Source organism: Notolabrus celidotus, chromosome 16 (genome assembly GCF_009762535.1).
Source record: "Notolabrus celidotus isolate fNotCel1 chromosome 16, fNotCel1.pri, whole genome shotgun sequence".
Classification (NCBI taxonomy): Eukaryota; Metazoa; Chordata; class Actinopteri; order Labriformes; family Labridae; genus Notolabrus; species Notolabrus celidotus.
In genome coordinates, this window is record NC_048287.1 from 8,649,458 (window position 1) to 8,721,546 (window position 72,089).

General features: G+C 41.5%; 2 protein-coding genes and 2 long non-coding RNA genes across 5 annotated transcripts; 2 read left to right on the forward strand and 2 right to left on the reverse strand.

The window, feature by feature from the left end:
- Positions 1-8,675: 8,675 nt before the first annotated feature.
- Positions 8,676-38,037, reverse strand: LOC117827632 (NACHT, LRR and PYD domains-containing protein 12-like). The gene is made up of 14 exons (XM_034704252.1): positions 37,970-38,037; positions 37,650-37,781; positions 37,419-37,508; positions 37,156-37,275; positions 36,788-36,860; positions 35,896-36,103; positions 33,843-35,649; positions 33,582-33,755; positions 33,112-33,285; positions 32,848-33,021; positions 16,556-16,729; positions 16,285-16,458; positions 9,720-9,766; positions 8,676-9,595 (listed from the first exon to the last, which is right to left on the reverse strand). Exons 1-14 carry the CDS (start codon positions 38,035-38,037, stop codon positions 9,063-9,065), a joined length of 3,948 nt encoding a protein of 1,315 aa, XP_034560143.1. The 3' UTR covers positions 8,676-9,062.
- LOC117827633 lies at positions 28,046-28,304 on the reverse strand. The gene is made up of 2 exons (XR_004634250.1): positions 28,244-28,304; positions 28,046-28,110 (listed from the first exon to the last, which is right to left on the reverse strand). It is a non-coding gene; the product is annotated as an uncharacterized LOC117827633 (long non-coding RNA).
- A 4,355-nt stretch (positions 38,038-42,392) lies between the features above and the next one.
- LOC117828171 lies at positions 42,393-45,681 on the forward strand. The gene is made up of 2 exons (XR_004634346.1): positions 42,393-43,371; positions 45,104-45,681. It is a non-coding gene; the product is annotated as an uncharacterized LOC117828171 (long non-coding RNA).
- A 4,959-nt stretch (positions 45,682-50,640) lies between these two features.
- tmem200b (transmembrane protein 200B) lies at positions 50,641-59,235 on the forward strand. Of its 2 annotated transcripts, none has more exons than XM_034704282.1 (2): positions 50,641-51,357; positions 57,445-59,235. In XM_034704282.1, the coding sequence occupies exon 2, from the start codon at positions 57,489-57,491 to the stop codon at positions 58,719-58,721; it is 1,233 nt and encodes a 410-aa protein (XP_034560173.1). In that variant the 5' UTR covers positions 50,641-51,357; positions 57,445-57,488; the 3' UTR covers positions 58,722-59,235. The 2 variants fall into 2 exon arrangements, with proteins under 2 accessions (XP_034560173.1, XP_034560174.1); XM_034704283.1 differs by lacking the exon at positions 50,641-51,357 and adding an exon at positions 51,615-51,814.
- Positions 59,236-72,089: the final 12,854 nt, after the last annotated feature.

Genomic DNA, 72,089 nt, shown 5'->3' on the forward strand with positions numbered 1-72,089 from the left:
AGAAGGATGTGTTTGCTCTGAGGTAATTTTAACCAAGAGCCCCCCTGGGTGACAGGTGGGAGAGAAGTGTCACCTGAAGGAGGCAGATCAGGTGAGAGGCTCGGGCAGGTCAGGCGGGGTTAGGTAGGGTTAGATAAGCAGAGGCCAGGGGAGGAAACCTTTGCTCCGGGATCTGCATTTTCAACATACCAAAAGAAAGTGATCCTGATTTAACCAATGACTGATGGCCTCTCTCTGTACATACTTTTAATGCTAATGTCCTTTTTACAGCTCTTTGACAGCATGTGAAACAGATAGTAACATGTCTGTACCATAGACTTTATGAATGAAAGCGTGAAGTCTAAATGAGTCAGAAGTATATTCAATGCAACAGTGACTTAAATCTGTATTTTTTCTGTTGCTTAAATCCACAGGTAGTAACTCACAATTGTGGGGGAGATCTGACCCCAAAACATACCACAGTGTGAAGTCCTCCCTATCAGAGAGGGGTGGGGTCAGAAGGCAGCTCATGGCGCAGTCATCCATCAGTCAGTAGAGTGCCAGATTCTGTTTTAATTGTTAAGGGAATGTGTACCTCTTTGGGCCTTACATATGTATGGAGGCTGAATCATCCAACAGATAGAGACTTTACATTTTACTCAGGAGCCCATAAAGTTGTTTCACGAATAGACTTTTTTCTAATTTCTAGCTCCATACTACCTGCCACATTGTCCTGTTCCATTGATAGTATTCTGTTAACAGACCATGCAATGGTCAGACTTGTTATGATCCCTTATCAGGAGACGTCGAGGTCACCCAGGTGGCGATTTAATTCATCATTACTACGGGATGCAGGGTTTAAGGAGGAGCTTAGGGGACATATAAGACTGTATTGGAGACCAATGTCCCAACAGGAACCTCAGCTAGAGGGGCGTGGCAGGCCATGAAGGCGTTTCTACGAGGATTTGTCATTCAATATGCCTCTCATAAAAAGAAGGCCAATGCTACGAAGCTTATTGAGGCCGAAGCCAGGTACATTAAACAGAAAGAATCCACATCCTTTATATCAGCTGTGAGGGCTGGTGATGGGAGCTTGACAACCACATCTAGGGAGATAAACATATTCAAATAATTCTATTTAAATCTGTATACCTCTGAAAGCACTGCCACGGACGAAGAGATAATATAATTTCTAGATAATCTAAACCTTCCTAAAATGAGTATCAAGCAGCAAGATGATTTGGATGCACCTATTTGTTCACAGGAGATTATTGACGCTATCAAGGCCCTTCCAGCAGGCAAATCTCCTGGACAAGATGGCTTTATGGCCGAATTCTTTAAATTTTATGCTGAAGATCTCTTTCCATTATTTGAAAAGATGCTTGCAGAGGCATTTGAGGATGTTAGACTACCTCCTTCTTTAAATCAAGCAATTATCACACTAATACTTAAAAAAGATAAAAATCCAACTATCTGCAAAAGTTATCGTCCAATAAGTCTGATCTCTGTAGATTGTCGTCTGCTGTCTAAGGTGAGGCGCCTTATAAATATTATGTTATGTGGGCAGCGCAGGACTCTAACAATCCATCAGCAGCTATCTTACTCGATGCGGAGAAAGCGTTTGATAGGATAGAATGGAGATATATGTTTCATACTCTCAGAGTTTTGGATTTGGAGAAACATTTACGAGATGGTTAGAAATTCTTTACAAAGACCCAGAGGCTGCAGTACAAATGATTGGTCTAATTTCGTCCTATTTTACACTTGGTAGAGGTACCAAGCAGGGGTCAGCGCTGTCACCAGGGCTCTTCTGCCTTGCTCTTGAACTTCTTGCGGCAGCTATCCGCAAGAACCCAAACATTCAGGGAATTACAATTAAGGAGTCTATGCATAAGCTTATGCTTTACGCAGATGACATATTGGCTACGTTTACATGAGACTTTTAATTCCTCTTTAATTCCGAATTAAGATTAAATCCTCTTTAAAAAGATTAAAAATGACCATGTAAACACCTAATTCCGAATGAAAATGATAATTCCGAATTAAACTTAAATCCGAAGTAAGTGGCTGGTTTATTCTGATTTTAAATCCGAATTAAACAATTCCTCCATCATGTATACGTTCATTCCGCTTTAAATTAATTCCGGTCGTTCTGTGCATGCTCGTTCCCATGTCCTGTCGCGATGACGCACATATTCCGCGCTGGTGGGCACATATTCCAGGCTGAGGTAGAGCAGCTGTTGCACTAACTGCTTTGATTCGCCAAAGTACAGTCATCCGCCTCCCTTCTCCGGTTCTCTATCTCTCTTCTCCTCCTCAGCTGACAAAAGTGAAGCAGTACGTTTGTGTCAAGCTGCTTTTTAAACACTATAGTCAAAATCAAAGCGAAATTCGAACTTATTGTGTGGTCTTCCATGTTGTAACCGAAAATGAAAGAAGCAGGAACTGGAGTCTGTTTTCTTCCGGTAAACGTAATTACGTCACGCCCACCCCTGTCCAATCAGAACCCTTCCCAACCCCCAGACGTTAAGAGGAATTGAATAATAACAATTAAACGTCTTTTCCATGTAAACCTCAATTCGGAATTACTATTTCCATGTAAACACGAGGGAGAAAACTTTAATTCCGAATTATTTAATTCGGAATTATTAATTCAGAATTAAAAAACATCATGTAACCGTGGCCATTGTGGATTGCCTCGAACCCAGTTAGATCTGTCCCAGCACTTTTAGATAATATTGAATCATTCTCTAAGTTATGCGGATATAAGGTAAATTGGTCGAGGTCAGAACCGCTTCCACTGACCTCATACTGCCCTAAAAAAATATTTCATGCAGGGTCATTTCAGTGGCCTTCTGAAGGTATAAAATATCTGGGTATTGTTTTCCCTAGACAAATAAATAAAATAGTTGAAAAGAACGTAGCCCCCCTTCTTAAGAACATTTCCTTACATACAGAAAGGTGGTCACACTTATTATTATCATTATGGGGAAAAGTCAATCTCCTAAAGATGAACTGTATTCCAAGGTTAAATTATCTGCTTCAGTGTCTCCCTATTGCTATACCAGGGATGGAGCTAGACTCTCAGCACAGAAAGGCTTTTAAATTTTCGGCCCCGTTTACCTGGAATGATGTGCACAAGGACTTGAACCTGACACATCTTGTAACTCTGGGGGAATTCAAGTCACTCATTAAAAGACAGAGAAACAAGCTCCATTGGATCCTGTGATTGCACTGTGTAACCATGTAACCATATGAAACTGTGATCGTATTCTATTTGTGTTGTTTTGTGTGCTTGTGTGTTGTAACCTATTTTGTGCTGCCGTCTTGGCCAGGTCACTCTTGAAAAAGAGGTTTTAAATCTCAATGAGTCTCTTACCTGGTTAAATAAAGAAAGAAAGAAAGAAAGAAAGAAAGGGGCGGAACATCCTCAAGGGGCCCTTGTGATAGTCAAATTCACAACTGGAAAACAGCTGATATATTTTCTCCCCTACTTATCAATAAAAAAACACAAATTCTCACTTTCTGATCCAAGACAGCCCATAAAAGGCAACAAGTTGCTTGTCGAGTTCAAATGTTTCAGCTGCACCGAGGACAGCACACAGCACTCTACTGCACTGATTAATGAATGGTTCAGAAGATGGACAGCGACAGGCAGGTGCATTGTCCAGTACTGTCTTTCTCAGTGTAGCGACTTCAAAGAGCCAAAAGCCACTGAGAGGCTGACGCTTGGCCTAGTTATTGTCAGACGCGTTAAAAAGCAAAAATCACTATGCACAAAAAAGTAAGTTTAACCTTTCATAACAAAAAAAGGATGATAAACTCATAATAAAGTGCACAAACAGAAAACAGCAGAAATAAGTGATAAATAGCATAAACTGAGCGTAAATTAAGCGAAAATAGCGATCATAAGCGGTCAACAAAAAGTACGGAGACCCAGCTCACCCCCTCTCTCAACCTGCAAAACACAAGAACACAGGTGGCCTAAATGAACTCAATATCCCCGCCCCTAACACATGACCTGTAAATAACCTAATTAACTGATCCCACAATACACCATATTGTAAACAAACAACAAAAATAACACCACAAAAGTATATAAACAATATCCTACCTTAAACCTCAAAATAAGATAATATAAACACTTGAATCCCTTTATGGCTCCAACACTCGGGAATAACATTAAAGGGGACATATCACGCTTTTTTCATCAATATATATTGGTCTAAGAGGTCCCCAAGACATGTCTTTAAAGTTTATGCTCAAAAAACCACTTTGAAATCAGATTTTGGCATGCCTGAAAAGTCCTCTTCTGCATTCCTCATCAGAACACTCTGTTTTCCCTCTGACCACGCCCCCTCAGGAAGTGGATGTGCCTCGGCTCTCCAGCACGTTGATCTAATGTTTACATGTTGGCTGAATATACACGGCTGCTCAGAGATCGCGTTACTTCAACCCTCTGAATCTGATCCCGACGGAGAGGCGCCTGTAGCAGGACCTTTCTGAACGATTGGTCACAGATTTAGTGTTTCTTGTTGTTTTATTTATCAATATGTAGACGTGTGTCTTGGTACACAGCTACGAACATGTAGCTATGTGGCTATGCTAACTAGCGCTAGCACTTATCCATGATAAATAAAAATCATCCACTAGATCTTCAAATCTGCAGACGTGGGGAGTCAAACCGACCTCTACCAGAAAGGCAGCAGGACCTTTTATGAAGGATTGGTCACAGATTCTGTGTTTCTTGTTGTTTTATTTGTCAGTATGTCGACGTGTGTCTTGGTACACAGCTACAGCTACAGCTATGAACATATAGCTATGTGGCTATGCTAATTAGCGCTAGCACTTATCCATGACAAATAAAAATCATCCACTAGATCTTCAAATCTGCAGACGTGGGGAGTAAAACTGACCTTTGTGTTTATTAAGACAGCCTACAACTAGCATGCCTCCCTCCTAAGCTCCTTGTTAGCACACATTTGTGCAGGTAATGAAAAACAGGGGAGGGATTCAGTATTATTTTATACAGTCTATGGGCTGAACAAGCTCCAAGCTCTGACTCCGTGACAGACCGGATATTGTTGTTACGTAACAAAAACACGGAAGTCTGAAACGGCTCGTTTCACACACATTTACAGAAAGGTGTAGAAATCAAAACAGGGGCAGAATGGATTTTTTTCATTCTCGGGGGGTTTGTAGACATGCCAGGGACACATATTTCAGGTAAAGAACCATTAAAAAGTCAATTTTGCATGATATGTCACCTTTAACATAAAATAGACACATCGGTCTACAACACAGTAAAGTGTTTTTAAACATAAAATAGAAACAGCAGTTTAAACACAATTTCAAAGGCAGTCTACAATACCTCAGGAGATGACACATAGGTGCCGAGATCCGTTAAACACGTTAAACATCAATGTTAGGATCCATGGCTGACACAATGAATACAATGTCTCAAAAAGAGTGAAACTCCTCCACAACTTCCTCTGGCTTGGAGATGTCTTCTGAATAGAAACATGCAATCTCCAGCATTTTCTTTTCAGCATCAGGGTGGTCAGGTGTCAGCCGGGAGCGCAAACGGGTCATAATAAAGAAAAAAAGCGCTCGTGGACCTGTCACTCAGCCGCAGCCCCCAGCTGAGCGTCTCCACTGTGCGCAACACCTGTAGTCAGCTGATTCACATCGAAACATGCTTGAAACATAAAACACCTCCCTGAAAGCAGAACGAAATATAAGACCACATGATGTTTGTTCCACGTGCTATAAACTCCAAACAAAAATGTGTTGAGTTCTTAACAATTAATCAATACTCGGTTAATTTTTTAACATTCCTAATAGGCACCTGAAAACGCATTACAACCACAGTGTATCATAGGACTCAATAATAATCATGGCCGAATGATATAGCTAATGGAACGTAGGCTACCTACAGTGGTAAAATGTAGAAAAAACTCGCCCAGTTCAATAGCCTTCAAGGCGATTATTACAGGAGGATTACAAAGGGAGGTTGCTTTAAATTGAAAATAGATGTGTGTGTGAATGTTTTTTAATTACAACATCGACTGTGGACAGGGACAGACATCAGCTGTTCCGATCCTGTCAAAAGAGTAGCTCAGTAGGGGGCCCCTGCTGAACGTGGGCCCTGGGGCGGCCACACTCTGCCCCCACGGTCGCTCCGCATATGGGCTCTAACCTTTCACAACATCAGTATCCTGATCAGCAATGTTTTTACAGGTAACGATGATATAGTACAGCTTTACTGATGAAATGTAACCATCTCCTCATTTATGTTCAAAAGTGAAGAACAATTATTAACAGAAAATGACATTTCACAAAATAAAACATCATCCAAATACTGATAATAATCAATCAATCTTTATTTATATAATACCAAATCACAACAAATGTTATCCCAAGATGCTTTACAAACACAGTAGGTTTAGACAGTACTCTATGTTATATTATTTATAAAGACCCAACACCAAGACAGGATTAGATCCAGTCCCATTTTAAAGACAGGACTCAGTCTGATCTCATCTTAATCCACCATGAGCAGAGCACTTTGCAGCATTTAGCAAGTTAACAGGCAGAAACCTTGAGCAGAACCAGACTCATGTCAGACAGACATCTGCCTAGACCGTCTTAAGCTTAGAAAGAGAGGGATATGCAGAATTAGAGAGATGAGTGGTGAGATGGATGGAAGTAGATGTAGCAACCATAGTCTGACAATAACAACATGAACAATAAGTAATAGTTACATGTTTAAAACAAAAATAAACTTAAAAAAATAGGCATTCAATCAAACACAAAGCATGATGAGAAAGGAGATATAGGGCTTTAGTACAATATGTGTTCTCAGTTTTAAAAACAAGAATCCGTTTCTGATGAAAAGATGAGAAAAAAAACACATTTGGACAAATAAACTGTGAAGGTATATAAGATAAAGTTTGTACAGTCAATGAGCTTTATTTTGATTAAAGCAGACTATTATTTTTGAAAGAAATTGTTAGAACTTCCTCTAAAACGTCTTGTTAATTTTTTTTGAAATAACTTTTTAACTGAAAATACTTGAAAACTAAATTTAATTGTTTATAACACACCGTGTATATAATTATTGCATTAGATACGAAGTCAAGACTCCTTAATGTACAAGAAAATGTTTGGTTAATAGCAGAAGGTTTGTCGAGCTTTTATTTTGCTAACTGTAATCGATGTTCTTCCGTTAGCTTCACTTCCTCTTTGTCTCGAGGATCGTCTGTAGAAAGGCTTATTTACTCTCCTCTCACTGTGCTTCAGTTTTCTGTAATTTTAAAAGTGAATTTGAGTTATTTTTTTAAAAGTTAGTGTATTTTCACTGACACATTTTAGAGTTTCAGTTAATTTATTTCATTCATAAATCTACAAATTCATCAGAGAAGTGTGTGAGTGTCACAGAGCTGCTGTTAGCCTCCTACACTAGAGTGTGCTGTTGGCTCTGTTAGCTAACACGCTGTGATAATACCATAGACTTTATAAAATCTGGACGTAGTGTCCGTGTGGTCATCCATCTGTTTCTGAAGCGCTGTTTTGAGCAAGCGGCAACCTCCGGTCTAAAAATATGAGTCCAATGCAGAAGTGCTAAAAACTGCAGTTCATCAAGGATCTGCTTGAGGCTGGCTCCGAAAGTACCGGAAACCACAGACACACCCATTCAAAAAAGCTGATCTTCACAGCAGAAATAAACATGTTTACAGCCTGGTACAAAAGACGAGTGTAGTCTGGATAGCTTGGCACACACTGTACGGCTTGTGAATTTTTGTGACGTCACGGATACTACGTCAATATTTTATACAGTCTATGGTTTAGAGGCCAATCGTTGGCGGGAGGTATATTGCTGCTGTTGAGCGATTGTGACGTAAAGAAGTCTGAAACTTTCTGCACACGTATTTATCCAATTCAGATTTTGTAATTTGACGTTTTGATTTATAAACTTGAGTAATATCCGGGACATATGTGTGTTATTCCCTGCAGGGACCACCACATGTGCAGGATTCTGATGGATGTCACACATGCAGCTGCAGTTGTCTGAATGAAAAATCATCTCTTGATTTCTTTAATTTTCCTTTTGCCCTTCTTTTAACTGCTTTTTTTTAAACAGGGATTTCTATAAATGCCAACAAAGTCTCACCTTTATCACCTGGTGTTGGAGGTGTGGAGGTGGATCAGACCTGAGTGCACACACTGGCTGCATGCTGCCAGGTCCTTTAAAAATGAATTCACAATCACATTATGCTAACTCTGAAAGTAGCTCATCATCTCTGGGTGATCCTGACCCCCCATGTGGAGGTCTGGGCCCCACTTCTGTTGTTAGCAATAATCTTTAGTCTTTAACTTTAAATTCAAACTAGTTGTTACTTAATTTGTTCTCTAACTCTCTGGGCACAGTTCAGTAACAAATAATAGAATCTAATGTGTCTGTTTAGGGTATTATATATTTAATATTAGTTATAATCTCTTCTTAATGTGTGACCTTGTGTGCTGTTTCCTTGTTGCAGCACTGTCTCCATTTTAAAACCACTCCACTTTCTCTTCTGTTTGGAGTCTGCTGAATTGCATGTGTGTGTACAAAGTAACCCACACTGCAGTCTTATGAAGAAATGACATTCATCAGTTTAAACACAGGTGTTCTGTTTTATTTTCACTTACAGAAGATTGCATAATATCAGATTATACAAAAAAAAAGACTAAGGGTGTGCCAGGAAAGGTCAAGGAGCCACCAGGCTTATACAAAGGACCATTTCTCATAAGAAACAAAACTACAATGAAAACACACAAGAACAGCAATAAACACACACATATCTGTTAATCATTAATTAAGTTGTGATATATTGAAGCAGTACAATCTTATAAAAAGAAAATGACAGAACAAAAAATATAAACAAAGTAATAGTTTAAACATCATGAATTAAATGTGATGACAGTTTATTATTAAACATTTCTAAAGATGACGAGCTCTTAACAGTTTTAGTATTCCTCATTTGTGTACCAGCTGTTTGTGTTTGTAGTGTTTGTTGCGAGAGGGGAGGAGACTCTTCCTGCTACACAGAACACAGACACACTGAGGAACCAGAAGACAACAGAAACCCAGGATACAGAGGTTCAGTGAAGGAGGTGTTGAAGGTGTGAAGGTGGATCAGTGAGTCGGAGGAGACTCTGTAGAAGGACAGAGTGCCAGCAGGAAAGTCCACATACACTGCTACTCTATGAGAGACAGGGGACGAGGAGAGAGGGAGGTCTGTTCTTCTCTTATTGTGATAGACAGCGTAACCTCCATCAGAGCAGAACAGTCTCCAGGACTGTTCATTAGATCCAAACATACAGTCAGTACTGTTTCCTTCCCTTCTGATTCCTCTGTAACTCACTGATATATAAACCCATCCTCTCCACTCGACCTCCCAGTAACAGCGACCAGTCAGACCATCTCTACACAGCAGCTGAGGCCAGGAGTCAAATCTGTCTGGATGATCAGGATATGACTGATCCTCTTTTACATATGTCACCTCCCTGTTGTTTTCAGATAGACTGAGCTTTCTGTGTGCTGTGTTTGAGTCCAGAGTGAGTTCACAGACATCTGATGGAGAGACAAAGACACAACACAGCAGCAGATTATCATCAGACACACCTGAACGCTTTATTCTTTTTTAGCTGACAGTCTGCTGTTTGGTCATCATGAGTCAAATTGATTCCACACTTACACTTATTCACTCCAGATTTTAACCTCTGCTCTCCACCATGGTCCACCCTAGAGGAAGAAACACAGTCAGAGTGATGTTCAGTCCAACATGAGTCCTACCTGCTGTTCAACATAAAGCAGTGTTCCTCACTTTGTCCCTGTGACAGAGAAACAGGCTGAAACTCCTCTGAGCTAGTTGTCTCCATCACTCTGTCTCTTTTTCTGACTTTTGAGATACTCGGAGAAAAAGAAAAACTCAAAGATTCAAAAAGCAAAGGCTGTCTGTTGGTCTGTCCTCCGACATGGAGACTTTATTTTCATCCTTTAAAAAGAGATACTCATTTCTTCTTTTAGGGCTTGTGTACACTCTTAAGTATAAAAAGCTCATTCTAAATAGACTTTCAATCTAAACATTGTCTGCAGATAGAGATGTGAAGTAATGGACTCTCTTCTTCTAAATATGAAAATGAGATGACATGAAACCTCTCGTATTAACTCATGTGACTGTGTGAGGCTCTTCTTGGATCATTCAGAGTCAGCCAGAAGAGAGGGAGTAGAAGCATCACACCTGACACAGCAGGTGGATTTACTACAGTTTGTGATGAACAGAAAGAGGACCAAAGTCAGAGCATCTCCTCAAACAGTCCCTCAGGTTGTATGGAGCACTGCACAGACTCTGTAACAAGTTTTAGTTTGAGCTGTTTAAATGGCTGAAGGACTTTGGATCCATAAAGTCCAGATTCTGCTTCTCATGTCCTCTTTGAAATCAGATGATTCCTGCTGAACCTTTGTTCTGTCACTTTAAAGTAGTCGGCTCTTTTTATGTGTCAGGAGTAAAAATGAATCATCCTAAAGATCCTGTCTTATGGTTTCAGAGTGATGAAGACAGCTGGAGAACAATTGGAGCATCAATGTTAAAATCATTTCCACGTGTCCTCCATTATGTCTCAGAGTCCCTGCTGAAACAAACAGCAGATAGCAGCATGTATATGAAGCTGATAATGACTGACAGGTCTGCTGCTTGTCTCACTGAATGTAGCTGTGTCAATAAACCAGTAGAGCTGGGCTGATGAAGCTCAATGAATACTATTTGATCTCATTGTTTAACCCAATTATGCATTCAGTACTTTTAATCCATGTTTCTAACATCTGTAACTTCCTTAGTTCCGCTCATGCTGAGATTCACTTCTATCCATTTCTTATTTCAGAGTGCAGACTGTAGACAGAAGAGTGTGTGTGACTGTGTGTGTGTGTGTGTGTGTGTGTGTGTGTGTGTGTGTGTGTGTGTCTGGCATCTCATTGACTATGTCATTGTCCGCTCCCGAGACCGCTGCAATTTGCAAAGCACAAAAGCAATGATAAGTGCTGATGAATGTTGGACTGACCACCGCCTCATTCGCTCCACCATGTTTATCTGTCTGATGTGGAAAAGGAGGAAGCAGAAAAGACAGAGCCGCCCAAGGCTTAACATCAAGCGACTGGGAAGAAAACACCTACCAACAACAGCTGCAGGCAGCTCTCAGCGCAGATTTGCCAGACCAGTATCCACAGGATATTGAAAAGCCTTGGGACTCCCTCTCTGCTACCATCATGAACTCCTGCAAATCCATCCTTGGTCACAAAACGCGGAAACATCAAGACTGGTATCATGAGAACGACACCGAATTCTAGCGGCTTATCAACACCAAGTGGAAAACTTTCATCACCTGGCAAACTTACATCAACTGCAGGGATAAAAGAGAAGCCCATGCCAAAGCGAAAGCAGCTGTCCAATCACAGGTTAGGGTACTGAAGAACCAGTGGTGGACACAAAAGGCTCTGGAAATCCAACAACTTGCTGACTCTGGAGACACCAGAGGCTTTTTCGAAGCCACGAGAGCGGTATATGGCACTAGCCACCGTTGTCTAACCCCTCTTTGCTCAAAGGATGGACTCTCTCTGATGAAAGATAATGAAGCAATAACACACAGGTGGAAGGAACACTATGAAGAGCTTCTGAACAGGGACACTACTCCTGAGTTGAGGCCCTGGACCAACTCCCTCAACTGCCCATCGTTGAGAGTATGGGAGAACCACCCAGTGCGGAAGAGGTGCAGGACGCTATCAGGACAATGAAAAACAACAAGGCTGCTGGTCCTGACGGCATCCCAGCCGAAGTCCTGAAAGAAGGTGGACCTGCTCTCCTTGAACACATCCACACCCTGCTCCTCAAATATGGGAAAAAGAGGAAATCCCCACATAGCTGAAGGATGCTTTAGTCATATCCCTCTTTAAGAAGGGTGACAAGGCAGACTGTGGGAATTTCTCTCCTTTCCACCATAGGGAAGGCGTTAACTCGGATGTTGGCCAACGGACTCACCCCCCTGTCAGAAAGCACCCTTCCTGAGTCTCAGAGTGGTTTCTGCCCAAACAGAGGCACTACGGATATGATCATTGCTTGTCTGTTGCAAGAAAAGTGCCGGGAACAGAATCAACCTCTATACATGGCCTTCATAGACCTCACTACTCAAAGCCTTTGACTCAGTCAACCGTCAGTCCCTCTGGTTGGTCCAGGCAAAAATTGGCTGCCCAGAAAAATACATCCGAGTGCTGCGGCTGCTGCACGACAACATGTATGCCACTGTACTCACTGGTTTTGGAGATGAGACGGAACCCTTTCGGGTCGACACAGGAGATAAGCAGGGATGCGTTATTGCTCCATCGCTGTCCTTCATCTTTATTGCAGCCATCCTCCATCTCACAGGGAACCAGCTGCCACAGGGAGTCAAAATTATGTACAGGACTGACGGACTTCTGAACATCAACAGATTCAGGGCTAAAGGTCGAACCACCACCATATCCATCACAGTGCTGCAGTATGCAGATGATGATGCTATTGTAGCCCTCTCAGAAGAGGACCTACGGTGCACCTTGACCGCTTTTGTAAAAGCATACAAACAGCTTGGTCTGGCCATCAAATTAAAAAAGACTCAAATCCTCCATCAGCCACTACCAAATAGCAGCACCCCCCCAAACATCTCCATTGAAAACACCAGGTTGGAAAATGTGGACCACTTCCCACACCTTGGTAGCCTCTTGTCATCTAGAGCCACCATTGATGAAGAGGTACACCACCGTCTTAGCCGTGCCAGCGGGGCATTCTGAAGACTGAAAAAAAGGGTCTTTGAGGACCGCGACCTCCAGCCGAGGACCAAAATCCGCGGATGATGGTGTGTGTGTGTGTGTGTGTGTGTGTGTGTGTGTGTGTGTGTGTGTGTGTGTTTCAGAAGAACCAAGCTGCATGTACTTTGACTTAAAAATGTTCATTGCTGAACGTCTGGTGGTAAATGCCACTTTGAGGCTAAGTAGGAGAAATCTTCAGAGGATGAGGCAGACAAGACTGAAACCATCCAACGTGCTTTGTGAAGGTTTGGGAATCAAGCTAACAGCCTCATCCTTTAAAAACCAGCCTTATCATTGCTCATTGCACGACGGTGAATATATGAAGGAGGCGTTTCTCTGCAGCTCTGAAGGTTTGTTTGATGATTCATTAAACAAAGAAACAATCAAATCAAGAATAGAAGATATTCCCATGTCAGCCATGAATAAAATCACTGATCTGTTAGATATTTGACTTTTTTTATTGTGTCATAATTGAACTAGGTGTTAACTTTTATCTTGAAATGGCACACTAATGTGAATAATCAGCAAATTTCAAATCCATCCATCCATCCATCTTAGGCAGCAGACTTAACAGGGAAGCTCAGACACTCCTCTCCCCTGCCACTTCCACCAGCTCTTCCGGGAGGATACCGAGGTGCTCCCAGGCCAGCTGAGAAATATAAACTCGCCAGCTTGTCCTGGGCCTTCCCCGTGGCCTCCTCCCAGACAGACATGCCCGAAACACCTCCCCAGACAGACGTCCGGGAGGCATCCTGACCAGATGCCCGAACCACCTCATCTGGCTCCTATCGAGCCGGAGGAGCAGCGGCTCTTCTTTGAGCCTCTCCCGGATGTCAGAGCTCCTAACCCTATCTCTAAGGCCGAGCCCAGCCACCCTGCGGAGAAAGCTTATTTTGGCCGTTTGTATTCGTGATCTTGTTCTTTCGGTCACTGCCCACAGCTCGTGACCATAGGTGAAGGCTGGAATGTAGATTGACCAGTAAATTGAGAGCTTTGTCTTATGGCTCAGCTCTCTCTTCACCACGACAGACTGGTGCAGCGTCCACATCACTGCAGACACCGCCCAGATCCGTCTGTCAATCTTGCGCTTCCTCTTCCCCTCACTCGTGAACAAGACCCCAAGGTACTTAAACTCCTCCAAGCCATCCTTTTCCGACTTAGCACCATGGCCTTAGACTTGGAGGTGCTGATCCTCATCCCCACTGCTTCACACTCAGCTGCAAACTGTACCAGTGCGAGCTGGAGGTCACTGTTCGATGAAGCCAATAGGACAACATCATCTGCAAAGAGCAGAGATTGAATCCTAAGGCCACCGAACCGGACACCCTCCGCCACTTAGCTGCGCCTAGAAATTCTGTCCATAAAAGTTATGAACAGAGCCTGTGACAAAGGGCAGCTCTGGTGGAGTCCAACCTCAACTGGGAATGAATTCGACTTACTGCTGGCAATGCAAACCAAACTCTGGCTCCGACAATACAGAGACTGAATGGCCCGTAGCAACAGGCCATCCACCCCATATTCCCGGAGCACCCCCCCCAAAGGATACCTCGGGGGACACGGTCGTAAGCCTTCTCCAAGTCCACAAAGCACATGTGGACTGGTTGGGAAAACTCCCATGCCCCCTCCAGTACCCTCTCGAGGATGTAGAGCTGGTCCAATGTTCCACGGCCAGGACCAAAACCGTATTGTTTCTCCTGCATCCGAGGTTCAACCAACGGCCGGACTCTCCTCCCCAGCACCTTAGAGAAGACTTTTCCAGGGAGGCTGAGGAGTGTGATCCCCCTATAGTTGGAACACACCCCCTGGTCCCCCTTCTTGAAAAGGGTAACCACCACGCCCGTCTGCCACTCCAGAGGCACAGTCCCCGATGTCCATGCAGAGGCGTGTCAACCAGGACTGCCCTACAACATCCAGAGCCTTGAGGAACTCGGGGCGGATCTCATCCAACCCCCGGGGCCCTGCCGCTTCGGAGCTGTTTGACTGCCTCCGCTACCTCAGCCCCACCAGGTGGTGATCAGTTGATAGCTCTGCTCCTCTCTTCACCCGAGTGTCCAGAACATACGGTCGCAGATCAGCCGATACGACTACAAAGTCGATCAGTGATCTGCGACCTAGGGTGTCCTGGTGCCACGTGCACTTATGAACACCCTTATGTACAGAAGTCCAGCAAATGAACACCACTACAGTTCAGATCAGGAAGGCCGTTCCTCCCAATCACGCCTCTCCAGGTCACGCTGTCATTGCCCACGTGAGCATTAAAGTCCCCCAGCAGGACAATGGAGTCCCCAGTCGGGGCGCCTTCCAGCACCCGTCCCAAAGACTCCAAAAAGGGTGGGTACTCTGAACTGCCGTTTGGTGCATAAGCACAAACAACAGTCAGGACCTGTTCCCCGACCTGAAGGTGCAGGGAAACAACCCTTTCATCCACCAGGGAAAATTCCAACACACAGGCAGAGAGCTGGGGAGCTATGAGCAAGCCCACACCCGCCCTCCGCCTCTCACCCGGCCCAACTCCGGCAAAGAAGGCCCGGCCACCAGGCGCTCGCCTGCGGGCCCCAACCCCAGGCCTGGCTCCTGGGTGAGGCTCTGGTGGCGCTCCGGACAAGGTACACTTGGTCCTGTTCTTATTCGTCATCAGGTGTCTTGGGGCCGCACTTTGTCTGTCCCCTCACCTAGGACCTGTTTGCCTTGGGAGTCCCTACCAGTGGCAATTGCCCGACAACATAGCTCCTAGGATCATTAAGGCATTCAAACCCCTCCACCACGTTAAGGTTGCGACCCATGCAGGACACGCTTACGGAAAAATCAGAGTCACCAAATGCCACTTCATATCCAAAATGTTTCCAAAATATCAGCAACCACTTCCTCCTTTGAGAGGAGAGGCAGTGGGAGGAGCTTCTGCAGTTCAGGACAACGTGAAAGCTTTCAGAAGAAAACTAAAAGTTGTAGTATTGAGGAACATTTAGATTGCAAACCAAGTGTACAATTTGGACAGCAATACATTTTAGATACAATGAAGAAAATGATTAAATAATATTTGATCATATTACGTTTATTAGACAACACTGTCTCCTAGGGATTAGGTCAGAGACGTATGGTGTCAACACTGATGAGAGTCCTTGTGTCTTACTTCACAACCCTTACTCACGATGCTGCCAGAACAGCTTCTTTACTCTGTGTCATAATTCTATCAGAAACCAGATGTGTATTCATATCACTTTAAGAAGACAGGACAGCTGTAGTCAACCTGATCATTCAGCTGATAATGAAAGATCATCATTTAACTGACATTTAGTGAGTGAGTGCCTTATTCAGGCCCAAACACTTCGCTTAGTAAGTAAGGACAAAATAAGATACTTTTTTTAGTGAAATAAGATTTTTTCTTTTATACATTCAGTGTTTGAGCTCTTGATGTCAGATTTTACCTCAGTGTATCCAGTCTGCAGAGTGGGTTCTCTAGTCCAGCAGATATTGTTTTCACTCCTTGGTCTCCTGGATGGTTGTAGCTCAGATCCAGCTCTCTCAGTCGGGAGGAGTTGAAGCTCAGAGCTGAGGCCAGAGAAGCACAGCCTGTCTCTGTGACCAGACAACCTGACAGACTGGAGTTAGAAAAAAGTAATACAATAAACATAAGTGTGTTGATTATTACTAACTCTTTACATATAACCTTAAAGCATAATGATCAGAGAACCTGACCTGAGAGTTTCAAGTTTACATTGGGGACTCTTCAGTCCAGCAGACAGAAGCTCAACTCCTGAATCCTGCAGGTCATTGTTACTCAAGTCTAGGTCTCTCAGCCTGGAGGACTGGGAGCTGAGGACTGAGGACAGAGCTTCACAGCTTCTCTCTGACAGGTTACATCCACTCAGCCTGAAGAAGATCATGAGAACAAACAAATGGTTTCAGTTGTAATGAACAGTTAATTGTGTTTAAAATGTCTCACTCATTAACTCACACAGCTTTGTTGGAGGCTTTAATCACTGGCAGCAGCCTCAGAAGAGCCTCCTCTGAAGCAGAGTATTTCTTCAGGTCAAACACGTCCAGATCTTTCTCTGATGACATTAACATGAAGACCAGAGCTGACCACTGAGCAGGAGACAGTTCATCTGTGGAGAGACGTCCTCCTTTTAGGTACCACTGAATCTCATTCATTAGAGATCGATCATTCAGTTCATTCAGACAGTGGAACAGGTTGATGCTTCTCTCTGCAGACATATCCTCACTGATCTTCTTCTTAATGTACTGGACTGTTTCCTGATTGGTCTGTGAGCTACTTCCTGTCTGTGTCAACAGACCTCCCAGGAGAGTCTGATTGGTCTGCAGTGAAAGACCTAGGAGGAAACGGAGGAACAAGTCCAGGTGTCCATTTGAACTCTGTAAGGCCTGGTCCACAGCACTCTGGTAGACCTGTACACCTATAGATCCGTTGTAGGTTGATGGTTCCTCCATCAGGTTGAGTCCAGAGTTGGTGAAGGTCAGATGGACACGAAGAGCAGCCAGAAACTCCTGAACGCTCAGATGTATGAAGCAGAACACCTTGTCCTGGTACAGTCCTCTCTCCTCTCTAAAGATCTGTGTGAACACTCCTGAGTACACTGAGGCTGCTCTGATATCAATGCCACACTCTGTCAGGTCGGACTCATAGAAGATCAGGTTTCCCTTCTGCAGCTGCTCAAAAGCCAGTTTTCCCAGAGACTCGATCATCTTCCTGCTCTCTAGACTCCAGAGTGGATCTGTCTCAGCTCCTCCGTCATACTTGATGCTCTTCAGTTTGGACTGAACCACCAGGAAGTGGATGTACATCTCAGTCAGGGTCTTGGGCAGCTCTCCCCCCTCTTTGGTCTTCAGCACATCCTCCAGAACTGTAGCAGTGATCCAGCAGAAGACTGGGATGTGGCACATGATGTGGAGGCTTCGGGATGTCTTGATGTGGGAGCTGATTCTGATGGCTTGCTCCTGGTCTCTGAATCTCTTCCTGAAGTACTCCTCCTTCTGAGAGTCAGTGAACCCTCTGACCTCTGTCACCATGTCAACACACCCAGGAGGGATCTGATTGGCTGCTGCAGGTCTTGTGGTTATCCAGAGGCAGGCAGAGGGGAGCAGGTTCCCCCTGATGAGGTTTGTTAGCAGCACATCCACTGAGGTGGACTCTGTAACATCAGTCAGGATCTGATTGTTGTGGAAGTCCAGAGGAAGTCGACACTCATCCAGACCATCAAAGATGAACACAACCTGGAACTCTTCAAACCTGCAGAGTCCTGCTTCTTTGGTTTGAGTAAAGAAGTGATGAACAAGTTCCACCAAGCTGAACTTTCTCTCTCTCAGCACATTCAGCTCTCTGAAAGTGAATGGAAATGTGAACTGGATGTCCTGGTTGGCTTTGTCTTCAGCCCAGTCCAGAGTGAACTTCTGTGTTAAGACTGTTTTCCCGATGCCAGCCACTCCCTTTGTCAGCACTGTTCTGATTGGTTGATCTCTTCCAGGTGAGCCTTTAAAGATGTCTTCTTTTCTGATGGTTGTTTCTGCTCTGTGTGGTGTCCTGGATGCTGTTTCAATCTGTCTGACCTCATGTTCATCATTGACCTCTCCAGTCCCTCCCTCTGTGATGTAGAGCTCTGTGTAGATCTGGTTCAGAAGGGTTGGGTTTCCTGCTTTAGCGATCCCCTCAAACACACACTGGAACTTCTCCTTCAGGTCAGACTTCAGTTTATGTCTGCACTCTGCAGCAGGAACAGTTCCTGAAAGAACAAAAGAGAAATGTGATGAATGATCTGAAGCTGCAATCAGTCTGATGAATTTAAATTTTCAGACATCAGGATGGATTTGATATTCCTCCTCTCTGAAATATCTTCAGCACATCAGCTGTGAAAAGTTTGTCACAGCTCATAGCTGTGGTACAAATGTGTGCATCATATTAACAGCAGTTTGAAATGTAAACCTCTCCCATGTTGTCTCCATTTCCTCTCTCCATCATGTTAAATGTGTTCAAATCCTCTTACTGCTCTGCAGACAGTCAGCCAGCTCCTCCTGCTTCATTCTCCTCAGGAAGTGCAGAGTGATCTCCAGAAAGGCCTCTCTGCTCCTCCTCTGCTCTTCATCCTCATCCTCCCTCCCACTCTCAAAGCATTCTGGGTAATCTGGACTCAGAACTCTCTGGATCCTCTTCAGCTCGGCCTTTACAAAACTGATGATGTTCTCCTGGAGCAGCTGGAACAGAACAAAATGTCAACTTGAATATGATTGAAGACAACAACCCAATATTTGGGCATAAAGACTTATGCACACAAATAGTTGTTAAAGCATCAAAAATAACATCATACATAAATACTTAGTATAGCAGCAACAGTGAAAATAAAAGTTTAAGTAGCTAAATAATAAATTATGAAAAGTTTATGATACATAAAACAATAGAACAATTTGAAAATAAATATTAAAGATTAAAATAATTAATTTATATGAAAATTACAAAACCCTATATAAGCAAGACTGAATATTTTTAGTTTAGGTTTAAGAGGCTCAATATTTTCGTCTCTTCTCAGATCCTCCAGCAGGATGTTTCAGCATCTCAGAGAATAATGTCTGAAGCAGCATCGCAATATGTTTTTGTTCTACCCAGGAGAACCGCTAGTAAAGAAGAGCCCAATGATCTGAGAGGCCACCCTGGTTCATAAATTTAAAGCATCTCAGGGATTGCAAGCGCAAGATCACGAAGTGCCATATTAACCAATTAAATAACTTTAAAACCAATAAGAAAACTAGCAGGCATCCAGTGTCAAGATTATAAATGGGTGTGATGTGTTCTCTCCTACTCTTTGTCAGGACTCATGCTGCTGCATTTTGAAAAAACTGCCTAATTCTCTCTATGTTGCTCTTAGAGAGAATGGTTCAGCATTAAAGGAGCCTTTAAAGATGGGTAAGCTACCAATGCCATGAACACACATCAGAGATGGGTGGCCCCTCTCCTCCCTAGAGTGGAGGACGCTCTGTGGTTTCCAAAAATAATGTCAGATTGGGATTTATCAGACCACACATCAGTTTTTCTCTGTGTCTCAGTACATGTTAAATTGGCTCAAGCCCAGAGACATCACTGACATTTCTGGATCACGTATATGGCTTCCTCTTTGCATGATACAGTTTTAACCTGCATTTGTGTACGCAGGGATGAACTGTGCTCACAGAAAACGTTTTTTGGATCTGATTTTAGACCATGCAGTGGTTTCCACTACAGATTCATGTCTGTTTTTAATGCAGTGTTGTCTGACTCAGTCAACCTGTTGATACCTCATTAGTTGACATATGGTCCTTGAGGTGTGTTTTGGGCATTACACAACTTTTTCAGTGTTTTGTTGTCCCTGTTCTGAAAAGTGTCGCTGGTATCAAATTTCAAACAAGCATACTTTTTTATTAGACTTTTTTTTTTTCGGTTTCAACATTTCATATGTTTCTTTGCACTGTTGTCAAATATATTTAGGGTGTAAATGATTTTCAGAGCATTTACTTCTGTTTTTACCACAGCTCCCCAGCTTTTGGGGATTTGGGTTGTAATTGAAGTTTACTCCGATTCTCAGGAGGAGCTGTATTTGTACATTCACACACCTTCAATATGGAGTCCAGCTGTGTTTGACCAATGGGAGCCTCTGATCTCTGAACTCTGTGGAGCAAATACAATATCATGTAGTGTATATAATATAATGACACACAGTGTTAATGTGATAGATTCTATGTAGTGGATCCTGGTAGAAAAACTGCTGGATTCTCTAACAAACACAGGACACAGTTATTTCTGCCTCCAATCCTGTTTACTGTTGTTGATCCTTATAGAAACTCAAAGAGTGAGAAATGTTCACCTTCACAGAGAAAACACCAACCACAGTTAGACATATTTCAGACACAACAACAGGAAGTTCACTTTGAAAGTCTTACGTTTCATCATCACTCATCTCTACAGATTTGAAGTCAATGAATCGTCCTATAGACCCGTCACTCTTTAAGGACGCACAGCTGGGTCCAGGTCCAGGAGAGTGTGGTCCATGCTGCTGCTCTAGGCTTTAAAACACACACATATGGAACGTACACACACATGTACACACACACACGCGCACACACACACACACACACACACACACACACACACACACACACACACACACACACACACACACACACACACACACACACACACACACACACACAGTGATGTGAGTGCTGAGCTCTGACATGGAGAAGAGTCATGGACAGGTAGAGATCCTCATCTCACCTCTCAGCTTCATGTTCCCCACACAGAGTGCTTTTAGAGGGAGGGGCTCCCTCCTTTCCGTCCTCACACTGATTCATCGCCGAGCCTCCACCTTCACACAAACACAACAACATGTTCATCATTACAACAAGCTTTACAGCACAAAGCCATACATCAGTTCCCATTCCTCTCAGTGCATCTGTGGGTTCTCTCTGGGTACTCCGGCTTCCTCCCACAGTCCAAAAACATGCTCACCAGGTTAGTTGGTCACTCTAAATTACCCATAGGTGTGAGTGTGTGTGAAAGGTTGTCTGTCTCTCCATGACACAAATACTTAGGACTGACAGAAAACCAATTGGAGCCACAAACAGGATCTGATGATCCCAAACACAGCCCCCAGACTCTCCCTTAAACTGTGGTAACCACAATAATATATTAGTTACATGGAAGTTTCAGTTCAACCCAAAAGTCTCTGTTTGGATCTACATGTTTCTTTATTTTGTTGTAAACCTATTTAAAATCTTTAGTTTTTACTTTAAATTTTCAAATGTTGACAAATATCAAACAGAGACAGGACAGGTGTGATTTTTTTGTTCTTTTAGGAGTCCTGTGACAGCTGAGGGGCCCTAAGCAAACACTCAGTCCACTTCCCCCCTGGGCTGGCTCTGGTCCATCTAAAGGATCTGAAGCCTCTGGGACAGTTGGGATCTAGACCCTACTTAAGAGTCTTCAGTGGAACTGAGTCAGTCTCAGTGTTGGAAGATATATGACTTCTGACCTCTCCATGCTTTTCACGTCAGACTATCAACAGTTATTAAATCAAAGCACCTGAGCCAAGTTAATCTAGGCTGTCAGACCGGTTCAGACACTCCTTGCAGTTTTTACTGATGCTGTGACTCAGATTACAAACAAACTGCTGCTGACTCTACTTCACAAACAAACTATAGAACAGGTCAATCTTTGTCAAATCACTGCTCTTTGACTCAGAGAGAAATTCTACAACATATTTCAACCAGCCAATCAGCATCCAGAAACATTTCTACAGTCAAACAGTGATGCAGCACTATGTGAGCACAGTGTTCCTGATCATCACACACGTACAGATTTCTCTGGAAGGATTCTCACCTGTTGACGTGAGTTCAGGTCAGCTTACAGACACTTTCCACCTTCATGTGTGGAGAGAAGAAGCTGCTGGTTTGTCCTTCGTCAGTCCTGGTGTCTGTGTGCGTCTGATCTGAAGGCGCTGTCACATCCTCATAACTTCAAAGTGATGTCAGAAGCAGTCTAACCTGTGGCAGAAACCTAGTCATTGTCAGACCACACATTGGTCACATGATGTAGTTCTACTATCAGACCACTAGATGGTGCTGACTGACCTAATGAAACAAACAGCAGAACTGACAGATGTGATGAAGCAGCCGTGTGGATCAACAGCTCTAATGGAGGTAGAAGCTGGTCCCACTCCCAATGTGTCCACTGTTTTAAATACACACTAACATGTAAATTAAAGGTATTTTTATTCTACACAAACCCTGCACAGTACCTTGGTGGATTATGAACAATTGCATTTTAACATTTCTTACTGAATTCTCATTTCCCTGTTATATGATGGAAAATATTTAGGATGAGGAATTGCAAGAACCCATCCTTCACAAGCAAGGACTACACCATCAACGGGAGGTAATTTACAATGATTTATTGATTTAATTGGATAGTGATTCTGAATTTGGTGTTGAACTTTACGCTGTTACACTGGTTTGGGAAAGGTTATTAGGTGATCCGCTGTACCTCCTGGGCACAACTAACCCCCCTTAAGAGACCTGTGTGTAGTAGGAAAGAAAGAAATCAGAAGAAAAGGGGTGAGAGTGCGGGGTGTGGAATCTGACAATGTGTGCATGAGTCCCAAAGCTTGAGATCTATTCAAGTCCCAAGTCTTTGGAGGGTGAGTCCAAGCCAAATTTCCAGTCATATTAGGGTGCAACTTTAGTGCTAAGATCCTTTCATCCTGTTCAGAAAACCGTCTAATGATGGCTTTACTGAAGTCTTTTCAATAGCATTTAACCTTTGTCGTTTTTTTTACAACAGTCAGAGGAAATCATTCAACCATCATGGAACAGAGCAAGGTGATAATTTATATAACCTGTTTTTAATAAAATCATTGAATTCTAAAGCAGTGATGTCCTCTTGATCAAAACTGAATTGATGCATCTGTCCAGTGTAGATTAGTATGGCTCTAACCTTTCAAAACATCAGTATCCTGATCAGCAATGTTTTTACAGGTAACGATGATATAGTACAGCTTTACTGATGAAATGTAACCATCTCCTCAGTTATGTTCAAAAGTAAGGACAATTATGAATTAACATAAAATCACATTTCACAAAATAAAACATCATCCAAATACTGACAATAATCAATCAATCTTTATTTATATAATACTAAATCACAACAAATGTTATCCCAGGATGCTTTACAAACACAGTAGGTTTAGACCGTACTCTATGTTATATTATTTATAAAGACCCTAACCCTAACCCAAGACAGGATTAGATCCAGTCCCATTTTACAGACAGATTCAGTCTGATCTCATCTTAATCCACCATGAGCAGAGCACTTTGCAGCATTTAGGAAGTTAACAGGCAGAAACCTTGCGCAGAACCAGACTCATGTCAGACAGACATCTGCCTAGACTGTCTTAAGCTTTGAAGGAGAAGAATATGCAGAAATAGAGAGATGAGTGGTGAGATGGATGGTAGTAGATGTAGCAACCATAGTCTGGCAATAACAACATGAACAATAAGTAATAGTTACATGTTTAAAACAAAAATAAACTTAAAAAAATAGGCATTCAATCAAACACAAAGCATGATGAGAAAGGAGATATAGGGCTTTAGTACAATATGTGTTCTCAGTTTTAAAAACAAGAATCCGTTTCTGATGAAAAGATGAGAAAAAAAACATACTGTAACTGTAGAAAAAAACACATTTGGACAAATAAACTGTGAAGGCCAGCTTTATTTTGATTAAAGGGATATTTCAGTTTATTTGAAGTGGGGTCGTATGAGTTACATTACACTAATGCTCCTGCTAGCCACAATGAGTGCCGGTGAGCTCTTCCCCTTTAATGAGAAAACTCCAAGAGAACCGGTTTTTCGTGTTTCGACTGCGAGTGAGCCGGCTCCCAACCGGGAAAACCAGTTCCAGAGAGGCTCCAACTCTTTGCTGGTCTAGAACTGCAAACCGCTTACGTCAGGACGAGGGGGGCGGAGTTGCCGTGATCAAAAACACAAAAAAATAATAAAAAAGAATAAGCAGTGGTCGGTTGAGCAGAAAAGCTGCCGTTGTTCGCCATCGTTGTTGTTGTGAGGGAAAGTTCGCGCTAGCACTGCTGGGAAAAGCGGCCACGTAATTCTGACGTCATGAGGTGCCTCTTCCACGGGCTTGAGCGGGTGACAAAAACGTGTGCCGAGTTCAACCAGCTCCGAATCAACGCGAACACCAGCCCGGAAATACAACCCCGGTTTGCGTTGGTCGAAAAGAGGTATCTGAGGCTTCATCTTTTATTTCTATGTAACTCAGGCTAAAATTAGTTGGCTTTGTTATTTTTTTTGTAAAACTTGAGTGAAAAAAGAAATACAAAATGTGCTATTGGTTCTTAGTTTCAGGAAAATCAGCTGTGAAATGCCAGGAAGCACATGGTGCAAGCATACTCCGTGAGTCTGGCCCGTTTTTAAGAGTTCACCCGCTGCCAAAGGTAAGGTTTCAATCAGCTGATTTTATAGGCACAGTCAACAGGTGAAGCCCAGTTTATGGCCAACACTAGGTTGTCACGATCCCAAAATGTTGACTTTGTTATCAATTCCCAGTTTAGTATTATGACACTCAACACCAAAATGACACCCGACACTGAAAAAATTGCTAGCTTAATACCTCAGATCGGAGTAACCGTGGACATATGTCATGAGACCCACAGGGTGCAACCTTTATGTAGATGGAATTTTGGTATATTTATTACAGCAAATATATATAGTATAAATACTGTAAATATATATACAGTGCTGTGAATAAGTATTTGCCCCCTTCTTGATTTCTTATATTTTTGCACATTTTTCACACCTAAATGTTTCAGATCATCAAACAAATTTTAATTTAGACAAAGATAACCAGAGTAAACACTAAATGCAGTTTTTAAATGATGATTTCATTTTTTAAGGGAAAAAAGTTATCCAAACCCACCTGACCCTGTGTGAAAAAGTATTTGCCCCCTAAACCTAATAACTGGTTGTGCCACTCTTGGAGGCAGTAACTGCAATCAAGTGTTTGTGATTACTGGCGATGAGTCTTTTACATCGCTCTGGACGAATTTTGTCCCACTCTTCTTTACAGAATTATTTTAATTCATCCACACTGGAGGGTTTTCAAGCATAGACGGCCTGTTTAAGGTCATACCATAACATCTCAATCGGATTCAAGTCCGGACTTTGACTAGGCCACTCCAAAACCTTAATTTAGTTTTTTTTTTTTTTTTTGGGATCATTGTCATGCTGCATAACCCAAGTGCGCTTAAGCTTGAGGTCTCGTACTGATGGCTAGACATTCTCCTTCAGGATTTTCTGGTAAAGAGCAGAATTCATGGTTCCATCAATTACAGCAAGTCATTCAGGTCCTGACGCAGCTAAGCAGCCCCAGAACATCACTCTACCACCACCATGTTTACTGTTGGTATGATGTTCTTTTTATCAAATGCTGTGTTGGTTTTACGCCAGATGTAACGAGACACACACCTTCCAAAAAGTTCAACTTTTGTCACGTCAGTCCACAGCATACTTTCCCAGAAGTCTTGGGGATCATCGAGATGTCTTTTGACAAATGTGAGACAAGCCTTTGTGCTATTTTTGGTCAGCAGTGGTTTTCGCTTTGGAACTCTCTTATGGATGCTATTTTTGCCCAATCTCTTTCTTATTGTGGAATCATGGACACTGACCTTAACTGAGGCAAGTGAGGCCTGCAGTTCTTTAGAAATGGTTCTGTTTTTTTTGAGACCTGGATGAGTCGTCGCTGTGTTCTTGGAGTAATTTTGGTAAGCCGGCCACTCCTGGGAAGGTTCACCACTGTTCCAAGCCTTCTTCATGTGTGGATAATGGCTCTCACTGTGGTTCTCTGGAGTCCCAAAGCCTTAGAGATGGCTTTTGTAACCCTTCCCAGACTGATAGATGTCAATGACTTTTTTTTTCATCTGTTCTGGAACTGTTAATCACAGTTAAATTGTGATTGAACAAGGGGGGCAAATACTTTTTCACATTGGGTCAGGTGGGTTTGGATAACTTTTTTCCCTTGAAAAATAAAATCATTTAAAAACTGCATTTAGTGTTTACTCTGGTTATCTTTGTCTAACATTAAAATTTGTTTAATGATCTGAAACATTTAAGTGAGAAAAATGTGCAAAAATATGAGAAATCAGGAAGGGGGCAAATACTTTTTCACAGCACTGTACGTACGTATAGTGTGCTCTGCACATTGCCCATGTGTTGCTCCATGAATAGTTTCAGAACAATAGATCATAGTTTACTGTTAAGACATGGCTTCTCCTTTGCATGGTACAGTTTTAACCTGTATTTGTGGATGCAGTGATGGACTGTGTTCACAGACAATGGTTTTTGGAAGTGCCATGTAGCTATTTCCACTACATAGTCATGTCTGTTTTTAACACAGTGCTGCCTTAGGAACCTGAAAGGTTCATGGAGCATTCAAAGAAAGGGGGAGATTTTCAGGGAACAATAGTGTTTGTCCTTTAGGGCTTCTTCTAGATTTTGCCACAGGTCTAAATTAACAACCTGAACTCAGAACCAGAACCAAATACATTTCAGAAAACACTCAAACACTTGTTATGGAACATTTCTAAGACAGCAAGAGTAGTGGAAGTTTACCAGACAGCACTATTGCTATCTGTTGCTGTACATGTTTGTGTGCTAATGTGAAGTTTTTTTTTGGGTACCTCTATGAGAACGTATATTGTGACTCACTCCTTAAATAGGTGCACTTCTGCATGGTCTGAATGATTTAAGTCCTCCTCTGTTGTTTTCCTATATTTCTATATATCATCTATGCACATTCTCGATTTTGTCACTTACTTTCTACAGACCTAACGCTCTGTTGAACGTTTGGCCTTTATTGCAAGAAATTAACCTTTGAAAGACAAACTCTGTTGCTCAAGACAATCTTTATTACAGATAATCACTCTACTGGACCAAGGTATTTGTTATTTTCCAATACACACTTCAAGGCACTTTCTTTAAAAACAACAACAACATGTATGAAACCTAACTTATCTGGTAGTTAATTTACAATGTTTTTTTTTACATAATGTTTATCATGTCTAAAACTAGCACTGATCAAACTATTACTTTGTTTAAGTGCTTTTGTCATGTTTTAGATATGTGATTTTTCATCACACAATTCAAATCTTTAATGCAATGTGTCTGTTTAACGAGTCAGACTGTCATTGTCCGTGACCCACTGTGACAGTCAGTGATATATAGAAAATATAAATAAAGCAAGCAAAGATTGATGTGTCGAGGTCAAGCGGCCACCAGGCTTATACAACAGACCTCACCTTTCTTAAGAAACAAAACTACAATCAGAACTCACAAGAACAGCAATAAACACACATATTGATGCTAATCAATTAAAGAAGTTGTGATATATTAACATAGCAAAATCCTATAATGTGACAAAGGAAAGGAACAGAAAATATATACACAGAAGCAGATGTGATGACAGTTTCTTTGTAAACATTTCTAAAGAAGACGAGCACTTAACAACATGTCTTTCAGCATTCAGTATTTGCACATCATGATATCTGAGTGTCAAGTTATGTGGGGTTTTATCTCAGCCCCTGACCCAACTTGAAAGGGCCTGGAACACATGAAAAGATGCTAGGACAACTCAAATCTGCTTTTTCCATTTATTTTAGGTCATCACATGGTTTCAAGGCAGGATTCATCAGGTTGTAAATCTTCAGACAAACAAAAGACAGCCATATCACTTAATAATCAATTAAAGTAAATGTTTCTTAAACATTTTCCTTTTCAACTTAACAGACAGCATTTCAAATAATGTCAAACAAAATCAAAAAGTCTATTTCATACCAGTGGCCTCTTTCAATGTTCCTCAAGCTGAAACCTTCCTTCTCTGGCTGAGACAGTTTGAGCTTTGAGTTGCACTAATTGCAGCTGAGTGCACTGCTTCTTCTACCAGTGTGATTTTGGTAGGTGCTAGGGTTTCTGCTCCTTGCCACCACCCACTGGATTGCAGTGAGCATTGTTTGTCATTTCCTCAGCTTTGACTGGAGACTGAGAGAAAACTGTCCGTGTTTAGCTTTAAAATAGGAAAGGTGAAGATGATCAACCAGTCTGGTAGCATATGAATGAATCTGGGAATTTGATTAATATAAGTTTTGAGGGTGAAGAGTGAAAATAAACATTTGTATATAAACATATCTGATGAATATTTATGTCGTTTACTGAAAGAATGTTCAGTTTTTTGAAAAGGGAAGCAGAAGCTTTTGTCAGGCTAGAGAAAGTTGTCAAATTCAGAGATCTTGTAACAAATGAAGTTTATGAAGGTCATAGAGGTGAGTATTTGCCAGACAATATTACCATGAATCAAATAGGGATGAATCATAGAATAATATAAAGGTTATAAACAAGACACATTTATAAAACTACAAAGTTTGTTGATGATCCTCAATGACTTTACATTTTTAATAAATAAAATGTATATATTTCTTCTTCAATTTAAACTCTCATCCACGGTGTTCCAAGAATTGAATGTGAGAGACTTGGTATATTTTATTTCCATCTATCGACACTTTTACATAATCCCTTTAATTTCTCCTGCTTCTTCCTGAAAATATCATGAAATTTGACTTTTTATAAAGTGTATTAAGTTTAAATCATCTTGCAACTTTCCAATTTCTCATTAGTATTGCTTATTTGAATATTCTAGTGTAAATTAACTTCTGTAGGATTTTTACAAAACAAGGTCAGATAGACATGAGACGATAGTTTGTAAACTGTGATCACCTGTTTTGAATAATTGTGAAACTTTTGCTTTTAAAGCTCTTCGGGGACAAAAGCAGTTTCCAGTGATCGCTCGAAGATGAGTGAGAGGTTCAAGAGTGTAATTTGATTCTTCTTTCGTTAATTCACCTTTAATTTCATCACGGCCAGCCGAGGTGTTTTCAGATTTTTAATTATATTACTACTTGTAGTATGAGTGAGGCATGATTTTTTCATAATAGAGATTTAAATAAGTAAAGTTTGGATAGCCAGTATTCCAGTCAGTTCTGCTCTTTGTTAACAGAATTCATACTGATGTGACCGAAAAAGTCACATGATCACTTGAAGTGTGTGTGTGTTAGTGCAGAGGGTAAACTGTTCATCAGCAGCTGTTTGTGTGTGTAGTGTTTGTGTAGAGAGGAGGAGACTCTCCCTGCTACACAGAACACAGACACACTGAGGAATCATAAGACAACAGAAACCCAGGATACAGAGGTTCAGTGAAGGAGGTGCTGAAGGTGTGAAGGTGGATCAGTGAGTCAGAGGAGACTCTGTAGAAGGACAGAGTGCCAGCAGGACAGTCCACATACACTGCTACCCTGTGAGAGTCAGAGGACCAAGAGAGAAGGAGGTCTGTTCCTCTGTTGTTGTGATAGACAGAGTAACCTTCATCAGTGCAGATCAGACTCCAGGACTGTTCATTAGAGCCAAACAAACAGTCAGTACTGTTTCCTTCCGTTCTCATTTCTCTGTAACTTACTGATATATAAACCCATCCTCTCCCCTCGACCTCCCAGTAACAGCGACCAATCAGACCCTCTCTACAAAGCAGCTGAGACCAGCGGATAAATCTGTCTGGATGATCAGGATATGACTGAACCTCTCTCCCGATTGTCACCTTCCTGTTGTCTTCAGACAGTCTGAGCTCTCTGTGTGCTGTGTTTGAGTCCAGAGTGAGTTCACAGACATCTGATGGAGGGACAAAAACAAAACACAGCAGCAGTTTATCATCAGACACACCTGAATGCTTTATTCTTTTTTAGCTGACAGTCTGCTGTTTGATCATCATGAGTCAAACTGATTCCACACTTACACTTCTTCAGTCCAGGTTTTAACCACTGCTCTCCACCATGGTCAACCCTGAAGGAAGAAACACAGTCAGAGTTATGTTCTGTCCAACATGAGTCCTATCTGCTGTTCAACATAAAGCAGTGTTCCAAAGTTTGTCCCTGTGACAGAGAAACAGGCTGAAACTCCTCTGAGCTAGTTGTCTCCATCACTCTGTCTCTTTTTCTGACAGCGTTGAGATACTCGGAGAAAAAGAAGAACACAAAGATTCAAAAAGCAATAATTAGCTGAATGAAGATGATAAGAAACCTCTCGTGACTGTGTGAGGCTCTTCTTTGATCATTCAGAGTCAGCTAGAGGAGAGGGAGTAGAAGCATCACACCTGACACAGAGTCTGTAACAAGTGTTAGTTTGAGCTGTTTAAATGGTTGAAGGATCCTGGACTTTGGAAGTCCAGATTCTGTTTCTCATGTCCTCTTTGAAATCAGATGATTCCTGCTGAACCTTTGTTCTGTCACTTTAAAGTAGTCGGCTCTTTTTATGTGTCAGGAGTAAAAATGAATCATCCTAAAGATCCTGTCTTATGGTTTCAGAGTGATGAAGACAGCTGGAGAACAATTGGAGCATCAACATTAAAATCATTTCCACATGTCCTCCATTGTGTCTCAGAGTCCCTGCTGAAACAAACAGCAGATAGCAGCATGTATATGAAGCTGATTATGACTGACAGGTCTGCTGCTTGTCTCACTGAATGTAGCTGTGTCAGTAAACCAGTAGAGCTCAGTTATGCAGTCAGTACTTTGAATCCATGTTTCTAACATCTGTAACTTGCTTAATTCTGTTCATGCTGAGATTCACTTCAATCTCTCCATTTCTTTTTCAGAGTGCAGACTCTGTACAGACCCCTGTGGACAGAAGAGTGGGTGTGTGTTTCAGAAGAACCGAGCTACATTTACTTTGACTTAAAAGTGTTACTTGCTGAACGTCTGGTGGGAAACGCCACTTTGAGGCAAAGGAGGAGAAATCTAATGGGAACCACGCTAACAGCCTCACCCTACCAAAGAAAGCCATTGCATTGCACATTGCACAACAGTGGATATATGAAGGGGGCGTTTCACAGTAGCGGATTTGTTTGATGGCTCACGACATAAAGAGACAATCAAATCAAGAATTGAAGATATTCTCATGTCAGCCATGAATAAAATCACAGATCTGCTGGAGATTTGACTGTTGTTGTGTCATGATTGAACTAGGTGTTAACTTTTATCTTGAAATGGCACATTGATGTGAGTAATTTGGACAGCAATACATTTTCAGATACAATGAAGAAAATGATTCAATAATATTTGATCATATTATGTTTATCAGACAACACTGTCTCCTAGGGATTAGGTCAGAGTTGTATTGTGTCAACACAGATGAGAGTCTTCATGTGTCTTAATTCACAACCTTTACTCACAATGCTGTCAGAGCAGCTTCTTCAGTCTTTGTCATGATTCTATTAAAGAGTAACTGTCAGAAATCAGCTGTGTATTAATCTCACTTTAAGAAGACGGGACAGCTGTAGTTTATCTGATCAATCAGCTGATCGTGAAAGATCATCATTTAGCTGACATTTAGTGAGTTAGTGTACATCAGAGTAAATATTTTATTTGTATATATTATGTAATTTTATTTTTAATGAACATTCTCAAAACTTCAATGTAATATTTTCTGCCATATTAGTGAGACAAAGTATTTTTGTGCACCTTCAGCCCTATATTGAATGTAAATATGTTTACCTAGTTCCACTTACCTGTTGTAGCAGGGGGGTCTATAATTAATGACACACACGCAGACAAAGAGGTGACAAAGCTGCACTTTCCTGTCAAAAGTCATGCAGCTCCTGTCATGGTGAGGGTATAGTGATGCTCTCCCCTGTGTTTTAAACTAGCTTTTAAAGATTCTTAAAACTTTTTTATCATTGGTGTTGGTCGGTAAAACAGACTTTTAAACGATGTTAAATATGTTGGATATATTACGTCATTTGCATATTGTGTGACTCGCTGCAGGAGAGAGAGACTGTGTCACTCCCTGTGTGTGTGCGTGTGTGAGTTTGTGTGACTTTGCCCTGTGCCACTCTTTGTAGTTACATATTGATGTTTAAACTGTTATTTTGATGTTCTTATGAAATTTAAAAGGACTAAAGAAGTACTTTAGATAAAAGTGGAGAAAATAAATATTTCTATATTATTATTTTTGTTAGATACAAATGTATTGTAACACATTATAAAAGGCATGCAGGTCCTGACTTCTGTGTGAGTGACTTCCTTCATGCTGACAAGCAACCATCTTAAGTCTGCTACAAGTGCATCCCTTAAAGAGTGTCTTAGATCTCTGTTTGAAAGTAAAAAGTGTTAAACTGCTGATATTGTCAAAGAAAATATCAGAGAATAACAACAGATTCCTTTCTCCTTTAGTTTCTTTTGAATAGGTTTTTTTTCTATTTGATAGTCTTCTAGTGGTCTGGGTTTCCTGATTCAGGTCCAACCACTCTGAAGAGAATCAAACATGGCAAGATATTTTTGGTGAAAGAAGATATCCTTTATACATTCAGTGTTTGAGCTCTTGATGTCAGATTATACCTCAGTGTATCCAGTCTGCAGAGTGGGTCCTCCAGTCCAGCAGATATTAGCTCCACTCCTTGGTCTCCTGGATGGTTGTAGCTCAGGTCCAGCTCTCTCAGGTGGGAGGAGTTGTAGTTCAGAGCTGAGGCCAGAGAAGCACAGCCTGTCTCTGTGATCAGACAACCTGACAGACTGGGGTTAGAAAAAAAATCATACAATGAGCAACCAGTTTTTACAATTTTAATACAAATAATCATAAACATTATGAGCAGGAAACCTGACCTGAGAGTTTCAATGTTACAGTTTGGACTTTTCAGTCCAGCAGACAGAAGCTCAACTCCTGAATCCTGCAGGTCGTTGTTACTCAGGTCAAGCTCTCTCAGACTGGATGACTTGGAGCTGAGGACTGAGGACAGAGCTACACAGCTTCTCTCTGACAGGTTACATCCAGCAAACCTGAGTGGACATGTAAACATTTGTCATAGCTGCTGTTATTTATGAAATGATCACAGCCATGTATGTTGTTTTATGTATTCTATAAACAATATTTTTGGTGGTACTTGTCTGAAATTTTTGTTTTCATCAGCCAGCCTCAATGAAGACGGATTGAATAAGTTGATTTTCCTGACCTGTCCTGACTAATGATTTAAGGAACCTCAATGTCTTGTGTAGCGATCTGTTTTGATGTCACCAACATTCATTGTGCCATTGTCTCTGGAAGTGTAAGATTTTACTTTCAGCTTTATACTGACCTGAGGGTTTCCAGTTTACAGTGTGGACTCTTTAGTCCAGCAGACAGAAACTCAACTCCTGAATCCTGTAGGTCGTTGTTACTCAGGTCCAGGTCTCTCAGACTGGAGAACTGGGAGCTGAGGACTAAGGACAGAGCTACACAGCTTCTCTCTGACAGGTTACATCCACTCAGCCTGAAGAAGATCGGGAGATCAAACAAATGGTTTCAGTTGTCATGAACAGAATTAATTACGTTTAAAATGTCTCACTCATTAACTCACACAGCTTTGCTGGAGGTTTTGATAACTGGCAGCAGCCTCAGAAGAGCCTCCTCTGAAGCAGAGTATTTCTTCAGGTCAAACACGTCCAGATCTTTCTCTGATGACATTAAGATAAAGACCAGAGCTGACCACTGAGCAGGAGACAGTTCATCTGTGGAGAGACATCCTGATCTCAGGGACCGTTGGATCTCCTCCACTAGAGAATAATCATTCAGTTCATTCAGACAGTGGAACAGGTTGATGCTTCTCTCTGCAGACAGATCCTCACTGATCTTCTCCTTGATGTACTGGACTGTTTCCTGATTGGTCTGTGAGCTACTTCCTGTCTGTGTCAGCAGACCTCCCAGGAGAGTCTGATTGGTCTGCAGTGAAAGACCCAGGAGGAAGCGCAGGAACAAGTCCAGGTGTCCGTTTTGACTCTGAAAGGCCTGGTCCACAGCACTCTGGTAGAAACTTGTTTTTTCTGGTTTGTCTCTCAATATATTAGACCAGCAGGATGTTGTTTGTTCTTCTTCCATCAGGTTGAGTCCAGAGTTGGTGAAGGTCAGATGGACATGAAGAGCAGCCAGAAACTCCTGAACGCTCAGATGTATGAAGCAGAACACCTTGTCCTGGTACAGTCCTCTCTCCTCTCTAAAGATCTGTGTGAACACTCCTGAGTACACTGAGGCTGCTCTGATATCAATGCCACACTCTGTCAGGTCGGACTCATAGAAGATCAGGTTTCCCTTCTGCAGCTGCTCAAAAGCCAGTTTTCCCAGAGACTCGATCATCTTCCTGCTCTCTGGACTCCAGAGTGGATCTGTCTCAGCTCCTCCGTCATACTTGATGCTCTTCAGTTTGGACTGAACCACCAGGAAGTGGATGTACATCTCAGTCAGGGTCTTGGGCAGCTCTCCCCCCTCTCTGGTTTTCAGCACATCCTCCAGAACTGTAGCAGTGATCCAGCAGAAGACTGGGATGTGGCACATGATGTGGAGGCTTCGGGATGTCTTGATGTGGGCGATGATTCTGATGGCCTGCTCCTGGTCTCTGAATCTCTTCCTGAAGTACTCTTCCTTCTGAGGGTCAGTGAACCCTCTGACCTCTGTCACCATGTCAACACACTCAGGAGGGATCTGATTGGCTGCTGCAGGTCTTGTGGTTATCCAGAGGCAAGCAAAGGGAAGCAGATTCCCCCTGATGAGGTTTGTCAGAAGTGTATCCACTGAGGTGGACTCTGTAACATCAGTCAGGATCTGATTGTTGTGGAAGTCCAGAGGAAGTCGACACTCATCCAGACCGTCAAAGATGAACACAACCTGGAACTCTTCAAACCTGCAGAGTCCTGCTTCTTTGGTTTGAGTAAAGAAGTGATGAACAAGTTCCACCAAGCTGAACTGTCTCTCTCTCAGCACATTCAGCTCTCTGAAAGTGAAGGGGAATGTGAACTGGATGTCCTGGTTGGCTTTGTCTTCAGCCCAGTCCAGAGTGAACTTCTGTGTTAAGACTGTTTTCCCGATGCCAGCCACTCCCTTTGTCAGCACTGTTCTGATTGGTTGATCTCTTCCAGGTGAGCCTTTAAAGATGTCTTCTTGTCTGATGGTTGTTTCTGCTCTGTGTGGTGTCCTGGATGCTGTTTCAATCTGTCTGACCTCATGTTCATCATTGACCTCTCCAGTCCCTCCCTCTGTGATGTAGAGCTCTGTGTAGATCTGGTTCAGAAGGGTCGGGTTTCCTGCTTTAGCGATCCCCTCAAACACACACTGGAACTTCTCCTTCAGGTCAGACTTCAGTTTATGTCTGCACTCTGCAGCAGGAACAGTTCCTGAAAGAACAAAAGAGAAATGTGATGAATGATCTGAAGCTACAATCAGTCTGATGAATTTAGATGTTCAGACATCAGGATGGATTTGATTTTCCTCCTCTCTGAAATATCTTCAGCACATCAGCTGTGAACAGATGTGGTACAAATGTGTGCATCATATTAACAGCAGAGTTTGACATGTAAACCTCTCCCATGTTGTCTCCATTTCCTCTCTCCACCATGTTAAATGTGTTCAAATCCTCTTACTGCTCTGCAGACAGTAAGCCAGCTCCTCCTTCTTCATTCTCCTCAGGAAGTGCAGAGTGATCTCCAGAAAGGCCTCTCTGCTCCTCCTCTGCTCTTCATCCTCATCCTCCCTCTGACTCTCAAAACATTCTGGGTAATCTGGATTCAGAGCTCTCTGGATCCTCTTCAGCTCTGCCTTTACAAAACTGATGATGTTCTCCTGGCGCAGCTGGAACAGAACAAAATGTCAACTTGAATGTAATTGAAGACAAGATTGAGGGAAGCTCCATGACAAAAATAATGTTATCATGATTTGTCAGAGCACACGTCAGTTTTTCTCTGTGTCTCAGTAAATGTTAAATTGACTCGAGCCCAGAGACATCACTGCATTTCTGGATCACGTATATGGCTTCCTCTTTGCATGATACAGTTTTAACCTGCATTTGTGTACGCAGGGATGAACTGTGCTCAAAGAAAACGTTTTTTGGATATGATTTTAGACCATGCAGTGGTTTCCACTACAGATTCATGTCTGTTTTTAATGCAGTGTTGTCTGACTCAGTCATATCACTAACCTGTTGCAACCTCATTAGTTGGGATATGTTCCTTGAGGTGTTTATTGAGCATTACACTAATTTTCAGTGTTTTGTTGTCCCTGTTTTGAAACGTGTCGCTGGTATCAAATTTAAAATAAGCATACATTTACATTCAGCATTCTATGAAATGTTTTTTTCAGTTTCAACATTTGATATGTTTCTTTGCACTGTTGTCAAATAGGGTGTACATTATTTTCAGAGCATCAACTTCTGTGTTTATCAATGTGTTACACAGCTTCCCAGCTTTTCGGGGATTTGGGTTGTAATTAAAGTTTACTCTGATTCTCAGGAGGAGCTGTGTTTGTACATTTACACACCATCATAATGGAGTCCAGCTGTGTGTGATGCTGCTGGGCAGACTGACCAATGGGAACCTCTGATCTTTCAACTCTGTGGAGCAAATATAATATCATGAAGTGTATATAATATAATGACACACAGTGTTGATGTGATAGATTCTATGTAGTGGATCCTGGTAGAAACACTGCTGGATCCTCCTACAAACACAGGACACATATGAAGATACATGCTGAGTACAGTTATTTCTGCCTCCAATCCTGTTTACTGCTGCTGATCCTGATAGAAACTCAAAGAGTGACTAATGTTCACCCTCACAGAGAAAACACCAACCACAGTTAGAGATGTTTCAGACACAACAACAGGACGTTCACTTTGAAAGTCTTACCTTTCATCATCACTCATCTCTACAGACTTGAACTCCATAAATCGACCGATTGACCAGTCACTCTTTAAGGACACACAGCTGGGTCCAGGTCCAGGAGAGTCTGGTCTCTGATGTTTGACACTGACAGAATCGCAAACACTGATAAAGAAACATGAACACTGAACATCTTCAAGGTTTGTATGTGGCTGAAATTTACTACAAACTTTTCAAATGTTGATTCTGATAAAAACGTTGTGATAGATGATTACTTTGGATGATCAGACCGACTTCCATCTTTGAACTCCACAAATCGACCGATAGACCAGTCACTCTTTAAGGACACACAACTTGGTCCAGGTCTAGGAGAGTCTGGTCTCTGATGTTTGACACTGACAGAATCACAAACATTGATGAAGAACTTGAACACTGAAAATCTTTCAGGTTTGTATGCAGCTGAGATTAATTCAAACTTTTGTATTGTTGATTCTGATAAAAACAATGTGATAGATGATTACTTTGGTTGATCAGACTGATCTCCATGTTTGAAAGCAATCGGTTGTTCCATGGATGGATCTCTCTTTAAGGACGCACAGCTGGGTTCAGGTCCAGGTCCAGCAGAGTCAGGTTTGTGTTGTTGTTTTTGGGCACACACACACACACACACACACACACACACACACACACACACACACACACACACACACACACACACACACACACACACACACACACACACACACACACACACACACACAGTGATGTGAGTGCTGCGCTCTGACATGGAGGAGAGTCATGGACAGGTAGAGATCCTCAATCCTCATCTCACCTCTGAGCTTCACGTTCCCCACACAGAGTGCTTTTAGAGGGAGGGGCTCCCTCCTCTCTGTCCTCACACTGATTCATCGCCGAGCCTCCACCTTCACACAAACACAACAACATGTTCATCATTACAACAAGCTTTACAGCACAAAGCCATACATCAGTTCCCATTCCTCTCAGTGCATCTGTGGGTTCTCTCTGGGTACTCCGGCTTCCTCCCACAGTCCAAAAACATGCTCACCAGGTTAGTTGGTCACTCTAAATTACCCATAGGTGTGAGTGTGTGTGAAAGGTTGTCTGTCTCTCCATGACACAAATATTTAGGACTGACTAAAACCTTATCGGAGCCACAAACATGATCTGATGGATCCCAAACACAGCCCCCAGACTCTCCCTTAAAATGTGGTGACCACAATAATATTGAAGAGTTCAACTAAAAAGTCTCTGTTTAGAGCTACATATTTCTTTATTTTGTTGTAAACCTATTTAAAATCTTTACTTTTTACTTTAAATTTTCAAATGTTGACAAATGTCAAACAGAGACAGGACAGGTGTGATTTTTTTGTTCTTTTAGGAGTCCCATGACAGCTGAGGGGCCCTAAGCAAACACTCAGTCCACTTCCCCCTGGGCTGGCTCTGGTCCATCTAAAGGATGTGGAGCCTCTGGGACAGTTGAGATCTAGAGTCTTCTGTTGAACTGAGTCAGTCTTAGTGTTGGAAGATATATGACTTCTGACCTCTTCATACAAGCTTTTCACCTCAGACTATCAACAGTTATTAAATCAAAGCACCTGAGCCAAGTTAATCTAGGCTGTTAGACCGGTTCAGACACTCCTTGCAGTTTTTACTGATGCTGTGACTCAAACTTATTACAAACAAACTGCTGCTGACTCTACTTCACAAACAAACTATAGAACAGGTCAATCTTTGTCAAATCACTGCTCTTTAACTCAGAGAGAAACTCTACAACACATTTCAACCAGCCAATCAGCATCCAGAAACATTTCTACAGTCAAACAGTGATGCAGCACTATGTGAGCACAGTGATCTTGATCATCACACATGTACAGATTTCTCTGGAAGGATTCTCACCTGTTGACGTGAGTTCAGGTCAGCTTACAGACACTTTCCACCTTCATGTGTGGAGAGAAGAAGCTGCTGGTTTGTCCTTCGTCAGTCCTGGTGTCTTTGTGCGTCTGATCTGAAGGCGCTGTCACATCCTCATAACTTCAAAGTGATGTCAGAAGCAGTCTAACCTGTGGCAGAAACCTAGTCATTGTCAGACCACATATTGATCACATGATTCAGTTCTACTATCTGACCACTAGATGGTGGTGACTGACCTTCTAATGAAACAAACAGCAGAACTGATAGATGTGATGAAGCAGCAGTGTGGATCAATAGTTCTGATGGAGGCAGAAGCTGGTCCTGGTCCCGGTCCCGATGTGTTGACTGTTTTAAATTCACACTAAGATGCAAATAAAGGTATTTTTATTCCACACAAACCCTGCACAGTGCCTTGATGGATTATGAAACAATTGCATTTTTACATTTTTGACTGAATTCTCATTTCCCCCTCATATGATGGAAAATATTTAGGATGAGGAATTGCAATAACCCATCCTTCACAAGCAAGGACTACACCATCAACAGGAGGTAATTTACAATGATTTATTGATTTAATTGGATAGTGATTCTGAATTTGGTGTTGAACTTTACGCTGTTACACTGGTTTGGGAAAGGTTATTAGGTGATCCGCTGTACCTCCTGGGCACAACTAACCCCCTTAAGAGACCTGTGTGTAGTAGGAAAGAAAGAAATCAGAAGAAAAGGGGTGAGAGTGCGTGGTGTGGAATCTGACAATGTGTGCATGAGTCCCAAAGCTTGAGATCTATTCAAGTCCCAAGTCTTTGGAGGGTGAGTCCAAGCCAAATCTCCAGTCATATTAGGGTGCAACTTTAGTGCTAAGATCCTTTCATCCTGTTCAGAAAACCGTCTCATGATGGCTTTACTGAAGTCTTTTCAGTAGCATTTAACCTTTGTCGTTTTTCTACAACAGTCAGAGGAAATCATTCAACCATCATGGAACAGAGCAAGGTGATAATTTATATAAGCTGTAAACCTGTTTTTAATAATATCATTGAATTCTAAAGCAGTGATGTCCCCCTTGATCAAAACTGAATTGATGCATCTGTCCAGTGTAGATTAGTATGGCTCTAACCTTTCAAAACATCAGACTCTGATCAATAATATTTTTACAGGTAATGATGGTATAGTACAGCTTTACTGATGAAATGTAACCATCTCCTCAGTTATGTTCAAAAGTGAAGAACAATTATGAATTAAAGCCTCAAGCGGCGATGAACAGGCCCTCGCACACCTGCAGCCTCCGCCTATGTGAGCAACCGCCACATGTAAACCATCACCTGATATAAGCCACCACATGATGTAAAAGCAAGATCTGAGAGTGTATACCACTTGAGTCTCTTAGGTGATGCTAAAGTTCCAAGTTTGTGGCAGATTGCCAAGAAAACCTCCAAATTTGACAAACTGCCACGCCCACAATTTTTGTCTGAACAGAATGCCTCTGACAATTTTGGATCGTCAATGTGTCTGCTATAGAATGTGCCTTGTTTGGACTGAAATAGAGAAAAACCCTAGGACGAGATCTCAAAAGTATGCACCCTTATTTGGGCGCCATTTTGAATTGTCAAAGCTAGGTGGCGCTCTTCCTGTTGAGTTTTGGATATGGGTGTGAGAGGATTTTTTTGTGCGTCCTGATGCCATGAATATGCGTATTCATTTTCATGCATGTAGCTCAAAATAACCTCTTTGGGGAGGTGTTTTTGAAAAAAAAAAATTGAGAATTTTTTTGCAAACCCCAAAAAATCTCAAATTTTTTCACCTGAGGAGCATGTTGGATTTGGTGGGATTTTGGGCATTTTAAAGCCCCCAAAAATCAATTTCCTGTTTATGGCGAGACATGTGTGCCTGATGCACCACATGAAAGAGATAAGATAAGATAAGATATTACTTTATTTATCCCCCGGGGGGAAATTCAGTTGTTACAGCAACCCAGACATAAGTACAATCAAGAAGAATTTTCAATAAGTAAAATTAAATAAAATTAAATAAAATTAAATAAAATTAAATAAAATTAAATAAAATTAAGATATGCAAAAAATAAAAATAGATGAATAAAGCTAAAATACAATTTAGATATATACAATCAAAATATAAAATTTTCCGCCAATCCTGATGCATGTACAACTTTTGGTGAGTTTTGGGGCATGTTGAAGGCTCCAAAAAGGCAATTTACTTGGGTAGGTAGAAAGAAAGAAAGAAAGAAAGAAAGAAAGAAAGAAAGAAAAAAAGAAAGAAAAATCTTTAGGGTTACAATAGGGCCTTCGCCGACCTTGTTGGGGCTCGGGTACTAAAAATCTCTTGAGTTTCAATAGGGCCTTCGCTGCCACTGCGTGTCAGTGCTCAGGCCCTAATTAATATAAAATAACATTTCACTGAATGAAACAACATCAGCAAATACTGACAATAAGCAATCTTTATTTATAGAATGCCAAATCACAACAAATGTTATCCAAAGATGCTTTATAAACAGAGCAGGTCTAGTCCATACTCTATGTTATATGATTCATAAAGACCCAACATCAAGACAGGATAAGATCCAGTCCCATCTTACAGACAGACTCAGTCTGATCTCATCTTGGTAGTAGATGTAGCAACCATAGTCTGACAATAACAACATGAACAATAAGTAATAGTCACATGTTTAAAACAAAATAACTTAAAAAAACAGGCATTCAGTCAAACACAAAGATAACAAAGGAGATATAATGGGCTTTAGTACAGTATATGTTCTCAGTTTTAAAAACAAGAATCCGTTTCCGATGAAAAGATGAGAAGAAAGTGTAGTTAGTAGAGTCAATGAGCTTTATTTTTATTAAAGCAGACTTTTATTTTGAAAGAAATGGTTAGAACTTCCTCTAAAGCATCCTGTTCATTTGTTTTTATAACTTTTTGAATGGAAATACTTTTTGAAGAAATGTACTTGTTTACAACATGCTGTGAATATAAATATTGCATTAAATATGAAGTCTAGACTCCTTAATCTGCAGGAAAATGTTTTTTTGTTATGTTAATAGCAGAAGGTTTGGCTAGCTTTTATTTTGTTAACTGTATTTAATTCTCTTCCGTTAGCTTCACTTCTTCTTCGTCTCAAAGGTTTGTTTACTCTGCTCTCCCTGTGCTTCAGTTTTCTGTAATTCTAAAAGTGAATTTGAGTTATTTTTCAAAGTTAGGGTATTTTCACTGACAAATTTTAGAGTTTCAGTTTATTTATTCCATTCATAAATCTAAAAATCCATCAGAGAAGTTTGTGAGTGTCACAGAGCTGCTGTTGAGGCTGGTTTATACTTCTGCATTGCCCCTATGCAGCAGATGCTGTGCGGACATGACCATTACATACTTCTGCGTTGATGTGTCCGTTACGTGCGGCAGTACTCCGCCAAAATACTTGAAGGCAGTATGGTCTCTCTGATAGTACGGTCGCCTATTTCCGGGCCCGCTACGATCTCTGTTTAGTTTTCCACAGAAAATCAGAACGTGTTATGTTAATTTAGAGCTGATACATGTTACTTTTTTTCATGCAGACATGATTACAAGGAAGAATAGAGAGGAGGAGATGAAATACACTAGTGGGGATCCCGGAAGTGTTGTAAATGCGGGAAATACAATGCTGCTGAGTGGACGACGTCGATTCAATGTGTAGTTACATTTTTGAGGAGGTGCGCGTCAGCTACGTGCATAGGCCTCTGCATAGGTATGGGAGCTACGAGACTGCTGGCGTAGGCTACACAGTCGATTCAACGCAGAAGTATAACTCAGTCTTTAGCCTCCTACACTAGTGTGCTCTTGGCTCTGTTAGCTAACATGCTGTGATAATACTCACGATGTTAACCCGGGATACCTGTAAACTCTACAGGGCTCAGGTCAGGTGAGCTGGCTGATCAAGCACAGTGATATCATTGTCAGTAAACCATATGGTGGTAGTTTTGGCGCTGTGGGCAGGTGCTAAGCCCTGCTGGAAAAGGAAATCAGCATCTCCATAAAGCTTGTCAGCAGATGAAGAATGAAGTGCTCAAAAATCTCCTGGTAGACACTGTGTTGACTTCGGACTTGATGAAGCACAGAGGACCAAAACCAGCAGATGACATGACACCCTAAATCATCACAGACTGCAGAAACTTCACACTGGACTTGAACCACCTTGGATTCTGTGCCTCTCCACTCTTCCTCCAGACTCCAGGACCTTGATGTCCAAATGAAATTTTATATGAACTTTAATCTGAAAGAGGACTTTGGAACACTGAGCAACACCAGTTATTTTTCTCCTGAGCCCAGGTAAGACTCTTCTGAAGTTGTCTCTGGTTAAGGAGTGTCTTGATATTAGCGATGTGACAGTTGTAGTCTCTTTCCTGAAGACGTCTGTGCGTGTTGGCTCTTGATGCTTGGACACCAGCCTCTGTCCACTTCTGGTGAACCTCTCCAAAGGTCTTGAATCAACTTTTCCTGACAGTCCTCCTCAGGCTGCGGTCATCACTGTTTCTTCTATTAAATACTGACTCAAAATGAAACATTCTAATATTTTAGATATGCATTTTTACATTTTTTTGAGCTGTAGGCCAAAATTCTCAAAAGTAAAATCACAAAACATTTGAAACAATTTAATTTACATGTAACGAACCTACATATTAAATTAAGATAACTGATGTAAAACATGAAATGTTCACTGAGATGTGCCTGTATTAAAGTAGTACAAGAAGACAAGCACAGTGGCACATGTGTTCAGGTGTTGAATGAACAGCATGCAGCAGGTGAGGTCTCTGATGTTTGTCTGATGTTCATATCAGTGAAGGAATAAACTGAAAGCAGAAAGGTCTCCTGGAAGATGAAGAATCAAATCACTAAATGTAGTTCAAAGAAAAACATCAGATCACTCCAAGTCATCAAACTAGTGTTGGATCCATATCACCTCCATAGACCGATCTCTGATGTGGACAGATGTGGATATTTTGTTATTACGATTCGAACTGTTCCGTCCAGTAAAACCTAATAATTACAGTTTAAAATGTAGGAATATATCATGATGAAGGCACACAGAAAATGGTTTAAATAATGGGTTCCATAAACAAGGAGAGGAAGGCACAAGACCAGAGTATCAAAGAATGTCTCTAACAGTTCAAAATCCATTTTTCATGTTGTGACCAGGATTATACAAACAAAGCCACACAAGGTCTAACAAAGAGACTATGATGGATTATGTGGAATCATAAGGCTCATATTGAATGCCTTTGTGTTAAACAGATTTAATATGTATACTCTGTTTACATGAGAATATGAAAGAGCTGAAAAGAAAAGAACGTTACCACAGTGTGAGTCGATCAAAGAGACTCAGATTACATAAAAAGTTTTTAAAGTGTTGAGATTACACTGAAGTGCAGACAGAATGAGACACTGATATGAATACTGTGGTTTAGATACATTACACGCTGTGAAGGAAATCAGAAATACATTAGAGACTAGAGGAGTGAAAGCAGAGGCTGAAACTGTATTCATAAATAAAAAATCAGAACTATCTGTAAGAAAACTGAGGAGCAACAATCTCAGAGAGAGAGGGATTTCGTTTTTGTAAAAATGCTCATCAGATACATCACAGTGAAGACTCACTGTCTTTGACATTGGTACTTAAAAAAGAATACAGTTTAGGAACCTGTGTGACCAGAAAGAAACTTGAAAAAGTAGAATTCATCTTAATGCAAACATGTACATTTTTGATGCTAAAGTCCCAGAGTACTCCCATCCTTGTCTCTGCTGAATCTCTGTACTTGGAGTGGAGGTGGTCCTTGGTGGGGTGCTCATGAATTTAGCATTCATTTATTTTTCATTCTTATAAATCTGCTTTGAGGTCATCGGCCTTCAAAGAGGACAAACACCTGAAGCAGAGGTTAATGTATGGGTCAGAGCACCAGCAAGTGTTTCAGCTGTGTGGACAGTAAGAGAGCAGCAGGACCAGATGGAATCCGTGGGTTGGTTCACAAACAGCATACTGACCACTTGGTGTCATCCTTTTCAGAGAGTAACTGCCTCAATGTGTCACACCAATGAGCTTCAGGTCTGCCATCGTTCCTGTAGGATTAGTCCCAACCTGCCTGACTGACCTCTGTCCAGTAACATTCGTCTCTGTGGTGATGAGGTGAATTAAACAGCTTGAGGATCTCATCTGCTGTTCATTACCCAGCACACTGGACCCACCAAAGAATCCATCTGACCCAAAGAAAACACCATGGCACATCTACACTAACAGACTGGGACAGGCTGAGATGATAGACTTCTATTTAAAAAGACTGAAGCTGTCCTGTAAGTGGCAACCTTTAAACACGTCACTGTGCAGGTGGATTGTTGACTTACCGAAGGACAACTGATGACCCATCCTTCACCTTCATTCCTAACACTGGTAATCTGTGTTGAACTCCCTGCTGTTCTACCTGTACACACATGACTGTACAGCCACTTAAAAATCCGACACCACCAGGACTGATCCCAGGGATGTTTGTGGTTGTCAGCAGTACATGCTTTCTGTAAACATGTTGAATGTATTCAGCATTGAAATACAAATGTCCCTGAGGAGATAATAAAGGGTCATATTGTAAAGTAATGTCTCATTTCAGTTCATTGTATTCTACCGTGACCTATCGTACCGTACTGTGACACAACACGACACACAAGATAATATCTTGCAGTATCGCATCATGTGGTATTGTATCTCATTGTATCACATCCTATCAAAGTGAAGAATGTACTGGGTGGAGAGGTCAGCAGGTCAGCAGGTCTAGCTACTTCAATTTTCGATATCAATTAGATGACCTGGTTCTGCACTCTGACCCTGGGGTGACTCTTTCCCTCAAATACTCAGAGAACTGAAGTCCTGCAGGATTCAAAGTCTCCTCCACTGCTTGGTACTAAAACTAAATACTGAAGCATATTTTTATTCGTATCTTTATTTCCTTGGGTGTGATAATGCCTTCATCCTATTATATGTTATTGGTTTTATTCTTTATCTATCTCTGTGTTGCTTTATTGCTTAGTCTTCATGACCTGCCTGATTGTCACTTTTCTCTTTGATTGTGTTCATACTTGCTGACTTTTAGTGTTGTTGTCCAGTTGTGTAGTCTTCTCTCTGTTTAGCCTGACTGTTACAAATTTCTGTTGTCTCCCTGACTTTGCTTTTTGTGACTGGTGATGGTTTAAAAGTAAGTTTTACATCCTCTCCAGTGTCCCGCTGTCTGGTGATGTATTCATGAATCACGTACTGTATTATTATGTTTGTTGTACCTGTGCTTGTGTGCCTTTGTCTCTGTGGGTTTTATGGTTATATGGTCGACTGTAAGACGGACTTCCTTTAAGTTGAAGTGTATGTTAAAGCTACACCGCAGAAAAACATCAAGGGGAACTCAACAATCTGGATAATGGGATATTTTTCTTCTCTGTATGATTTATTTTAGGACTGTGAAACTATGAATTATAAAATTGTGATTAATCTCAGAATTTCAAAATCTAATCTTGATTACATGCATTTTTGTACCGCTTGTTTTTAATTGAATTCATGAGTATGAATTTCAGTTTCTAAGCCCTTATTAACAATGTAAAGAAAGTCTTACCAGTGTCTCTTATTGTGAATGAAATGAATGTGATGAAATGTTCTTTATGATCTTAAAATTTAGATTAATTATTAACAGAATGCTGCACCAGTGTGCTCTGAAAGCATGACTTAGAGGGAGGAGAAAGCTTTAGAGGGTTTACTCTGACAGATAAAGGGTTTATTTTTATTTATTTTTAATGAATGACACTGCTGCACATGGAGAAACATGCAGGAGTGCATATACTGTATAGAGGCTTGTACAGTGTGACCTCACTCAGTGTCCACTAGAGGGAGACAAAGACCCATGTTTGTTCTCTTCTGACTCTTCAGTATCAGTCATGTCCAGTGAGTTAAATCTGATAAGACAAAAATAATAACAGAACAGACCTGAGCTAAATGTTAAAATCAGAAGTATAGTAGCCAACAATAATGACACAGAGGACATGTCTTCAGTATGATCCTATTTTAGGATATTTTCTTGTTCATTTGTGTGGTTTTAGTGCCCCGAGGAGACTTAACAGACCCTCCTCAGGTACCCAGGGTGTTTAATAATCTGATACCAGGTGATGTCTGAGCAGGAAAGTCAAATATCATCTTCATAATTATTTCCACTACCTGGGAGTGTGACAGTGAATCTGTCTGTTAACACATTGCCTTTTCTGGGTGTCTACATAACTTCTCATGTTAAGAGTACTTTAATTATTGAACAGTCAGTGAAACCTCCTGGGAGAGTGAGGATAGATGACAGAAGTCTTATTCCTCTGATAAAAATCCTGCTGGACTGAAGAAACGTATTCTGCTCATGCTCAAATAGTCCTTCCTCCTGCCAAGAAGCCTGAGGACAAACTCAAACTTTGCTACTGCACTTATTTAAAAAAAAAAAAATAGAGGTATGAAAGTTTTTATGAGCTTTGTGAGCTTTGTGAAGAATAATGTATAGTGAGTGGTTGATTATGCACTTGGTCTCAGGGCCTTTTTTGGACCTATCAGGATTCTATTTCACATTATCACCTGCTCACCATACATTATCACTCTTACTACCCATCTTCCAACTAAATATACAAAATAGTTTACACTAAGTGAAGATTTAAGATGATTTTGTAAATTAAAATAAATAGACCCTTAGATTTAACAGTTAGTAACACTTCAGTAGCGAATGATTCTGATCTTCATCCTTGCAGGCTGAGTTAACATTAAACTGAAGATTTTCATTCACAATAAAGTCTAAAGTGTTTTTCTGTCATCATTCTTAACAGAGTCAGAAAATAACTGCAGCTCCTGTATAAGGTCCTCTTCCTGTAACTGTTCTGTTAACAATTTATCCGCTCTGTTGTTTGTGTTTGCTTGGTGCCTGTTTTCTTCAGTTTGTTAGATCTCTCTCTCTCTCTCTCTCTCTCTCTCTCTCTCTCTCTCTCTCTCTCTCTCTCTCTCTCTCTCTCTCTCTCTCAGCTCCTTGTGTGTTTTAACATCCCTCACTACTTTCTGTCCCTCTCTTATTTTCTTTGATGCTGACAGCTCAGACACTAATCACCAATTTAAAGTTTGGTGCTCTACAAATAAGCATGTTTTTTACCAATGCTGTTGGTAACTAACGTTTTAACCACAGTATCAACAGGCAGAGGACTCCTTTCTGTTGATTGATTTGATGTGACGTGTATGATCAGGTTGTGGCTGGTGTCCGTCTTGTTCTTCAGAGTTAATAACCATTGTTTTGGGGTTTAGACCAATCAGAATTAAGTATTTAACACAGCCGCGTGATTTATTAGAAAGCCAGATTTTATTACATTGTGTTAAATTAACTGACCTTTGAATGTATTAACAAAAACTTAAGCAGTTGAAAACTTAGTTTTGTGTCTTCTGAGATTTTAGCACGTCACAGTCAGTTTGTCTTATTAATGAACAAGGAGCTCTAAAACAGCTGATACATTGAGATCATAGTAAATATGTTTTTTAATAAAAGTTTGATAGAATGTTTCTTCTTTTTTCTGAGTAAAATAGTAATTTATTGAACACCATCTGACGTCTGTACACTGACTGAAGTTCAACACATGTTCTTCATATAAAGCAAAACAAGTACAGTTTGACCTGTTCTTTCTGTAAAGTGCCTCGCACTATCTGGCAGAGGACTGGTGAAAGTAGCATGACAGAGGCTGTTTTTGAAACCGCCTACTATACTAGCAGTATGTACTGATTTGGTCAAAATTCAGTATGCAGTATGTGAACAAGAGAAAAATCTGCAGGATGCCAAAACTACCCGGATGTCGTACTGATTCAGGAAAAATTCTTCGTATGCATAGGACCAGTCTCCCTTGCGTACTGTTTCCCACAATGCACAGCGCTAATGTTCCCCTTTATTTTTTTCTACTTTTTTGAAGGGGGGCACTCAGTTTTTAGGTGCTGTGAAAATTATTAAATTACATTTAAACCACTTCCTAGCTTTTGAAGTACTACCTACTGCAAACTACATTTGCAGGTAGTATGTAGCAGGCCGTTTTGAAAACAGCCTAGGTGAGCGGGAGAGCTAATCAGGTAATGGAGAGCAGGTGAGTGAAGTGGGAAGGGCAAGTGAGGTGAAACTGCTGGCAGACAGGAGTGGCTGGATCTGAAAGTCTGATCATGCACCAAGCACAAAATCAAACACATGAATGATTAAAGAAAAATGATCAGTCAAAGCAATGACGGATCAATCTTATTGAAACAAAATTGAAAGTTAATTTTTAAAAATCTAATTCACTTTTTAAATGTCCCCAGTGATCAGCAGCATGTTAATCATTATTAATCAAAATAAATATTCCAAATGATGGGCCATATCTTATATTTCTTAATGGTACAGGTTTAATTGACAGGTGTAAGTGTAATTTGCGAGTGAGTAAAGTGAAATGTATTAATGTGTTGTTGTAATGTATTAACACCTCATAGATGAAGACATCACAAGGTGCTTAAAAGCAAACAGAAAAAATTCAAAATAAGCAACCAAGACATTACAATGTTTGTGATGCAGATGTAAACGTAGCACAGAAAGAAAAGTCTCAGCTTTGTTTTTGTAACCTGCTGGTTTACACCAGAATTACTGAAAAGATGGCATCAGTTCCCAGAGGCATACATCACTTCTTATTGTTAGATGATGATGCTGATGGGTTCTGAGATTTGACTATATCGGAATGAAAAGATGGATTGTTTTTTCTTTTTACAAGGCTTACATTTTGAATGTTTAAATACATGTGTGTTGTGTTGTTTTTACAGAGACTGTATGAAAATTAAACATAATATCAGTCATGTCACTCATCTGTTCCTGAAACGCTGTTTCATCGGCAGGTGCCATATTGGAAATGCTGAACTCCACCTATAACTTCGTCCGAGCTGGTGTAAGGTAAAGAGGTGGGCTTTGAGCCTCCTAGCGAACAGCTACACTCAGCCATGTCCTTATTTAGGCAACACTCGTTAGTTTAATATCTTTGAAAATACAGAATTGTGAAACCCCCCGTACAGTGTGTGCGGATAGAGAAATTAGCTACTCAAACCTAAACTGTTTTTTAAACCATGCTGTAAACATGTTTATTATTGCTGCATAGATCGTTTTTTTTTCGTATTGGTGTGTATGTGGCTTTCAGTTTTTCTGCAGCCAGCCTCAAGCCAAAGCTCAATCAACTGCAGTTTCCGCACTTCCACATGGGCTTCATATTATAAGATTTGACGTCACTGCTTGGTTGGGACTCAGCTGTTGTTTTTTTGCACTGTTGTCCAAGGCAAGTTCCCCTAGCAGACCATGACATAATAACCTACTGTAATGTAAAGTGATGTAATCTAATCTAATCAATGCATACCAGCCTAAACATTTTGACTAGAGATGTTGACTAGAGGTTGAGGCCATAAACTCTTTAGTTAAATGTTTGACATTGACTTTACTTTTGCAACCAATAGGTTTCATCTACTTCTGATACGATTTTTCCAAATTGAGTGTTACAGCCGTCCCCAGTCTCCCCTACTTTTATTTTGAAGGCTGTTCAGTGGGTGGGAGGTGTTGGTTGTTGATGATTTGAACGTGATGCTCCATATGAAGAGGCCGCAGTTAGACTCCGGATCACAGCGGCGGGGCTGGACTCTGCTGGTCCACATGAAGGGAGACTAGGTTTCTGTCAGACGGAGCGGAGGATCTGCAGAGGCAGCAGAGGAGGTGTCGATCTCCAGAACCTTGTATGTTACTGGAACAGTCATACACAGCTGGATTGTGATGGAGAGTCTTCATCCCACATAATCAGAATGTTCTGCGTATTCAAACTGTGAACAAGTTGCAACAGGAGGCGAGCAACATCAAGGCAAGTTTCCAAAAGTGACCGGCTGCTGGATCTACTGGATCTGAATCAGAGAGATCAAAGCCTGGAGGATTCCATCTCTTCTGGTGTTTAGTCCTCGTCTCTCTGCCCTCTCTCTTGTATTTCCGTTCCCTCTCTCTGGTCCTGGTCTGTCCTCCGGTCCGGGTCAGTCCTGTAGCTGGATGCAGTGAATAAACGCGTTATTTGTGCCTCTCGGATGTGTCGGCGCACAGGGAGCTGCTGCTGTGTTGTCGTAGAGGAATGCAGCAGCTCGGTCAGCCAGACTCGGTCCTGTCTGTCTGGAGCCTCCTTACAACAGTCACTGCTTTAGGGGAGATAGTCCGGCACGGCTCGGCGCGGATTTCCACCCTTAAGGTAAAGATACATTCCTTCATTCTTTTTGACTGCAGCGTTTTTACAGAAGGCTACAACCACGAATTAAGATGATTTCAGAGCTTTATACTGAAGAGCCTCTCGCGGGTTAATTTGTTGCATTTGTTGCATTTTCATCACAGAGAATCAGGTTTATTGTTTATGGGTTTTACCTCCGCCCCTCTCATCGGGCTGTCGGGTTATCATAACATGCATCTGTCCATTCACATCATGAAACACAACTTGTGGCTTCCCGGCGATGAGCTGGCTGCAGTCCAGCTGCTTCCTCTGCTGGCTGCAAACAGAAGAAGGGCATGAGGATGATGATGCTGATGGATGGGCTCTAACACACTGACTGTATTGCTGTGTTTTCGTGCAGGATAATGCAGCTTAAACTCGACAAAGAAGTGTTTTTTTGATGAGATGATTGAATCCTGCAGGTCTCTCTGCTCCTGCAGCGGTAAGTTGTGTGAGCCGGTGGATGCAGTCTGCTGTGAATCAGGTCCTCTCCTCAGAACATGTTTGTGTTGCTGCAGTCTGAAGCCAAAAGGAAAGGAGCATAACTCTGACATACTGCTGTATGAATAATGCAGCCTCTCTGCACAACTGTTACTCTGAATGTGAGAGACACTCACTGAAGGTATGAGACGAGGTAAAGCTTAAAAAACCAGATATCTTAGATACAGTTTGAGCACAAACATCTGTCTGCTAATAATAAGCAGTAAAACATATACCATTAAAATAAGTTGTAATGGTAATTCTTCTCATTCAGACAAACATCTCTTTCTCAGCAGATGAACAATTTGTTCTGTGAAATGTCTGAATGTGAGACTGTGAATCCTTGTGCTTCTTAATCCCAAGGTGACATATTCACCTTGGAATATAAAAACCCAAAGATTAAAAATGTATCATCACTGAAGCCACAGGAATACATTTTTCTGCAACATACAGTGTTGGAACTTATGATCTTTTACAGGTGATTGATTATCAGTTTTGAGCTGATAAATGTTGAGTGTTGCATTACTGAAGTGTTCCTGACATTATGAAAATCAAAGTATTACACCCAGTGAAAGTATTAAAGTAAATATGACTGTTGACTTTTAATACAAACTGGATTTAGCCACTGTATTGTCACTAACTGGGATTCTGGATGCGTCCACATTAATAGCATATACTGTATGTGCATTGCTCTATCTCTATCTTGATGTGAAGGTGGCTGTGGAAGCAATGTGTCAATTGTAGACTGATGAACAGATGAAGTTTGCTTGGTTTTAAAGGAGACAGCTCCGTTATAATTGATTATATTAATTGGATGAAATTCTTTTAAAACCAGAGGGGGGCTAACTTTAAGTTGAGCTGATTTGGCAAACTTTTAAAACAGTTTTTTGATAATTGTTTGAATTTATAATGTGCTGCATTGTCCACAGTGCATTTAACAACCTGAGCAATGACCCTGTGTTCAGATCAAAAGAGAAGAGCTAGACACTCGCTAGATTGATACAAAAAATGTATCATAATTGTTATTATAAATGCCCTAACTCATGGTTCATCACATCCCCAGCCAGAGGAGTGTCCATTTATCTGTTTGTGGTGAGTCTCAGTTTTACTGTTAACACTATGTTCCACAGAGGCTGAAGTTCTTGGGATTTTCTTGTAATTTAAGATCTTAAGTTTGCTGAAATAACAACATCATGATGCAGATTAATCAAAAGTCAAGCTTTGTCCGGTCTGTCCTCAAGAGGAGAAGAAAACAACTTTCCAAATATTTGTTTGTTGAATGGAGGTGGGATCCATTATTTCTGATGCATTCCAGGAAGTGAGGAAATCTAAACGCTGATTGTCGTTAGTGACAGATTGTGTCTTAGTGTAAATGTTTGCTTCATGCAGTTATCTGTTTATAAAGAGTAAGAAATCCTCCTCAGATTACCAATGATGGGAGCCGGGATTTCATTACGCTGGATTGTGTTCCTCCTGCTTTTGCTCTCCATAGAGACGTTTTTATGGCAAACACCAAAGCCTGCTGACACCTGATAAGTCAACACCTCCCTGGGACGTCTTTGTTGAGATTAAACTTTTTCCAGAGAGCAGGCATTGTTAGATTAAAAAGCTCGATTTTAGATTTCCCACCGGTGGAAACGCTGCAGTAGGGGTGTGTGTGACCAGAGAGAGGGATATAGACAGAATTGTATTTATTTAATATTTATTTGCATAGGAATCATTATGTAGTATATAAGCTTATGCCACAGACCACAGCATTTATAATCTGAGCTCGTTTTAAACACCCATCTCTATAGACGGACCTTTAAAACATAAACAAATGTACAAGAAACAATAAAAACTGACAATATGACACAAACTGAACCATATAAGACGTTACTAAACGAAAAAATATTTCCAACAACAAAAAGCTGTGACTAAAAAACCATTAGAAGGCAAATAGTTTTTTTGTATGGCCTTGATTTGGGATGGTGGCGTGAATTTATTTGTAATTTTGAGAACATCTCATTCATCCCAAAGAACCAGAACCAGAGCCAGTACCTAAAGAGCTGATGGTGAGTGAATGTGACGTACATAAAGATTTAGGAAAATTAGAAGGACTGACTTCTCTCTAAGTGTCAGACTTCAGAATGATAAAAAAAAACGTTACTCTGACTGTAAGAGGGCGAGCAGCTCTCAGTAATTACAGCCAGAGTGTTTGAAGCACTTTTTCCATCTCTGCTTTGTTTATGAGCGTGTGAGAGCTCCGGGAGAACAGCACATGTGTGAGTGTTTCACTACTTTTGTTTGTACCTCGTTGGATTTACAAGCTCCCCACAGACACGGAGGTTTGGAACAGATTCAGGGGTGATTAACGGTGAAAAAGGAGTCAGCGTGGTAAACAACTGCCGACTAATGGGAGACCAGAGTGAGTTAAAACGGGTCGAAGTATGTCTGGATTCCAGGCGTCCATGTGTGAAGCGTAATACTCAGTCTTGTTGACAGATAAGATGCATTTCAGGAGGAAAGTATTTAGTGTAACCTTCGGCACACTCCGAGTTTATGTGAGAGATGCTCCGAAGCTCTGCTAGACTACACACTCTTGCATTTACTCATGTTTCAAAGACATTCCTGCACAAATCTTCTCCTCATCCTACTCATCTTTCTCCAGAGCAGAGTAAGCAAAATAACTTTACAGTAACTACCTCAGGTTTATAATAAGGACGCACTCAGTATTCATTCTTCTGTTAACAATAACACCTGAGTCAGTACCAGCACCAATTCTGATGTGTGTGTTTTTTTTAAACAAGATTGTTGCATGAGCTCATCCTTATAGAGCAGGGACCCTGACTGATGTTTTTATGTAATGGATAACGTAAAGTGAGCAGATGGTTATGTGAATTAGAGACCCAACAGGGTGCAGGACCCCCACGTGAAGTTACAAACTAAGTTCAAAACAGGTTGTCACAAAATATTAATTTGAAGATTATTTATTTATACAGATTAAAAAAAGTCCCTCTGATTCCACGGTCAGTAACTCTTCCATGGCAACAGATTCTTATCAGCCTCCTTGCAGGCCAAATTAACATTAAACTGAACATTTAAATTCAGGGTCAAGTTCAAACCTTTGCTTCTTTTGTGTTCTGTTCTGTGAACATTTCCATTGAAGGTAGCGTTAGATGAGGTGGACAGGACTTCTGCCGAAATATTGATGTTGATGTATCTGTCCTCATTCAGCTCTCCTTCCTCTCTGAGCTTTGACATTGACACACTCCTAGGCTATTGTGGACTTGCAGGGTGGAGTAACACACCAAAAGCTGGAAGTTAAGAAAAACACATTTAAATTTCAATGTGCCTCTCAGAGACATGCTGCTGTATCCATGGCTGCAACACTTCAGCAGTTGCCGCCTCCTGTTTGGAGTCAGAGTCATGGTCATATGTGTAGTTTATTTGTGCAGGTTCTTCTGGAGAGCTGGCATGGTTCATCTTGTTTCCAAGGATCTAATCTGTCTGTACAGGTTTTATATAAAAATTTAGAACCTGTATGTATGGGTTTAGATTTTATGTAGGAAAAAAAGTCTTTATGGAGAGCAAAAGCAGGAGGAACACAATCCAGCATTTACACTCCATCAGCTCTTTAGGTACTGGCCTATTATTTTTAGTCAAAGCTTTTTGTTGTTGAAAAGGTTTTTTGTTTAGTTCCATCTTATATGGTTTAGTTTGTGTCATACTGTCAGTTTTTATTGTGTCTTGTATATTTGTTGATGTTTTAAAGGCCTTTAAGATGAGCTCAGGTTATAAATGCTGTGGTCTGTGTTATCAGTTTACATGCTACACAATGATCCCTATGCAAATAAACATTAAAATAAATACAATTCTGTCTATATCCCCCTCTCTGGTCACACACACCTCTCCTGCAGCATTTCCACCGGTGGGAAATCAAAAATCAAGCTTTTTAATTTAAAATGCCTGCTCTCTTGAACAAGTTTAATCTCGACAAAGATGTCCCAGGGAGGTGTTTGATTTCTCTGTCATAAACTATGGAGAACAAGTTTCTCATACTTTATATGAAGCTATTTTCAAACTTACAGTGTCAACATGAAATAATTTGAAAATCAGAGTTTCGGTTTCCTGACTTCCTGGAATGCATCAGAAATGATGGATCCCACCTCCATTCAACAAACAAACATTTGGAAAATTATTTTCTTCTCCTCTTGAGGACAGACGTGACAAAGCTTCACTTTGGACTTTTGACTAATCTGCATCATGATGTTTTTATTTCAGCAAACTTAAGACCCGTTAATTACAAGAAAATCACAAGAACTTTTATTTTTGAGATTTGCACCGCTGAAGTAAGCCTGAGGAAGCCTCTGTGGAACTTACTGTTTACAGTGAAACTGAGACTCACCACAAACAGGTGAACAGGGGCTCCTCTGCGGGATGTAATGAGCCAAGAAAAATTAAATATCTGGAAGGCTGAATTTCTGAAAACTGTAAACAATGCAGCAAACGAAGACAGAGGTCTTGGCTTGGGGTTGTTTCTCCAGTAATTGCTGGGTACACTGGAATACCTGGAAAGGTTGGCTATCACTTTTATTTTTTAGCTGCATCTTGGGACACAGAGTAAGGAGTAAAGGAGTAAACTGCCATGTGACTGTGAATAAGAACCTATTTGGGTTAGGATTCTTAATTTTTGAGTGTTTTCAGTTGCAAACTTAGTAAGTAATACAATCCAGTAATAAAACTAAAAAAAAAGCAGCCCATGTTATTTATTGGTGACTTTCTCTATGTTTTTGAGAATGGCTTCAGGGACTGCCAGCTGAGCTGCTGCTAACTTTGTTTCAGAGACTATCCAAATGCCTGACACTTGAAACCCTTCTCAGGGTGAAACTATACACTAAAAGAGAATGTTCATGGGTCTTAAAACATTGGGAAAGTAGTTAGGTGTTTGGCTTCTGAGTTTGGGTATCAACAAACTTTTCTGGCATTACTTAAAGAAGCATGACCTCTAGTAACACCTGACCCCTACGTGTGAATCTGCTTCAGACAGCAGGGCAGACTGAGTCACAGATTGAGCCAGAAGAGGAGCTTTTGTTGTTCCTAAAGAGGTCCCTTTTCAGTACTCATCAGTAAAGTTAATTCCCAGCTCCTGATCCATTGCAGCCCATTATAGTGCTCTCATCAAACACAGAGGGCTGGATGTAGATCAGGGGGATTCATGGCTTTTGTTTAGTTCAGAGAGGTCCTCTCAGGGCTGCTCAGAGGCTGTTAAAGGTATTTTTAAACAATTCTGGAGCGCCTCCACCTCTGTTTTATCTTCTCTGTTTAATTAGAGATACATGACATGACACTCTCTCTTTTACCCACAGGCACAAAGACAAATCTGGTAACGACTTTACAACTGAACAACATGCATTTACTGATTTCTCTATCATAGTAGACTGATGCAGGCTTGGCAATGCTAATCATTTATCTGCAATAACTCAGTGATGAGTTAAAGGCCAAACGCTTGTAGATATCAGGCCTGAGTAAGTTTTAACGTGATGCTGGTTTATTTTTTGTTTTGGATTTTGAGCTGCCATACTAACTCTTGATGTGTCCCCTACCCCACAGTCCTCTGACTGGCTGAAACCAGGAGATCTGGACTGACCGGTATCATGAAGACCCAGAAGGCTCAAGGTGAGACAGTTTCACCCTGCAAACGGAAGCATCGCTTCACTTTACGCAGCAGGAAGAAGAAGGACCGGGTGATCAGAGGAAAGCTTCGCATCCGCTCAATGCCTGGAGCCTTCCTGGTGCTGGGGGTCATCGTGGTTGTGGTTGGCACTGCTCTGGCTGTGGCGGGATACTGGCCCTATCGTCTATCCAGGGCGTCCATCCTGGCATCAGCAGATCGGGAAGGTTTCTCTGAGTCGCAGGGTCCTGGGTGGAGTGTGGGAGCGAAGGGCCTCCTCTCCACATCAAGCCTCAACCACAGTGAGAGGATGAAGCTGTTGGGACCCGTGATCATGGGGGTAGGACTCTTCATCCTCATTTGTGCTAACACCGTCCTGTACGAGAACCGGGACAGAGAGACCCAGATGCTGCTGGCTCAGATGCGGAGTATGATCTGCTCTGTGTCCGCAGCGGTGCCCTCAGCTGACCTGACAGAAATCGCAGCGGCCAACTCGATGGCCAAACACTACCAGTGGGTGAGCAGTTTACCTGCTGCTCACCTTAACATCCTGTGTCTACAGCAGCTGGCCAGCTCTGAGCCCCTGCTGCAGACCAGGACCCTCACAGACCAGGAGGACGGCGTAGAGGGCATCTACCAGCAAGCTGTCCTCCACCACCAGGAATCAGAGCCTCCACCTTCCCTCAACTCCTCCCACTCTAACTCCTGTAACTCCAGTCAGACTGACTTTAACACACAGGCTGGAGCTGAGCAGGAGGACAGCACCAGCATCCACCCTCAGCCCCCCAGTTATGTCAAACTCAACAACTGCCTCCTGTCTGCCAGCTCCATGTCCACACTGGGGTTGGAGGAGGTGGAGGTCCCGGTGTCCCATCCGAGGCGCTGCTACAGCATGAGCTACAGGACTAAACCTCACATCTCCCAGATGGGTGTTCGTCTAACGGAGAGATGTCAAACATTACGAGGGGAGGGGGAGGAGGAAGGTGTAGTCACAAGGAGAGAGGCGGGGTCACAGGTCTGTGTGAACATACCCCATCAGGTTCTGGAAACCACAGAGGAGCAGACGCACCGGAGCTGGCCTCGGTTGGACCTGGGCTGTGGGAGACGGTACCTGAAACTGGAGAATAAGGAGGACTCTGTGGACAAACTGCTGGACCAGTTAGAGCAGCAGTGCTCCCAGTGGGATAAGAGTTTTGGATCTGGACCTTTCCAGTGATGAGGAGACTTCAGGATACAAATGTGAGGACCACCAAGGATTTAAGACATTGTTCTCTGGATTCTGAGAAGTAAGCATTCAATATTTTTGTGCAGGACGGACGGAAGCTGAGTCCTGGAGTACAGTTTTTCTCACAAAGATCTTCCAACATTTCCTGAATCTTAACCGGAGTACTTATACCCGGAGGTTCTGGTCCTCTCTTTGCTGGATTTGGTAAAAGTTTTATATAATTGAAGGAGAGGAAACATATGCAGACCCTACACTGTCACAGATCAGTAGAGCGATGTGATACTCGTCATGGTTGCAGAGAAATGAGGATTCAACAAGTATCTGGATGCAGAAGTGTGTTTTACATTGCTTCTTGATGGAGGACTAGAGGGGTGCAGGAGGATGGGGGATTGTTTTCACTGTGCAATCATATCTGAACCAAACCACCTGGACTCCTGAGCCCGTGAGGTGCTGACACTTTCAAACAAAATGCAACCAGTAAATAAAAATGGGTTTTCTTCCTCCAGCGAGGTCCCATGTTCCAAATGCAATGCATGGCAGTGATGTACAGTGTGCTACATCTTATACGTATGCAGAGTAATGTCATTGTCGGGTTTGTGTGTGTAGAGTTCTGGTTATGTTACAGCTTAGGCTGTATTTTCTCAGAGTTGGAAGTTTAATCTGCAGCTGATCGTCGTACTCACCGAGTTGAGACCTGGGAACATGACTGAACTGTCTCTAAAGGTTTAAGTCATGGAGTTTGGGATGCTGTTAGGTTTATTTTCTTATCATGAGTCACTGGTTGTTTATTAATGAGGAGAAGTTCCTCAACCACATTTGTATTGAGTTTTATTCTCCTTTATTCATCTTTAGCGTCCAAAACAAAAACCTTATGTGAATAGTGAATGCGTAAATAATACATCAGTGTACTGCGAGCTGTGAGACAACACCGAAATGAAAATCAAATGTTGTTTTTAGCCAAAGCTAGGACCACACCGCTAAACAGAAAGCACAGGACAACATGCAGAGACACATACCCCAGATGAGCCACATTTAAGAGACAGAATACACTGAACTCTCAATGTTCGAGTGAATCGTTTACGACCAAAGCTCACTGTTTATGTGCTCATACTGTTCGGGTAAAATCAGGATGGAGCTTTGGAAATTGTCAGCAAAGTTACCTTTAAAAACTCCTGCACACAGAAGCCAAGTTCAGAGAGTAACTTCAACAGTAAATACAAAGTACAGTTATCTTTCTGACGTGTCAACGAAAGCTGAACATGTAGAAGCTTCTTTAAAGGTACACTTTATAGCAGAGCTGTTGTGTTGGATTAAATTAGACTGCACAGCTGGTCATAATGTTGTGGCTGATCAGTGTGTATCGATGTGTTATACAGTTGTCCACATCCTGCAGTGTGTTGCCATGATGCTTTCAGATGCTGTCTGGCATTTCGAAAAAGGAAAAAGAGCCCTGATGCTGGTGAATAGACCATGGCTCTGCTTTCACTGTGTCAGAGTGAGTGAAAATTCTGACATCCCATTCAGTCAGGAGCGGCTGATTGGCCCCTCATGCCCTCCTGTACAATACACCTTTAGGTTGAAATTCAACTTCATCATGAATGCGAAACAAAATCAGGTCAGAATCTGCTTGGTGTATGTTTGGCTTTAGTGACAGAAGGTTCAGATGTCAGTATGGTTTTTAACCGTCCCTCTCTCCATCAGAGTTAGTTATAGAGTATGATACAAAGAGAGTATGCATGTGATGTCACATAGGCTGGAGTCATTCACAGAGTGGAACAAAGTGTGTATCCTGGTAGAGTGCAGGTTGTGTGGCCTCCAGAGGCCGGCCTTTAAGCTGCTGTTGTTTCAGTTAATGCTTAATCATGATGTTTTCCGTCAGCAGGTTAGATCTCAGCTGACGTAATGTGATTATTAAATGTTTAGAACTGTAACATTACGTTAATAAATCCACAGAGTGAAGCCGTGCAGCCACAGTAACATAGACTGTCTGCATCTCATCACAGAGCCTCTGCTTACAGTCATAATCTGACTTCCCTTCAGTCTCCCTCCTCTCAGTTTAACAGTCTGCTTCAGGTAAAATTAACCCCTTAAAATCCAGATTATCATCTGTACAGTAACAGAACGATCACAACATCTGAGGACACTGGGTTAATTTTTTAAGCTTGGTCCTAAACATGGCAGGTTTTACAGAGAGGCAACAGGGATTTATAACAGATTAAATGCAACCAGAAAATTTGACTTCTAGTTGACCACATACTAAAGTTATTAGTATGCATTTTTCATTAAGTGAAAGTATCCTTTTTGAACTGAGAACAGTTCCTGACTGAGTTAATGTTCAATTTGTGGAGTTGTTTTATCAGAAATGATGATCGCAGCCCTTTGTCAGTCGTTTGTCAGGCGTCATGCTTTGCTTTGGGTACCCACTTTGAAATCCGGTCCATATAAATGTCAGAAAACATGATTTCTGTCCACATGTAGGAGGTGTCCATGATCTATTGTGTCTTTGTAAACTGTAGGGATCTCTGTCAAGTCTGAGCGCCCTTAACTTAAGCAGATATTTGTCCGTTTCCTCTTGGTTTTCTTGTTCCCCCTCTGAAGCCAACCATGTTGCCCCCTCTGACTGAGGGGGTGTGTCCTGCTGGGGATGTGATGTCAGTGCATACCCTCTGTAGTGCAGCTGTTGCAGAGGTTGCAGCTTTCTTTCAGTTTCACGTTTCACACAGAGAGAGTAGAGAAAATGGTTCCAAAAGTACTGGGACGAGGAAACATCTCTCTGTGTTTCAGTTGGCTGGATATCTGGACGTAGTCATACCAGCATGCAGCTGACAAAATGCAGTGGAGCGAGGCAGAGGCTACAATGCATCCTTGGATTTCTGGGATATGTAGGCCCTGCAGGCATGGCTTCATGAGCAGGAGAACTCAGCTTTCTACGTCAGTATTTCTACGTCTGCTCTTCCAAATACATTAGATGAAAGCTTGACTTGACTCCCCCTGTAGCCCCCTTAAGCATGTAGGCATATGTCCTCTTACCAGAAATAATAACTACAATGCATGGCAGTGATAGTCTTCCACTTATTCAGAGGCTGTACAGAATATACAAAGAAGCCCCTACCACATGTTCTCAGTTCATCTTCAACTCTTGAGCAATCAAAAACCTAATTCAGGTTCAGAGCTCCTGAAAATTTCCTGAAATATCTAGTCCGATGTGAGAGAAGCTTTATTGAAATGAATCACTTTAACACCACATATCATATCAACTACCTCACCTTAAGGTGTACAGATTTTATAGATACAGAAACATTCAAATGTGCCCTGCAAAAGATGTCACAATGAACAAGACTTTAGTTACAGATCAAGCTATCATAACACCTTCATCCCCTGCTCAGTAGAATGATAAATATATCTAAACATAGAAAACTTAGAGAGACGACCACTCGGTGTAAAGACACATATTGATCATGTTTTAATGATCCGATTTGTTTTGGATCAGTATGTTGGGTTTATTTATTCAAACCTAGTGATTTTAAAACATCAAGGTTTTGTATGTTCTCATTTTAACTCAGTTTCATTTAATCAGGATTCATTAACCTTTGTACCTTTAAGCTGAGTTTGTGCAGATTTTGTGGATATTTAGAACGATATGAAAACAAGCAAAGGTGTGCACTTGCTGACTCATGTTTTATGCAATGAGGTATGAGTTTAGATGCTTTACATCAATTTAAGCCCCTTTTAACGACGTGTCATGCTCCCGGGTCTCAGCTGTCAACTCCAGTTTTAATGGAGTTTAAAGAGTGAAGGCCAAAACTGTGAAAATAAGAACATCAGAGACGTATCTGTTTGTTTTCTCCTTCCTGTTGATGCAGCCTTTGCTGGGTCTGAAAGCGGGACGCCTCCTCCTCCTGGTCTCCTGTTGATCGTCTCCTCTCAGATTGCTCTCAGTATTTATGAGGAGGGTCTCTCCGCCCGCACACACACCTCCCCCTCTCTGCGATCAAACAGATTGTGCAGATTCAGTGAGCTGATCAGTTTTACTGCAGAGGCGACCCCTCCCTGTGTGAAACTACAGTCCTACTCTGTTTTTTTCTCTGTCTGTGCTGTCTGTTCGGTGTGACACTGTGTGTTTCAATGTATACCAAGCAATAGAGAGGTCTGACAGGACAATCATGGCTGTGCAGACCTACAAATGGAACATCATTTCAATGCCTGTGTTGCAAATATAAGGCAAGAAAAGCAGCTCCTTGCATGGTGTCTCATTATTCCAGCTGTCAGGGTTTATAGCACAGAGAGAGATATTTATGTATGCAGCACAAAGGGTTAATGGTCCCTGGTTGTATATGTATGCAGCATATAATCATCTGTGCACGCCTGCTGCTGACAAGCCCATCCCTTACACCTACTGAGACCCCACATTTCATCCGTATTTCTCCGGCTGAATCGTCCACCTGGGATCTAGATTTCTCACTTCATCACATGATGAATGATGGGATTTTCTTCCTCTGCTACTCCTCTGTTTGACATGTCGGAGCGGTCCCAAATGGGGATCAGGAGGAGTGGCAGGGGGGAATTCCCCAGCTGCAATTATCCTGAGCAGAGCCTCCTGCACGCTCCGCATTTTTCCCTCCTTATTAGATTTTATGGTTTCTTCTGGGCAGGTATGCAGCCCCTCAACATCCCGATTCATTTAATTGGCCGTTTACAAGATGGCTTCTGGGTTTCTAACAGCTCATAAAGCAGGCAGGCAGAACCTCTGTCCTCTACAGCAGAAACAAAGGAGGGAGATTGCATGGCTGCAGGAGGGCAGGAGGTGCAGGTCTGAAGAATTGTGGGTCATCCTGCAGTCGAGCTGATGTGTCAGACATCAGCTCGTTCTCACCGAATCACAGCAAACTGAGGAAAGTGAGATTTCTGAAATGAACGCCTCTATTGATCCAAGATGCAGCCAGGATCATTTTAACTGGTAATAGTTGCTGTCCATTAGCTAATATGCCCGATGCATTAGAGTCTGGCATTAGTGGAGCAGGGACATCTGCAGAATGAGGTCAGAGAAGGATGATTATTACCACAGCAGCTAAAGTTTGTGTTTTCACCTCATTAAGAGGACATAAAAATCAATCCCAACAAATTATAGCAGTCATATTGGTTATTATGTTACAACTCATGTAGTACAAACTATGTATGCATTACACTGTGACACTTCTCTAGAGCACACAAGGGTGTTTAACAGTCAGGGCATGACCGACCATCTGGTGGAGCGGACGCTCTCCTGCTGGGCTGATGCTCCTTTTGTCAAAACAAGTCAGATTACATAACAACAACAGACAGACACATAATCAGTCTAAACAGATTACCTGACTGAACTTATGCAAGTGATAGAAGTATTGCACAAATAGTAAATAAAATACTTGTGCTGACCGTGCATCTATTTATTTACCTTCAACTTATATTTTCCTTTCTCAGTGTAACCAAAACACACCTCACAAATCCATGATGACAACGATAAGACACAGCTCACAGTGATCCCATCTCGCTGCTGCAGCATCTCTTACTACCTCTGATGCTGGCACAGCGGTGGGACAACTTGGTCCCACCATCACGCCTCTGAGACATTTATGATGAAGGCGGGATGTTGCAGGGGCATAAATATTACACCTTTAACTGTCAATATAAAAAGGGCTTGAGAGTTAAGTAAAAACAAATGTTTATGACATACAACTCATAATGATAAGACATATATGCTGATATTGTGAAACTGAGTTATTTCATAAGGAGAGAGGGCTTGAAGTCTCCTCATCTCCTTACATCATGATACTGCTTTTGGTATGGGGCTGATCGAGGGATGCCAGAAGACGAAGGCAACACCACCATGTTCCAACACCAAGCTCTCCATCATTCTCACTCTCGAATACATGGAAGAACAGACACGCACATGCTCACACACAACTTAGTGATAGTTTTTAAATCAGTTCTCAAACATTGTTCTCTGTGCCACTGACCATGGAGCCCACAGATATCAATAAAACTCAATGAATTGAATGTATGAATTATACACAGAGTAACGAATAAAGCCATGTGACCTGCCACAAAAATAACTAAATAAAAGCCTACCTTTCTTTGACATAAAGTACACAGGACGATAGTCATCATTACTGAAGTTACGCCGTTGAGCCTCGTGCGTAAATGTACATGTCTGTAAACATGGAGATTCCCTGATTGTTACTTCTGTTAAGAGGGATTGTTTCAGTGGATTCAACACTAATCTAAGTTGACATAACTCCCTCAGTGACCTGTGTGTGTCTTCTTTGTCTTTAGGAACTGAGTTGAAGCAGAGAAGTTGACACGGAACAGTCTATTTAAATAAGAAGAATCCACCATGTAAAAAGTAACACACCTGCCTGTGGGCAAACCTGACTAAAAAGAATGAGAGTAGACACTCTATAGACACTCTGATTGTTTGATTGATTTAATTCCAAAAACAAACCTTTAAATAAGCAAGATACTTAATCCAACCTCTTGTTCCCTACGCCTCACTTAGTACCCAGGTTGTGCCCTGCTTAACTAACTAAATGTGGTTGGACGAGCCCTGATTCACTTGCCCCATGCACTTTAGATCCTTAAAATGAGACTCAAGGGAAGGGAGAACTAATTGTTGGTAGAAGCTGTTTCACAACTTTGGGCCAAAAACTGAAAGTCCTATCACCTTTTACTTTTACTTAGTGGTTACCTTAGGCATAATAAATGAGCAGCTCTGGAGAAAGTTCTACCAGGGCTTGAAGGATATTTATTCATTAAACCTGGGCCTCTCTGTGTCTCTTTTCTTTCTTGCTGCTGTGTTTTTAACCAGCTGCATGAGTCAGGGCTGACTGGCTGATACCTTCACAGACAGCGCTGCAGCAGTCGAGCAGGAGAAGAAATAAAAGTGAGAACAGCAATCTCTGTGCAGTGAAACAAGCAGCTGCATAAAAAAAGAAAGCATATACATCTGATATAAAACATTGCTTTATTTGACAGACTGACTATGAGACATGACACAAGGTTAACACTGCAGCACATTTATACTGCAGCTCCACAGCCTATGTGGGCCTCCATGTAAAATTAATGAACCACTGTAAAGATATTATAGCTGTACATGAAACCTTCTCGTGTAAACACATCACTTTATCTCAGTGTGGTTTGTCTGATTAACCAACCTGAGTCCACTAAGACGTATAGAGTGTTAGTGAATGGTTTAAGCATTGACTGTACAGAAAGATGGGACATGTCTCTACCTTCCTCTGTTGTACACACAGGTTTGACGAGCTTTGTAATGAACCTCTTTGCTCCATGGTGAACAGTAAAGAAACGTGCCTTTGTGAAACACCACTGTAGAGTCAAACAGGGGCAGCGTAGCAGCAGCAACAGAGTTTGTAAACATCGTTAAGTCCTTCTCAGTCAGTTGTAAGATCAATGTTAACGTGGATTCTAATTTACAGTTTGACCCACATCTCATCTGTTAACATGGAGGAGGCGGGCTCTATAGCCTCTACTGCAACCAGCAAGTAGAGGGAGCTGGAAATGTTTTGGCTTCACATTTGTGGAACTGAAATGTCGTCTATCTTTCACACACACACACACACACACACCCACACACACACACACACACACACACACACACACACACACACACACACACACACACACACACACACACACACACACACACACACACACACACACAACACTAGCTTACTTTCATTTTGAAGGCTCCAGTGTCGTTTGGTGCCAGAAGTATTTATATGCAGATTGTTATTGCTCTATTCTGATTGGCAGGTTGCCTCTGTAGTGGTTTTGATGGATACCTTGATGGATGAGCAGGTGGAGTTTGACACGTTGTAAAGGAGACAGCTCTGGCTATAAAAGCATGGACAGCAGAGTAGGGGTCCTGAGTGAAGCAACCTGAGGATCTATATCATTTTATTTTGAAGTTAAATGTGTTTTGTGTTTTGAGGACGGAGTGTGATGTCAATTAACGCACCTCTACAGATGCAATTTGATCTCATTTTGATGGCTGATGTGCAACTGTGGTGATCATTCTTTATGATTTTCTGAATTTGGAGAATAACTTTCCTTCTGAGGTTAAGTGTTTGAGCTGTTGTTGTTCCAAACACTTTGTTTGAATCCTGATTGGCCAGTCAGGACATGCTAGTTTACATCCATCATGGGTAGAGACAAGCTTTTTTTTTTCCAATGTCTTAATTTTAAATATATTTAACTTGCCAGCTAAATAATGCACGTCACATAGAGTAAAGATGCTGTATCTGGTTCAGGGCCGTGAACAAGTTTCTCTTCATGCCCCACAAAATCCAATTCCTCTTGACAAGCAAACACACCTTATCATCGAGCCCTGCTGAGGATGCAAGTGCATTCATTGATTTTGTTGTTTTTTATGACAAATTTCCATTATAATGTCTGAATTAATGTCATAGTTTTCACTTCCTTTGCTTTGATATATCTAAAACAGTTAAATTAATCTCTTTGGCTTTCCTTAAGAAACATAAACTAAGCTGTGAAGATTTGTTCTCTTCAAAGGGACTGTTTTTTTCATCTATATTAACACCTATCAGCCATGACATCATGGCCATCTTTTCAAGTCAGGACCAGAACATACCTGACATGATGAGACATGGTCTCCTCCAGACCTTTGAAGGCATGCTGTTGTATCTGGCACCAAGACATTAGCAGCAGATCCTTTGAGCTTTATGTAGCTGTGAGTTGGAGCCTCCATGGATAGAGACTTGGTGGACCAGCTCGTCCCACATATAGACTGTATAAAATATGGACGTAGTATCAGTGACATCACTCATCTGTTCCTGAGAGCTGTTTTGAAGCCAATCGACGGCGGCAGCCATATTGGATATGCAGAACTCAACCAGGCATACTGTGGCGTAAAGAGGCGGCGTTTGAGCCTCCTAGCCAACAGCTATGTGTTCCCGACCGGGAGTCACGTCAGTCATGTCCTTATTTGGGGAAGAACTCCGAATCTTAATATCTTCTGAAAAAAAATGTACCCCCGTACAGTGTGTGCCATTAGAGAGATAGCTTCGTAGGGCCAAGCCGTTTTTTGAACCAGGCTGTAAACATGTTAATTAATGCTGCAAAGATCGTCTTTTTCCCATTCATGTCTATGTGGTTTCCGGTGTTTCTGCAGCCAGCCTCTAGCGGATTCTCGATGTATTGCAGTTTATAACACTTCCCCATGGGCTTCATCGTTTGAGACCGGCGGTTGCCACTTGGTCCCACAGTGGCTGGATTGGATTGACATCTGGGGAATCTGGAGACAAAGTCAGCCCCTCAAACTTGTCATGTTTCCCCAGACCACCTTCTTCCATTGCTCTGTGGTCAAGGTGATGCTCACTTGTCCATTGTAGTGGTGGACAGGGGTCAGCATGGACACCCTGACCGGTCTGCAGCCCCATATACACAAACTGTGATCCCTGTGTGTTGTGACTCCTTTCTATCAGAACCAGGATTCACCATTTTAGCAGTTTGTGCTCCAGTGGCTCTTGAGTGTCCATGACCCTGTCACTGGTTCCCCTGTTCTCCTTCCTTGGGCCTCTTTTGGTATAGGTCCTGACCCCTGCAGACCGGGAACACCACATGAGAGCTGCAGTTTAGGAGATGCTCTGACCCAGTTGTCTAACCATCACAGTTTGGTCCTTGTCAAAGTCGATCACATCCTCACACTCGCCCTTTTTTGCTTCAGCACATCAACTCTAAGGACAACATGTTCACCTGCTGCCTGACAGACCTCTCCCACTGACAGGTGACACTATAAAGAGATAATCACTGATATTTAATCAGTTGTGATTTTCTGGCTGATCAGAGTGTATTCCCATTATTATTCATTTAGATATTGTTAATCGGACTACAATATGCACCCTCAAAAACCCAATTCTTAAAAACTTTTTGACATATAACAACCATTTGACTTGTCCTTTTTCAGTTTCACACCAGAGCTGTTTAATACAGTAAAACCTGTTAATTACAAACCCATGTTTTAGAGGCTTGTTTTACTCTGACTTGTAGAAATCACTTGCAGAAAGAGGCTAAAATAAACATAGACCTTGAAAGCTTCCTCTCTGTTCTGCTGTTATAAGCCAATGAGAGGTGACTGCAGCTCGACATGAACATTTTACTGAGTACAAAAGGTAACCAGTCCTGACTGATGGTAGCAGAGCCTTGGCTGTCAGCGTGTCTTCACTCGGCTTCATTCATAATGTGAGCTTCAAGGAGCATTAAGTTCATCACTGTAGTGAGAAAGGATGAGATGTCACCCAACTGAGCAATGCAATTAATGTGTGAGAGGCAATAAGAGGAGGATAAATGTAGCTCAGAGCTGGAGTGATAGTTTTTACTGCTCTCACTCCCTCAGGTTGGCTGTCATCACAGAGACAGATTACACAGAGCTCCTTAATATGTGGCAGGAGATAACATTGTCCATCATGTTCACGGGACTGCAGGAGTGACTGATGGATTAAGTTATTGTTCAGTTGATATAAATTACATTTAAACATATGCTGGGTGCCCAAAGTCTCCCAGATATAAAATATCTCAATTAGATACACGTCACAAAAACAGGAACATCTCAAATCTTCAGGTTTTACTCCTTTAAGCTGGACTTCTCTGATCCAGAAGTGTCTTAACCCTATATGATGTCTAATGTCCAGCAGGGGGTGACTCCTCTCAGCTGATTCATCCCCTCAGTAAACATTTTCCTAATGAGTATATGTTCTTTATTTCTATCTTTAATACTCCTTCAATACAGCATGATGTTCAACGGCCCAAAACGCTCGTTCCTTTAGTTTTCCCGTTTTCCTCTTCAACTTGTAAACATCTGTCACTATTTTTAAGTCCCAAACATGATGTCGAACAGTCTCACTCTTATTCTGACACCCCTTGAAATAGATATTAGATACATTTCTTTTAACATAATGTTTTGTCCTCATGGCTGATACTTGAAGATTATCAAACAGATGTCGGTTTTCTGTTGAAGTATTGTTTCAGACGGAGAAACTCTTCAACCAGGGTTTTGCTAGCTAAAAGAGTTACATGGCTATGAATAGGATTTTTGCCATTTGAGGACTCAGAGTTAAACCGTGTGCACATCAAAGTTATTCAGACATTTATTTGGACACCGGAGTTCACATCATGACACCGGGGCTGTGATGGGTAACGTTAAACCGGTATGTCCACTCACCTTTTGCAAGCTAGCTAACGGTAATAAATCAGAGTTTGCAAAGTTGAGTTGTCACGTTTAAGTTCATAATTTGACGTAGCCCAGAATCAATATATGACCTCATCACTCAGCATCCTGATATAAGTTGTCTGAACAAAGAAAAGTAGGATTACAAGGAAGATCTGTGCTCATTCATTTACTTCAACAACAAATGAGACACATCTTTGCCACAGAGGGTGATGGTGCTCATGGGAAATGAAGTCGCCATGTCCAAATAACCCTACTGACTTCATCTAGAGGGGGCACCAGAATCAACACAACATGAAAACTCCTCACAGTGCCTTACATTTTATCACATTTTCTTTTGACTTTGCACATCTTCATTTGAGCCATTAAAGAACAAAGCTAAGATTTATGTGTTCCCCTTTTTTTGTGTCAGAAAAATTAAAAAATGTACAAAGGAATATAGATTTATCTCACACAGACATCACGACAGGAGTGATAGATAAAAGAGAGCCTCTAATCTAGCAATTCTGAAACTGCAAAATTGCGTGTGACAGGGTAATTGATTTCAGTCGAACAACGAGTTACAAAGAGTTTTGTGTGTGTGTGTGTGTGTGTGTGTGTGTGTGTGTGTGTGTGTGTGTGTGTGTGTGTGTGTGTGTGTGTGTGTACGTGTGCAGACTCCCCTCAGCATCAGGTGCAGTGTGAGCAGTGTTTTCCACTCATTGATGTTTTTGTGTCTGTATCTGGATGTTTGAGCTCCTCTCTGCAGGATGGTAAATGTGCATTTTCACATTTTACTGCACGTGAGGGAAAGTTTCTCTGTTATGACCTTAATTTCGGTCCAAAATGTGGACATATCAGCAGGATTTTACAACCTTAAAACTACTTTGAGGCCAATCATGACTCAGTTTGCAATATACTTATGTGTGATATAGTATATGAAGCCTGCAGGTATCAATATGTGCTTTTTAGGAAAGTAGATGACTTTTTGCTTTTACAGCAAGACTTTGCAAATTCACTGAGCCTTTTTTTTTAAATAGGCCAGAGGGATTTAATGTAACTGAAATGCTCTAAACTGAATCAGTATGCATTCTTTGGGTTTAATGTGACAGAAAAAGCAGTAAACATATCACTCAAAAATGTTGCAGGATCATATCGGACACATAAGCATAATTTTGTTGCTTCTGCTGGAGAGCATTACAAATTTGTTTTCCAACAGCACAAGAACAGGGAGGAAGAAACTAACTAACTTAATATGACATTTATCCAAAGATTTGACAAATTAATCTGACATGCATCTCAAGTTCTTCACTGTCTAAACATCATGTGGTTAGCCTGCAGGGTTTAAGACACTGATCATTTGTGATGCCTATGTGATTCATTGGGTAAGTCTCTGCACAGAACAGAGAGCAGATTGTGTTCTGAAGGTGAATCTTATCTCTGCCCAGCAGCTGCACTTAAACTTCTCACACGTGTTCAATCTACTGAAGTAACTCCAGAACGCTGCAGGGGCCGTCTTCTCTGAGAGGCTCTGGATGTTTGGGTTCATAAGTCAGAGAAAGAAGAGAGGCATCTGGGTTCATCTGGTCCGGTCAGACACATAAACCTGACAGACTGACTGACGAACTGACTGTGTGGATGTTTATGGGTCTGCTGCAGTCAGGTTTCAGGTTTGCAGACATCCAGATTCTCTGAGGCCTGTTCAGCACTGTGCAGAGTTTACAGGCGTCATTTCTGTCATAATCAGGGTTTAATGACAAAGCTGTAATTAGAGTGTTTATAATGGTTTCATATATTGTGCAGGGCATGCTGTGAGCTCCTTTCACTTAGAAGCTTATTAAGTCTGAAAATATTTTCATCTTTTTATTATCAAACTGTGCAGAGCAGAAAGCAGTGAATTAATACTGTCTATGTTTTTAAAGTCTGATACTGTATCTGTCCTTCTTACTCCTCTGTGCTATTGTGTACTGGGTAATACTTTCCTCTATTAATCCCTCAGTTTCCCACAGACACAGTCTGATTGTTTTAAAAGTTTAATCTGGATAAGAACAGTCCAGATTTTGGAAATCCACTTTTCCGATGAGGTGATCCAGATTACTCCTGTTCTGGTTTGATCAAAAATTACTGAACTGAATCAACCT

Coding starts and splice junctions, on each gene's coding strand:
- LOC117827632 (XM_034704252.1), bottom strand. CDS start 38,037: ATGAATCAGTGTGAGGACAGAGAGGAGGGAGCCCCTCCCTCTAAAAGC. Junction 33,286..33,581: donor TGTAAACTGGAAACCCTCAG/GTCAGTATAAAG, acceptor ATGTCCACTCAG/GTTTGCTGGATGTAACCTGT. Junction 16,730..32,847: donor TGCAGACTGGATACACTGAG/GTATAATCTGAC, acceptor GATCTTCTTCAG/GCTGAGTGGATGTAACCTGT.
- tmem200b (XM_034704282.1), top strand. CDS start 57,489: ATGAAGACCCAGAAGGCTCAAGGTGAGACAGTTTCACCCTGCAAACGG.